The sequence below is a fragment of the Diuraphis noxia genome, unplaced genomic scaffold, assembly GCF_037042655.1.
Source record: "Diuraphis noxia isolate RWA-SAM2 unplaced genomic scaffold, SU_Dnox_SAM2 contig0001, whole genome shotgun sequence".
NCBI classification, from domain to species: Eukaryota; Metazoa; Arthropoda; class Insecta; order Hemiptera; family Aphididae; genus Diuraphis; species Diuraphis noxia.
Window position 1 is genome coordinate 105427501 of NW_028301711.1, and position 65000 is coordinate 105492500.

A 65000-nucleotide genomic window follows, 5' to 3' on the forward strand; every position below is an offset into this window, starting at 1 on the left:
CTAATTCGGTTAATTATGTCCACGTATTTTTTGTCGGGTGTGTTAGAAATGATGTCTTTGTAAATATTGACAATCATTATCTTTTGACGACTGGTCACATACTGTAAAAAACATATAAATAATAATATTAGGTAATACAATTTGAAATATCATATATTGAATACACAAGTTTTTGAATATGATAATAATTGTTATGATGATACACAAGGCAAAAACCATGATCATTATTACTTACTTTTCCTTTTTGATTTTTTGTTTTTGGAGAAATAGTAGTGACTGCTTCAGGCTGCAGAGGGATACAACCTTCGACTGCAGGGATATCACCTGTAATTCTTACGCTATTATCTTCCAATTTATAATAAGCAAAACACAAATAACAATATCACTTCAACACAAATCGGTTTAAACGGACAGGCGAGTAAGTAAGCGGTAATAAGCAAGCACGTAAGCGTCGTCGCGTTATGATGCAGACACGTACATGTTACACACACATACCGGCGGCATCAAACATTGGTCGCCTCCGCCGAACATCGGCCGCTATCGCCATCACCACCGTTAGACTAACAGGTGGTTGATTTAGTGGGGAATAAAATAGGTGGAGCCTGACCGCCGCACGACGAAAACTGGTCGCCGCCGAAGCCTGTTCTTATTTGGAATAGAGTATAGGTGCTAGTCAAGAGCCGTAGAGATTTACGACCGCCAACCGGCGGACCGCCCCACGCTTGCGCATGGCCAGAGGACCGCCGGAGACTGGCGACCGCACGTCGTCTAAGGACCACGAGCATCGGGCACACGTTTCTCCGGCATGCCCGTACCATCCGGCTAGGGCATACAGGTGCCTTTCGCCACCTTGGTGGGGTCGCAATCTATCCAATTTGCTTTCCGTTTTTGGTTACGGACAACCTTCGCTGCATATAGCCCCAACGATAGGCTGAGTCAACGCTAAGGAGGGGCCGTGCTTTCCCGGCCGGTTGTCACCGCACGACTCCGCCCGGCTCCATCACTCGGCAGTCTACCTCGGACCAAGCATACGGTCTATCACCACATAGTTTGCTCCAGCAAACTGCCACTCCGAAACCAATCCGCCGACGACCGCGGGCAGTGTCCGCCGCGATCGACGTGTGAGGGATCGGTGTCAATCTCTCGGCACCGAGGGGCCCCCTCACATCCCGAAGTACCATTCTCGCTTCCCGTTAGGTAAAGCACATCAATGGTAGGATGCTCGGACGAAGCTTCGTCGGCGACTTGCCTCAGCTTATAATCCTCCCGAGATTTGGGCCGTGTACCACGGCTCACGGTGAGCCCAGCCACGCCTCCCAGAGGCCTCACCAGGTGGTTAAGCCCAGTGACCGACCCGCTCTTCACGAGGTCGCGGTCAGAACCTCATCCACGCCTCCCAGAGGCGTCACCAGGCGGCTAAGCCCAGTGACCAACCCACTCTTCATGAGGTCGCGGTCAGAACCTCATCCACGCCTCCCCGAGGCGTCACCAGGCGGTTAAGCCCAGTGACCGACCCGCTCTTCATGAGGTCGCGGTCAGAGCCTCTCAACGCCCTAGTCCCCGAAGGTTTCGGTGCGTCCGCGCCCCCGGCGCCGGACCCGACTGGCCTAGTTCCCTTTTAGTCGCCTCGTACGACAAGCAGGGAATACTGATGCGGTATTCTGAACGGCCCCCGCACCAGGGCCGAGCTCCTCGTCCCTGACGTATGAGTGCGCCCCGGGTCAGGACGCACTCGAGCGTGTCTCACCGCTTCTGCCAATCACGCCCTGCGCACTCATTCGAGACACCCCGAGTGCTATGCCATCCGTCTCTGACGGTGGCTTGCGTCCTGACCCAATGAGGTCTTGTGACCTATGTTATCGATCCAATCTATTTGTCAGTGTTTCTTTTGCAAAGGCTGCCAACGCCTCGTATGTTTTCTTCGTTTTCAGAAAGGCACCGTCTCTCGGAGGCCAGGGTTCGCCTTCCTCTCTTAATTTCTTTTTTAGCTTGTTGCGTGCCCTTTTTGTCCTTGGGCAAAATCTGAGCACGTGGCTTACTGTTTCCGGCATCCTGCCGCATTCACACGTTGGGTCATTTACCAAGTTGAAGCTATGTAGCTTAGACTTGAAGTCACCGTGACCGGACAACATTTGTGTAGTATAATGGTCCAGCACCATAGGTATACTACACCTATGTATCACGGAAGGGATCATCTTCTGGGTCCAAGAGCCCTTCTCTGTATCCGTATACTTCCGTTGCCATTCCTCCATTAAGGCATTGGTTTCATTAGTAAATGTATCCGCGGTAATTTTCGCCCTGGCGAATTCCCTCCTCAGAGCCTGGTGCCTAACCTCCAGGTCCATGGGTAGCGTGCCTGCTATCACCGGGAGACAGTTTGTGGAAGCCGTCCTGTAAGCGCCAGTTATCGCCAGTAGCGGGGCTCTCTGCGCGCTTAAGAGCTTCGTGCGGCTTTTTCCAAGCAAGGATCCGTTTTTCCAAATTTCAGCGGCATAAGTTATTCTGGGAATAAAGACCCCTTTATAGATCGTGCGGGCAGCGTTCTGGCCCATACCCCAGTTGGCAGAATATAAGTTTCTCAGTCTTCTATACATATCGGTAGATTTTGCGCTCACTGCCTTTGCATGGTCCCAATAACTGCGCCTAGGGTCGAGTGTGACACCGAGGTAATTTGCTGTCGCAGTGGATTTTATTCTTGGCGCATCAGGCTCAGTTCCGAAACCAACGGAGAATCCTGGCTTCAGGCCGCCCTTCAGAGATAGCAGTTGGCTCTTGGTGGCAGAGAACTCGAGAGAAAATGTGTTTGCCCATTCAGAGAACGAGTCCAACTGCTTCTCAATGCGTTTGAACGCTGTGTGTGGCCTAGCCGCACCAGCCATCAGCAGGATGTCATCCGCATATGTAATAATTTTTGTCGTATCTTTAAAGAGGATTTTGTCGTACAGAGGGGATATGGCAATCTTCCAAAGGGTAGGCCCAAGCTGGGAACCCTGAGGACAGCCACGGCTGAGTTGCCTCTTATGCTGGATTCCTTCCATTTCCAGGCTGGCCCATCTGTTGGTTAGGTACGAACATATTATCCTTACCGTGCATAGTGAGGCTCCAAGCTTTGTTGTTTGTTCGAGCAGGGGGGACCATTTGACGTTGTCGAATGCGCCCGTTATATCCAAGAATGTTCCAAAGATATGTCTGGAACGGGACGCATCGACAAAGTCGTAAACGCCCTCCAAGGCACTGATTGTCGACTTACCCGAGGTGAACCCGTGTTGTTCCTCGTGGGCGGCTAAGTTAGTTTCGGATTCAATGCCTTGGATTATAATGGTCTCGAGAGCTTTGCCCAGAGTAGGGAGCAGGCTAATTGGTCGATATGATTTTGTGTTTGAGACATCATGCTTCCCGGGCTTAGGTATAAGGACCAATTTAGCCGTTTTCCAGCACTGTGGAAAGATGCCCTCCGATATACACATACCAAAGAGTTGAGTTATATATGATTGCAAGGCTGGCCAGGCTTTTCTCAATATGCCCGCAGTAATACCGTCTGTTCCCGGAGCACTACTGGTCTTTATTCTCCAGATTGCAGCTTTGATCGTGGAAGAGTCTGGCTTTTCCTTGTGCTCGAGAGGACCATAGTAGCACCAGTTTCCTTGTATGGGATCGGGGGGAACAAATGTGTCCAGAAACAGCTCAGCTGTTTCGTGGCAGTCCGACGTCTGAGTCCCATCCTCTTTAGTTAGCGAGCTGGGGATAGAATTTTCTTTGCTTCCACCCTTGGCCCAAGAAAAGGCTTTCGACCAAGGGTTGGAGTTTAAATCCCCGGCAAATGACCTCCAAGTTTCTAGCTTGTGTTTTCGAATTTCTTTGAGAAATTCGTTTTTCATCTTATTGTATAATGGCCGGTTGTTAGTTCTCATGCCGAGACGCCTTGCTCGAGTTAACTGTCGGCGCAGGGTCGTGAGGACCGGTGACCACCACGGATTTTTTCCCGTTGCGTCGGTTGCTCTCTTTGTGGGGATTGAACGGTCGGCGGCAAGCTTCAGGACTCCGCTGATTTTTACGGCCATTTCATCGGGGTCACTATCGGTGATACTACCGAGTTCTCCGAGTAGAGTAGAGTTGAACATGTCCCAGTCGGCCAGCTTTGTATTATATCTTGCCGGTTTTGGGGCTCTGGGTAGTGGCTGCGTAACAGCTAGATTGAAACTAATAACCCTATGGTCGCTGTCAGTCAGGTCGCTCACCTGCCAGTCTCTTACTATGTGTCCCATGTCTGCTGTTGTTAGAGTCGCATCAATATTCGATGTCCTGCCGTCGTTGCGGCAGAAGGTATTTATTTGACCGGGCAAGTTATGGACCTTCAGGCCATGTCTGTCAATAAATTCCTCCGTAATTCTGCCTCGGCGATTTCGAGTAAGCGAGTACCAAAGCTTTGAATGGCCATTTGTGTCGGCCCCAATCAGGGTTCTGTTTTCCTTAGCCAGTATCTGGCTAAGTCGCTCAGTATGCAATATGGTCGGGATATTGAATTTGAAGTAGGCCGACACCAGAACTACACTATCGCGGGGCCTGGGACCGTAGATCACACGTATTGCCACTGAGTGGCTGGACGAGTACTGGCTGAGGTTAAGTGATTGGAATTTATTGGTCATGACTACAATAGCCGCACCAGAGTCCCTGCTAATTATAGAGCGTCTGCAGCTCTCAAACCCATAAATAGTTTTATTTATTATCATTGGCTCTTGAATAAGGACATAGTCTATTTTTTGGTCTCGGCAGAGCTCATGAAGCTGGTGGCTCGCCGTTCGATCTCTGTTGAGGTTGTGCTGGATTATTTTCATTTTTACATTATTCGTTACATTATTCGCTACATTATTCGTCATTACGATTTATTACTGGGGCCAAAGTCCGTTCGGCGGGTCATGTTGAGAGCCGCTCGCTCTCTCGCTTTACAGGAGTTACTAGAGGCCGCGTGGGCCCCCTTGCAGTTCGCGCATTTAGCACTGTCATCTTTAGCCGTGCAGTTTTTAGATTCGTGTGGCTTAGCACAATGTCTGCACGTAGGCTTTTCTGCCCTGCAGGAACTGGCGATGTGATCAAATTTCTGGCACCTGTAGCACTGGGTGATCTGTGAGTACACCTTCATTTTACATTTCGTAAGGCCCAAGTAAGCGCTCTTGCCTTCGAGCTTACTTACAATCAATGGGCTAACCTCACAGACCCAGTGTACAAAGTGGCCATCGCGGGGACCCAGCTTAAACGCCGGTTTAATATTCTCTATGTCGGTCTCGACGAGCTTCAGGCCTGGGTTTTGGTTCACCAGGGACCAGGGTAGCTCCTCGGCTGCGAGTAACCTGTCCACGTTTTTCATGATTATTCTCGGCTTTCGGGGCATAACTTCCCGGAGGTTTGTAGTACGACGCAAAGCGCCTGCCGTTTCTTCGTCCTCCGGAAAGAGGATTAATCCCTTGTTCGTTTTTACGGTACGGACTTTCGGATGTTTGAGCTTCTGCTCAATGGACCTGCGTACCAGCTGCCAGTTGTCGCCCTCTAGGTCAACCTCAAACCTGGGCCCTACTCTGGCGGCTCTAGCCCTGGTATTTTCCCTGACTGACCGTTTTTTCTTACGTTTCCTACTTGGCTTACTTGAGCTGGGGACTGGCTCAGCGGTGGACTTTAGCCCAAGACTAGATTTCACCGGTTTGACCGGGATCGGTGTTTTGAGCTTTGGAAATTCCTCCCTTGACTTAACTCTGACCTTGCCAGCGTACGAAGTGCTAGGCTTCTGGGTGTCGTCTGCCTGGATAGTGTCCTCATCTACGGTCATGCGGTCAGGTGTTTTAGCCCCTGCTGGAACCTGGGAGAGCCTTTGCGCCTTATCTTTTGACGTCTCTTCTAGGGTGCGGATTTTCTCCCTAAGAGAACCTATATCAATGTATAGGTCGCCGTTGATCATAAGGGCTTCGCGTAGGTCATCCTTCCTCGCGGATATTTGACCTACCGCGTCAGCGCTTTCCATCGCCACCTTTCTTGATGCGATCAAGATCTCATCAAGAAAGTGAGAGATCTGGTCTCTCCAGGTTCGGCCTACCTTGGCTTTGATCGTCATCTCCTCGATGACGGCTCGACACTCAATGATATTGGTGTCAATGGTGGAAAAACACGCATTGAACCTATCACGAATAGTGCATGGGCTGGAATCGGCTTGGGTTTTCCTCTTTCGAGTAGGACCATTTGTATTTGGAGTGTCGAATGACTCAGGGCTCAGGGCGCCGCCCTTGAGCCTCAGTGTCGAGGCTCCATCGAGGTCATAGCCAGCGTTGTCCAAGAAGGCTACCCCGGACGTCTTAGTCGATTTTACTACACCCGCGGGTGAGTCAGTTTTTATATTAAGGTCAGAGTTTTTAAGGTCAATTGATGAGTCGGTGTCAAGTATTTCTCCCGGAGGAACGTCAACCAGGCCGCTCAGCTCTGGCCGTTGATGGAAAGTGATTGGGCCCCCCCAAAATCCGTGGGCCCGTGCTCCCGCAGGAGGTGAATTTACCGGATCTAACGGCTTATCACTTGGGGTATTCACAGTTTTAACCACTTCCATCGTTGGTTTGTGCCGGTTGTCCTTCCCCTTGCGTTTATTAACCTACCGCCAGGCCAGCCCGGCTCCCTCCGGCACTCGTCGGGCTAAGCGAGTGTTGCGTTTCATAGTCTGCCTGATCGGGGTCTGTACAAGTCGGTGCCTGGCGCCTACGACCGGAGTTGCCAACCTCCGGAAGTCCATCTCCACGCAAGGTCACACACGGCTAAGTGCACGACCAAGCTTGATCACCCGCCAACCGGTTAAGGTCATCGGGCGATCGCCCCAGTTAAGGGTTAGCGCCTGTACGCCCGTCCGCAACGGCCCTCAGACCCTGAGGCCGGGTTACGCCCGCGACGCCTGCCAGCCGAACGACACTGCAGGACGACTGGTTTCTTTCGCGGGTTGCTCCCAGCCCGAGGTATAGGCTCGCCGCTCGCGAGCGCACGACTTGGCGCAACGTAACAGCTCACGCTGCGCCTGGGGCCCGCCACAACTAGTTTAACGGACCCGGTTTGAAAGCCTCTTAGCGACCGCCCCGAGGGACGGCCGGGCGGGGTCACCACGGCAAGGTGGGCTTTCATCGACCCCGAGTAGATAGGGACACGAGGACTCCCGGGTTTGATGCCTTGCGGCTACAACCGCGGACCTCACATTAGCGCTGTGCGCTAGTCGAGAGCCGCGGAGGTTCACGGTCGACGTACGGCGGTGTTACCCACCGGCCGCCGGCCGCGCGTCGTCTACGGACCACGAGCACCGGGCGCACTCCCGTTCCCACCGAAGTCGGGAGAGAGTGCGCCCGTACCGTTGGCTAAGACGTACACGTGCCCTTCGCCACCCTGGTCGGGTCGCGAGCTATCCTCATCGCTTCCCGTATCTGGTCACGGGCAAACCTCCGGTGCATATAGCCCCACCGGTAGGCTGGGTGTGCGCTAAGGAGTAGTCTCACTCGGCAGCCTTCCCCTAGACCCAGCTTGGTCTTTTAACCACAAGGTTAGCTCCTGCTAACAGCCACTCCGAAACCAATCCGCCACCGACCGCCCACCGACCGAGGCCGATGCGCGACCGGCGTGTGAGGGCACGACGCCAATTCCCTCAGCGCCGCGGGGCTCCCCCACATCCCGAAGTACCATTCTCGCTCCCGTTGGGTCAGCACATCAATGGTTGGATGGTGGGGCCGAGCTTCGTCGGCGTGATGCCTCAGCTGTGGTCCTACCGAGATTTGGGCCGTGTACCGCGGGCTCACGGTGGGCCCTCACCGGGCAGCGCTCGCTGCCGGCGCGGTGGCCGCGACCCCCGAGTTAAAGGCTCGGTAGCCTTAGTGAGTTTCTACGCCTCCCTGAGGCCTCTCCTAAGAGAGCGACCCGCTCTTCTTGAGGTCGCGGTCAGAACCTCTCAACGCCCTAGTCCCCGAAGGTTTCGGTGCGTCCGCCTCCCTGAGGCCTCTCCGAAGAGAGCGACCCGCTCTTCTTGGGGTCACGGTCAGAACCCCCGTCAACGCCCTAGTCCCCGAAGGTTTCGGTGCGTCCGCCTCCTCGAGGCCTCTCCGAAGAGAGCAACCCGCTCTTCACGAGGTCACGGTCAGAACCTCCAACACCCTAGTCCCCGAGGGTTTCGGTGTGTTCGCCTCCTTGAGGCCTCTCCGAAGAGAGCGACCCGCTCTTCTCGAGGTCACGGTCAGAACCTCTGCAACGCCCTAATCCCCGAAGGTTTCGGTGCGTCCGCCTACCATAGGCCTCTCCGAAAGAGAGCGACCCGCTCTTCTCGAGGTCACGGTCAGAACCTCTCAACGCCCTAGTCCCCGAAGGTTTCGGTGCGTTCACGCCCCGGGCGTCGGCCCCGGCTGGCCGTTTTCCTTTTAGTCGCCTCTTACGACAAGCAGGAGATACTGATGCTGTATTCTGAACGGCCCCAGCAACAGGGCCGGTCTGCACGTCCCTGACGCGTGAGCACGTCCCAGGTCAGGACGCGCTCGAGTGTGGCCCGCCGCTTGTGCCGCTTTCACCATACATGCTCACCCGGGCCGCCCCGAGTCTATGCACTTACACCGCCTGGTGTGGCTGCGTCCTGACCTCAGTAGGTCCTACCTATCTTCCCTGTTTTTAAGACTTTTCTCACTGAATGTTCTTAGTGCTTCGTAGGCTCTTCTTGTTGACAAGAATGCCCCGCTTCTAGGTGGCCATGCCTCACCTTCTTCGATGATTGTCCTTCTCAACCTGTCTCGGTGAGCTTCATTTCTTCTGCATGTCAAAAGTACATGGCGCACCGTTTCAGCGCCATTGCCGCACTCGCAGTTGGGGCTTTGTACTAATTTGAAGCTAAATAGCTTGCTCTTAAAGTCCCCATGGCCGGTCAAGAACTGGGTCGTGTAGTGGTCCATCACTAGTGGGAGGGCGCATCGCTGGGTTAGGTTAGGGATCATGTATTTTGTCCACTCGCCCTTGTCAGTGGCATCGTACCGGGTTTGCCAAATTTCCATGAGTTCACTGACTCCGTCATCATGTTCCTCAATATTTATTTCTTTCGCTTTAAGTTTTCGCGCTAGTGACACTCTTCTGACCTCCAGGTCTAGCGGGAGAACGCCCGCTACTGCTGTAATACAGTTTGTTGATGCCGTCTTGTAACTGCTCGTTATGGCTAGTAGCGGGTCTCGTTGCGTACTTCCCAACGCCTGTATTGCCTTTTTCATGTGGCAAGCCTTCTCCCAAATTTCTGCCGCGTATGTGATGCGGGGGAGGAAGACTGCTCGGTATATTGTCATTGCTGAGATCCGACTCATTCCCCAGTTCGCTGAAGTCATGTGTCTTAGTCGCTTATACATATCCTTATTTTTGTTTTTGAGGGATTCGACGTGGCTCCAGAAGCTCTGTCGGGAATCGAGGGTAACGCCAAGGTATCTTACCGTTTCACTGGCTCTTATTATTGGTGCATTCTGCCCTGTGCCAAAAGTCACCGCGTAGTTAGGCTTCAATCCTCCCTTTATTGTTAACAACTGTGATTTTGTTGGCGAGAAACTCAGCCCGTATGTTTTCGCCCATTCTATTAGGCCATCAAAGTACGCCTCAAGCCTTCTGTGGGCTGTGGGTGGCCTGGCCACCCCTACCAAGACTACAATATCGTCCGCGTAAATAATGATATTTGCGGTTTCCTCTAGTGGTATTTGACCTACTGCCGTCATAGCGACCTTCCACAGGGTGGGTCCAAGCTGTGACCCCTGCGGGCATCCTCTCTCTAGAGTCTTTTCGTACAGTTTCCCTTCTAGGTTTAGCCTGACTTGTCTGTTGTCCAGATAACTGTGAATCATTTTGAGTGTGCGTAACGACGCTCCCAGCTGTTCCAGTCTTGACAGCACTGGGGACCAACCCACGTTGTCGAAAGCCCCAGTGATGTCAAGGAATGCACCAAAGACGTATCTGTGCCTATTTGCACCCGTCCAGTTATATAGTGCCTTTATGGCCGTTATAGTCGATCTGTTGGTTACAAAACCATGTTGCTGCTGGAAATCGTCGAGGTTGGTCTCGGCTATCAGATCCTGGATGATCAGCGTTTCCAGCGCCTTGGCCATTGTGGGTAGCAAGCTTATTGGTCTGTATGATTTCGGACTGGCCAGGTCCTTTTTTCCCGGTTTCGGGATTACTACTAGCTTAGCCACTTTCCAGTGGCTTGGAAATGTGGCCTCAGATAAACATCTGGTAAACAGCTTGGTTATGTCTTGTCCGATAACGGGCCACGCTTTTCTTAAGATCTTTGCCGTGATTCCATCTGGGCCAGGGGCTTTGGAGGGGCTCATTCTCCAAATAGCTGCTCTAACCCTGTCATTGTCGACTTCCTTGTCGTAGGGTAGGAGAGGTCCTATTCTAGCGATGGGTACCTTATTTTCTTCTGTCGGGAAAAACGTACTGAGTAGCAAATCTGCAGTGTCATCCCAGTTCTTTGTCATATCGCCATTTACGTCTTGCATGGTGCTTGGGATGGTTCGGTGACTTGGACCCTTTTTTGCCCATCTGAAAGCCTTGCCCCAGATGTTAACGTTTATGTCGTTACTAAACGATCTCCAGGCAGTCATCTTAGCGGATCTTATCTCTTTAAGGTAGGCATTGCGTTTCCTGTTGTAAGCCGGCTTGTCCGTGATATTCAATCTATTGCGCTTAGATCTGTCAAGGTCTTTCTTGTATATTGTCAGCGTGTCATTCCACCAGGGCTGCTTTTTTGTGCGTCGGGTTTTACGCGTTGTTGGCATAGAAGCCTCTGCTGCATGCTGCACTACAGTTATGATGGAGTCAGCCATGGTATCAATCGTTGTCTCATTTATCTGGGTTTTACGAATTGCCAGTTCGTTTTTAAATTTTTCCCAGTCTGCTCTGGCAGTGTTGAACTTTCGGTCCGTTTTGGCCGGGGGCAAACTATTAAGCTTGAGGTTGTATATCAGGGCGTTGTGGTCACTATCCGTATTGTCTACGACCGACCATCCACTAACGCGTCCTGTAATGGCAGGTGTAATCAGTGTTACGTCGATGTCTGAGGAACCCATGCCATCGCGATCATAAGTCCTTAGTGGTGATGGACTGTTGACGACACGGAGGTCGTGGTCCTCAATCATCTCTTCCACCTGTCTGCCTCGGTCATTTCGGCTTGGGCAATGCCATAGCTTTGAGTGTGCGTTGACATCCGCCCCGATCATAACATGCTTTTCGCTATCTAGGATTACGTGCAATTTCTGAACAAAACAGGATGTCGGCATATTGTATTTGAAATATGCCGATACCACCGTTATCGCATGTCTGTCATTTTGTCCGCTGACCTTGGCGGCTATTATGTACTCCGAATTGAATTGGGTCATTTCTATAATGCGTAAGTCCTCGTTGAGGATAACAATTGCTGCACCGGACAGGTCTCCTTTGTGTATCTGTCTGTTCCCTTCGAACGCAAATATCTTATTGTTGATTATAAGTGGCTCTTGCAGCAGGAGCACATCTATCTTTTTTAGGTTGCAGTAATCTTTAAGCTGTAGGGAGGCATACCTACTCCTACATGTGTTGAGCTGTACTAAGCTAATTGTTTCTGTCATTGATTTCCGAAGTCCGTCCTACGTAGTGAATTCATCACAACTCGGTCCTTCGTTTTGCAGGCTCTACTCGTGGCCTTGTGAGCTCCTTTGCAGTTTGCGCATTTTTGAAAGTCTGCCTTGCAGGTCCGGGAGTCATGCTCTCCTGCACAGTTTTTGCATTTAGGCTTGTCATTGCATTTGGCGGCAGTATGGCCAAATCGTTGGCAGTTGTAGCATTGTGTTTGAGCAGTGTGAAGCTTTACACTGCAGCGACTCATGCCAATAAATACTTTCTTGTTTTCTAATTTACAAAATACGTCTGGGGGTGTCTCCAGCACCCAGTGCACAAAGCTCTTGTCTTTGGGACCCGTTTTAAAGAGTACCCTGGTGTGACCAATATCGTCGTCAGTAAGTCCTAATTCAGGATTTTGTTCCTGAAGACCATTGGCTACATCAGCCTCCGTGAGGTCTTTTTCTACGTTGTAAATAATGAGTCTAGGTTGCCTGGGTCCTAGTTCCCTTATTTTGTTAGTAGATCTTAGCACCTCCAACGTAGGACCATCATCAGGGATGATAATGAGGTTTCGTTTTCCTCTGAGTACATTGACCCTTGGGACCTTCGTTTTGGATAGTACCTCTTTCCAAACGTCCTTTTTGACCTCGTCTATATTGCTTGGGTCCTCGCATATGAGCTCAAATCTTGGGCCAGTTGGTGCCTTTCGATTTTTGGTAATGGCTTCTTTTTTCTTTTGCTTGGCAGTCTTGGTGCCCTTGCGCCCCTCCGATTTAGATCGGGTTCGTATCTTGTCATCAACTTTGACATTTGACTGCCTAGACGGTCTAGTGATGGCAGCCATTGAGGCGTACGATTTTTGGGGTTCGTTTGTGCCTTGAGGGTTACTCGCTTGGAGACTAGCAATCTCCCGTTCGAGCTCCAGGACTCGGTCCTTTAGTGCTATATTTTCATTTTTCTTTTCGACGATCTTAGCGGTGCACTCCACTAAGACGTCGGCAAGATTTTGCTTATGCGTATTATTGGCGCCGTTGAGTCGGCTGTTCTCTAAGCAGACAGCCACGAAGAGGTCTCTTATACAGGCTACCTTGTCAATCATGGCTTCAGCTGAAGCAACCGTCAGCTTTTTCGACCTTTCGACCGTGATTGTCTGCTCTATCCAGCCAACATGTTGACTGAAGGCCTTCATGATCTCCCTGTGGTCGACTTCATTTTCGTGCTTGCCCTTCTTTGCCTTACGTAACTCATCTGTTGATGGCGAGTCCTGTACCCTTCTTTTGGTGGTCGGGTTTGAGGCAGCATCCGACTCCAATTCACTCTCAGAGCTACGGGCTCCCCCGCGTAGACGGAGTACTTTAATGGATCGCTTGGTCCTTGGGCGCCTTCTTGCACCGTTGACCATGGCACCACATTTTATGCTGCCTGTGTTTGGCGTGGCTACAGGGTTGTCATCCCCTAGTCGTTTTAGTGCATCCGTGTCAAGAATTCCAATTGTCCGATCTGTTTCCATTAGCGCATATCCTAGTGCATGATGATAACGACCGTCGGGACGAGCACCACTCCCGACAGCCGGTTCCTGGGGTCCGATCCCCCCAGTAGGGGGCACCCAAGACGGTTTATTTATGTAACTGGTGTGATTCATTATTAGTGTTGTTATAGGGGGGCTGCCCCTGGTAGCCCTACACCCTCTGGCCGACGGCGGGCTAGTTCGTCGGTTGCATGCGGATCGTGCCTACGGGTTAGTCCGGTCCGGGGTCGGCCTGCCCCGGACGAGGGTTAGTGTGAAAGCCTCTTAGCGACTGGACGAAGTCCAGCCGGGCGGGGTCACCACGGCAAGGTGGGCTTTCGTCGACCCCGAGTAGATAGGGACACGAAGCTCCCGGGTTTGTTGCCGTCGGACATACCTTGCGGCATGACCTCCGACTACAACTACGGACCTTATATTAGCACTAGGTGCTAGTCAAGAGCCGTAGAGGCCTACGACCGCCAGCCGGCGGGCCACCCCACACTTTCGTATGGCCAGAGGACCGCCGGGGGTTGACGACCGCACGTCGTCTAAGGACCACGAGCACCGGGCACGCACGGAGGGACTCTCCGGCGGGCCCGTACCATGCAGCTAGGGCATACAGGTGCCTTTCGCCACCTTGGTGAGGTCGCAATCTATCCACGTTGCTTTCCGTTTTTGGTCACGGACAACCTTCGCTGTATATAGCTCCAACGATAAGCTGGGTGAGCGCTAAGGAGGACCCTTGCGTTCCCGGCCGGCTGTCACCGTACGGGTCCGCCTGGCTCCGTCACTCGGCAACTTTCCCCTGACCAAGCGTATGGTCTTTTTCCACATAGTTCGCTCCTGCGAACTGCCACTCCAAAACCAAACCGCCGTCGACCGCGAGCAGTATCCGCACGCGATCGACGTGTGGGGGCTCGGTGTTAATCTCTCAACACCGAGGGGCCCCCCCACATCCCGAAGTACCATTCTCGCTTCCCGTTAGGTAAAGCACATCATTGGTGGGATGCTCGGATGAAGCTTCGTCGGCGTTTAGCCTCAGCTTATGGTCCTCCCGAGATTCGGGCCCTGTACCGCGGGTTCACGGTGGACCCTTGCACCGCCTCCCCGAGGCGTCACCAGGTGGCTAAGCCCAGTGACCGACCCGCTCTTCATGAGGTCACGGTCAGAACCTCCGCCACGCCCCTAAGGCGTCACCAGGTGTTTAAGCCCAGTGACCGACCCGCTCTTCACGAGGTCGCGGTCAGAACCTCGCAACGCCCTAGTCCCCGAAGGTTTCGGTGCATCCGCGCCCCGGGCGCCGGCCCCGACTGGCCAATTCCCTTTTAGTCGCCTCGTACGACAAGCAGGGAGTACTGGTGCGGAATTCTGTACGGCCCCCGCAGCAGGGCCGACCTCCTCGTCCCTGACGTATGAGCACGTCCCGGGCCAGAACGCGCTCGAGCGTGTTCCCCCGTTTCTGCCACTTACGCCATACGTGCTCATCGGGAACACCCCGAGTCTGGGCCTTCCGTCGACTGACGGGGCTGCGTTCTGACCCATAAGGTCTTAGTCCTTAAGTTAACGATCCGACCTATTCGTCAACGTTTCTTTCGCAAAGGTAACAAATGCTTCATAAGTTTTCTTTGAGGTAAGAAATGCTCCATCAGCTGGAGGCCATCCAATACCTTCCTGTCTGAGTGCCCTCTTTAGTTTCAGACGAGCCTGTTTGGTTCTTGGGCAGAATCGAAGTACATGGTTGACTGTCTCCGGCCTCCGGTCGCACTCGCATATGGGATCAGGGACGAGCTTAAATTCATATAGTTTAGACCTAAAATCACCGTGGCCGGTGAGAAACTGTGTGGTCCAATGGTCCAGTGTCATCGGCAGATTGCACCTATGTCTGACCGACGGTATCATTTTTTGGGTCCAGCTTCCCTTGTCTGAAGTCTCATATCTCGTCTGCCATTCGGCTATCAGAGCTTCAGATTTCGTGGTGAGTTCATCTTGGGTTATCTTCATACGACAGCTGGCACGCTTAAGGGCTTGGAACCTAATCTCCAGGTCCAACGGGAGAGTCCCGGCCACTACTGCAAGGCAGTTGGTAGATGCCGTTTCATACGCGCTCGTCATCGCAAGCAATGGCGCTCTTTGCGCAGAGAGTAATTTCTTTTTACTTTTTTCGAGTTTCGTCCCTTCTGACCATGTTTCTGCCGCGTAGGCTACACGAGGCAGAAACACGCCCCTATATATAGTACGGGCGGCAGAACGTCCCATTCCCCAGTTCGCCGAGTATAGAGCCCTCAGGCGGGTATACATTTGGGCCGACTTTTTGCTGACCGATACAACGTGGTCCCAATAGCTCCGTCTAGGATCCAGTATCACACCCAAGTATTTGGCCGTAGACGAAGATTGAATTCTCGGAGCATTCGCTGCCGTGCCAAAGCCAACATCGTAGTTAGGCTTAAGTCCTCCTTTGATGGACAGGAGTTGGGTTTTACTTGCTGAGAACTCCAGCCCAAATTCAGCGGCCCAAGTTTTAAGAATGTCGACTTCGTTTTCGATTCGGCGGAAAGCTGTTTGCGGCCTAGCTGCCCCGACCATTAGAAGAATATCATCAGCATAAGTGATTAATTTGGTTGTTTTTGATTCTATTATGGCTTTGTAAAGAGGTGTCATCGCTACCTTCCACAAGGTAGGACCGAGCTGGGACCCTTGTGGGCAGCCCCGCTCAAGCATCCTTCTGTGGCGAGTTCCCTCCAAATCGAACTCAGCGTATCTTTTATTTAGGTAGGAGTCAACTATCCTCAATGTTCCTATTGTAGCGCCGAGTCGACTTAACTGCGCCATCAACGGTGACCATTTTACATTATCAAATGCGCCCGAAATGTCCAGGAATACACCGAAAATATGCCTGGCATTGGATGCATCGACCCATTCATACAGGTTCTCAACTGCGCTTATTGTTGATCTGCCAGCAGTAAACCCGTGCTGCTGGGTGTATTCATCTAGTCTGGTTTCATTGTTCAATTTGCTTATTATAACTGATTCTAAGGCTTTTCCTAATACGGGAAGGAGGCTAATCGGTCGATAGGATTTTATCTCGCCATGGTCTTCCTTGCCAGGTTTGGGAATGATCACTAGATTGGCTGTCTTCCAGCATTCTGGGAAAATACCCTCTTGTAAACAACGTTGGAAGAGCTGAGTAATTGCATCTTTAACTACTGGCCATGCTTTTCTCAACATACCCGCGGTTATGCCATCTGCACCGGGGGCGCGGGTGGTTCTCATTTTCCATATTGCATTTTTAATTTGTTCCGGCATAAGTTCATCCTGGAACTCAATGGGACCTTGTATTGTGTCATTTTTCCGGAAATTATCCGGGGGCACGAAAGTGTCTAGAATAAGGTCAGCAGTTTCATGACAGTCACGAGTCAGAGACCCATCCGACTTTTTCAGCGTACTGGGCATAGTGCGGTTTACGTTTCCCCTCTTGGCCCAGGAGAACGCTTTACTCCATGGGTTGGTATTGAGAGTGTTAGCAAAGCATTTCCACGCAGCCGACTTATGCTTGCGAGTTTCACTAAGGAAATCATTTCTTAATTTGTTATATGCTGGTCTATTTGTCGTCCTCAGGCCATTTCTCCTTTGCCGGATTAAATTTTTTCGGAGAGTGGTCAGGAGCGGAGACCACCATGGACATTTTCCCGTAGGACCACTTGGTTTCTTTTTATTCATGGACATGTCAGCTGCAGTTATAATCGCGTGACTAATGTCTCTGGCCATGGAGTTAACGCAGACCTCCGTTATGCGGCCAGTCTCGCCTAACAAAGAGGTTTTAAACTTGTCCCAATCAGCCGACTGCACGTTGTAGCGAGGACTAGGTTGGTCCCTTTTCGGCGGATTTTTAACCCTTATATAGAAGCTGATAACTCTATGGTCACTATCGGTCTCATTAGTCACTGTCCATTCATTAATCAAATTTTTAATATCTGGTGTCGTCAGGGTGACATCGATATTTGAAGATCGCCCATCCTGGCGATAGAAGGTATTCAAATGCCCTGGTTTATTATGCACTACTAAGTCGTACTTGTCGATCAATCGTTCGGTGATTCGTCCTAGACGATTTTGCTTAGTGGAGTACCACCTTTTTGAGTGACCGTTGGTGTCAGCACAGATCACCGTTCTGCTGCTTTCTTTCGCGAGGATCTGTTCAAGACTTTCAATATGTGCCGTGGTAGGCGTGCTGAATTTGAAGTATGATAAGACAAGTACGATATAGTCGTTTTTGTTTTTGCCATATGAGACTTTTACAGCCAACGAGTGACTGGCTGTGAACGAGCTTAGCTTTATACATTGGTACCGGTTCGTAAGTGCAATAATGGCTGCTCCCGCATTTTTACTAATGTGTGACTTACAGCACTCGAAGGCGTAAACTTTCCCGCTTATTACCAGGGGCTCTTGCAGTAAGAGGAAGTCAACTTTCTGCATTTTGCAGGCTTCCCTAAGTTGGTGACTGGCAATTCGGTCCCTATTCACGTTATGCTGAAATATTTTTATTCTAGCATTAATCGTGCTTAGCTTAGTTGTATTAGTAGGGAGAGTCATGTCGGAGGGAGAAGCGCGCATCCGAAATCCGTTCTTTTCAACAATGTGTTTATTGCGCGGTCCTTAGCTTTGCATACGCCACTCGTGGATTGGTGATCACCTTTGCAGTTTGCGCATTTAACGGATTCTGATTTGCAAGTTCGGGAATCATGATCACCTGCACACTTTTTACACGTGGGCTTCTCTGCACGGCAGGTTTTAGAAGTGTGTCCGTACTTCTGGCATTTGAAGCATTGTGGGCTCTTATCCCACAGCTTCAACTTACATTTCATCATGCCTATGAACACGTGCTTATTCTCGAGTTTGGGTAATGTGGACGGACGGACTTCCAACACCCAGTTTACTACGTGGCCATCGCGTGGTCCCAGTTTATATAAAGGTTTTATGTTTTCTTTATCAGTGTCAGAGAGTCCCAACTCCTCATTTTGATTTTTAATCGCCCAAGAGATCTCTGCTGGGTCGAACGTGCTTTCGACGCCTCTTATCATGACCCTAGGTGCAAAAGGTGTGATTTCTCTTAAATTAGACGTCCTATCGAGAGCTTTTTTCGTCTCCTCATTTGCCGGAAAAAGAATGAGGCCAGTTCTGCTCTTCACCGTGTGAAGTTTTGGTGCTTTTATTTTTTGCTCTATGGACTTCCTAAGTTCCGGCCAGGACACATCGTTAGTCGTGACAAAACGGGTTGTAATTGCAGACATGCGTGCTTTTTCTTTATTTTCCTTTGTTCGAGTTATCCTTCCCACAGACTTTTCATTATTATTAGGAATATTGCGAACAGTGAGAATCTCGTTAATCCATTCATGCGCGTCACTAATTAGATGACGAGGCATTTGGCTAGTATCAGTCGTCCGCCCCGACGATGGACGGTTATCAGCCGCTCACCGACATAATGGGACAGAATCGGCTTACCCTGATAGCCGGAATGGAGAAAGAGGCAGATCTCGGGCAAGCCGAGTATCATCACTTACTAACCTACCGGGAAGCAAGTGGGATAGTTCAGAAGGAGAGGAATGGGCGTTAAGGGAAAGAGTTCAAGGAAGGTGGGTCAAGGAGGCCCACGGTTGTTGCGGTCTTCACCGGGCGTGCTACCCGACTCCGACCCGCACATAAGTGTCCGTTCTTTTGTTGAAAGTTTGCCAGTTGGCGTGTGTCCCCCAGAGGACCCGCGTGACGAGGCCAGCCAGGAGACCACTGCTCAACCCAAGCGATCTGAGCTCTCGAAAACTTTCGGGAACCCAGACGCCACGCCATGTTAGCGTGGCCGCGACCGTTTGTACGTCGGTCGATAGATGTCGGGCGCGGATCGCGGCCTTTAGATCCGCTCGGTCCGCATACTTGCGGACTTTATTAGTGTGCCATACTTCAGGTCCTACGCCAGAGACGACTTGTACATCGCATATAACGGAGACACGGCCTCTTACCTCGTCGCTAATCGTTGCGACGATATCCGGCTTCATGTTACCGCCATGCAGCTTATAGAGGTGTTCGCATTCAATTTCGTACCTTTTATCACGCAGACCACCTGTAATACGTTTTACGAGGCAGTCGTGTCGCAACACGCGTCCCTCGTGCGTGCGCGGGTATATCTGTGAGATATGGGCAAGCGTCTCCGACGGAGCTCCACAGGCCCGACAGTTAATCGGACCAGCTTTACCCCGGTTTACCCGCTTGCGAGTCGGCAGCGCATTTATTCTTATCCGGTTGTAAGCTTTGAAGTCCGATGACGGTATGCCATTCGGCCTTCGCAGCCACGACACGGATGCCGACTCCTCAGAACATAGCTTCAGTTCTGAGCCATCCACGCTCGCATACAAGTTCTGCATGTGACTCCGCTTGGAACAGTGAGCCTCGAGAGCCCGACGAGAACGAGCGAGAGCTTTTGGCCCGTGCAGCCGAAAAGCTTCGCGAACTGCCGGAACCCCCGAGTTTCCAAGACGAGTGAGTCTTTTAACGCGATTATTAGGAACGAAACGAACGAAATCCGGAACACCCAAGCCCCCCGCCGATGTTGGCGAGTGAATGTACGCGTCTGGGCACGAAGTGGGTAAGTCGAGCCAACGCCTAACGGCGCGACGTGTCTCGAAAGAGAGAGACCGTAGCTTTTGAACAGAGGTCACCGAAAACGTCAGTCCATGAATGAACTTCGGTATCAGATAGTCCCTCGCGATTGTTAATCGCATTTGCGATTTCATCGGCTCCGAAGAGATCCGATTCAACGCTGCCACATACGCTGCGCTATCGAAGACATCGATTTGACTGCCTGTAAACCCTACACCCAGGTACCGCCATAGAGAAGACACGGAAAGTGTCGGAAGAGCTGTCCCCGCAAGCGAGTAGACTTCCCCGACGGTCTTTACCTTGCCATCCCGTCCGGAGGGCACAAGAGTGAGCGTCGCACACTTCGTTGGATTTACCCTTAGACCGGTTACCTCCAACCTACGAGTGAACGCGTCGCACGCCTGACGCAAACCTGCCGGCGTTTCCGCCACAAGGATCACATCGTCCGCAAAAGCAATCGCATTCACCCTGGTTTGACCCAGAGAGTAACCTACGGCATCTGGTATTGCTCGTAGACCGGTGTCTACTACCAGATTGAACAAAAGGGGAGACAAAGGGTCTCCCTGTCTAACGCCACTTCGCGGACAAATGCCCCGCGAACACTGCCCGCTCACCTGTATTATTGTCTCGGATCGTTGGTACGTGCTGCGAATATATTCGACAAAGCGCGGGTCGAGACCCACTCCTTGCATCGCAGATGTAATGGACAAATGAGACACTGTATCGAACGCCTTCGACAAGTCGAGGGACGCGAGACACAGGCCTTTCCGGGACGAGCGAGAATCCTTCAACACCGAGTCGAGGAGGAAAAGATTTTCCGCCACGCCGTCGGCGCGTCTGAAAGCCCGCTGCCTGGAGTCCACCAGAGACAATCTTTCCAAGCGCTTGGCAAGTATTCGATGATAATGCCGGATGGCTATCGACGCGATCGAAATCGTTGCCCGGGCTATCGGGGTTGCCCTTCTTTGCCACGAAGATTGTACGGGACCTCACCAGCTTTTCTGGGAGTGAACCGCACGCGTTAAACATATTGAAGACACCGGCTATCAAGTTACAGGGGAGACGTCGCCATAACCGAGCCGGAAATCCGTCCGGCCCGGGAGCTGTTGTTGCGCTCGGGAGGGAATCGATCACCTCCTGTGGGGTTATGGGCTCTAGTACTGTTACCAATCGGGGGTTGCCTTCGGTAGCCAATGGCTCGGCGGTCGGGGTCTGGGGTTGAGATTCTGCTACGCCTTCAATTATAGGCACCCAGAATTTAAGCATCTCATCGGCTCTCGGTATGTTAACCTTAGAGTCGATCCCCGTTAGAACACGATCAGCAACAGTACCGGGTTTGAGCCTCCAGTCTGTGACGTTCCTCCTGTAACTATTTGCCTTCAATACTTTTGTTATGGTCGCGGGCCTGCGTCTATCGCTATGCCCAGCGACGGGGTTCTTCCCCGCCGATCGCCCTCCCGGTTTTGTTACTCGGGAGTTTTTGCCGTATTATATATACCACGCCGCTATTTCGTGGTTCGGACTTTCAGACTCCACGGCTAGACGCCGAGCCGCGCTAAGGAGCTTCTCTGCTCCATGACCAGACACAGTGGCTAGCAACTCCACTGCCTGTTGGCTGGCTTTAGAAGCCAGACTCAAGTGATCTAATCTATCAACTTGGTCATGCGCGGCCGCGCAATCATCATTGCCCATCGGCCCGTCTTCCACCTCCTCAGTAATCGGTAGCATTGAATCTCCTTCAGCGTTAGGAGTAGCTGTAAGGGTACCTCGAAGTCCAGCGAGAAACATCGCGACTAGGTCGCGGTGCTCTCCGGTCTTCCTACGCCCCTTGATTGAATCAAGGGTACGCCCCTTGTGCGATTTAAACAGCTCGCGGTTGATTCCGCTCGATGCTATGCCTCCGAAGACGAGTTTGGCTTCAGACAATGCGAGGAGTCTTCGTTCCTCTTGTGGCCAGCGGGCTTTCGCCCTATCGGTCACAATTTGGTCATTGGCCTGGGACCTGTGGGCACTACTAATATGAACACCGACACCTATCTTGGTTGCAAATCTTCTTTCGCAAAACGAACACTTAAACGCGAGCGCAGCCGGGGCACTACTCCCAGCTATTCCCGCTCCAACACGGTTACCACCGGCCACTGTTTGGGATCTGGCGGCTATCCGAGGCTCTATATTTTCAGTAGACATTGTGTTGGAATAAGAAGGTCCCATGGCGTATGGCAACGCCGTGGAACCCGGAGACATCTCGGCCTGTACCACCCGACGGTGGCCTCGCTGCTTGTAGCCGACCTAAGACTAAATGAGCGGGTACTCATTCATTACGCGAGTTTCCACGGGTGAAGGGCATGATTCGTGTACCCTTACCCGCGTTGGCGAGGGAGGCACCAGGTCATCTTCACGTAAGTTGCCACCTTACACGCGGTGCGCGCACTCTTTGGGACCAAGGCAGCAAGAAACCGCTTTTGTACGTTTGAGGGAGCCTTGTACATGCTCCCCTGAGGCCTTTCGGCGCCGTGGACAGGACTTCAGTACTTACCCCCCGCGGCACACCTCCAGACAGTATCATTCTGATTGGACCTGAGCCCTGTGCTTGATTAGAGCACCATAGACGGTGAGATGACACCCTATAGGGCTACCAAGGAACCGCAGGGCGCGGACAGCGCGCGAAACGCTCCATCCCGAGAGGCAACCATCGTGCGGCCGACGTACGCCCCGGAATAGACTGGTGGACACCCAGCCACGGCCTACGGCGACCCCGACACCATGCCAACTGCACCGAGCTCGCCGCGAAGCCGACGATTGCACCGTTAGCAAACTGCCGAAGCAGTCAGTATCCGACCGGCACTTGAGCAGATCTATGCCGCGTCTTATTGCTCGGAAGAGGTGATCGATTTTGCCATCACTACGGTTCCCCACTGAGAACCGCAGCGTGGAGCACTTATAACCAAAATGAAGGCCACCCGGATACCAGCTCACAAGGACGCGCAGCACAACTATTACGCTTCAACATTCGCTGACCAATCGGTTTGGGCTGACGGCGGCTAACACCCGAGAACCGGGCTATATGTTAACCACCGCCCGCTTACATCGCAAAAGCTGCGCTAACTTAATATAGGAAGTTGAGTGTTATACATAACATATTATATGAAATAAATAGAATAATACTTTAATTTTTTATATTATTTAATACAATAGCAATTTGCAGTAAAAAAACAATCTGTATACAAACATTACAAACTTATCATGTTCATATGATCTATATAAATATAAATAATGTCTGCCTCCGACGGCAGACCCAATGACCGTGGTCATAGAGGCACTGAGCACGGCCCGACCCCGGGAACCCGCAGCACGTGGCCGCACGCCGAGACGCACGACCCGTTACCACGGGCACCGAGAGAGGGACCGCACCTGCGCCCACGCTTACGAGCACCGAAGCAACCAACGAGGCTCTGTAGCGATATTGGGCGAAATAAGCCCTGCCCCCGAGGGGACCGCAGACGGTATTAGCACGTTCCCTGCGGCACCGCTGACAGAGGCCTCCTTAAAAGAGTCATAGTTACTCCTGCCGTTTACCCGCACTTCCTTGAATTTCTTCACGTTGACATTCAGAGCACTGGGCAGAAATCACATCGCGTCAACACCCGTCCCGGGCCATCACGATGCTTTGTTTTAATTAGACAGTCGGATTCCCCTGGTCCGTGCCAGTTCTGAGTTGACCGTTACATGGCGGTCGATCCGGCTACGCGGCCGACGGCGCGGCGGCTGTACCGCCCGGTGACGGCGGACCGACACCGGGGCGGACGGCCGGCCGCGACGCGGCCAGCGACCGAAGCTCGGTGGTTCCACGGTCGGCGGACGGCCGGCCGCGACGCGGCCAGCGACCGAAGCTCGGTGGTTCCACGGTCGGCGGACGGCGACGAGCCCGCGACCACCTCGAGGCTCCCGGTCCGGAGACCGGGCGCTCGGGCGACGGCCGGGGTGTCGCCAGCACCGCCTACGCTTCTACGACGACCCGAACCCGATACGCCACGCTCCTCAGAGCCAATCCTTATCCCGAAGTTACGGATCGGTTTTGCCGACTTCCCTTACCTACATTATTCTATGCGGCTAGAGGCTGCTCACCTCGGAGACCTGCTGCGGATATCGGTACGAACCGACGCGAAGACTCCGCGTGGCCCTCTCTCGAATTTTCAAGGTCCGCGTGGGGGTCACGGACACCGCCGCAACGAGCGGTGCTCTTCGCGCTCGCGTCCCTATCGCCCGGCTAGAGGATTCCAGGGACGTACAACGCTCACAGAGAAAAGAGAACTCTTCCCGGACACCCGGCGGCTTCTTCGAGTTCATTCCGGTCGCCCGGACGAGACAAAAGAGCCCCGAACACTAGGGAGCGGTTCCGCGTCGGGTTCCGGAATACGGACCGGATTCCCTCTCGCCCCATGGGCGATTCGAAAACGCCTTCGCCCGTGGTACGAGGATCTCTCCCCGGGCTTAGGATCGACTGACTCTTGGACAACGGCTGTTCACAAGAAACCCTTCTCCACGGCAGCCCCCGAGGGCCCCTCTCGAGTATTTGCTACTACCACCAAGATCTGCACCGACGGCGGCTCCAGGCGGTCTCGCGACCTGCCCTTCGACGCACACCGCCGCGCCATCCTACTCGTCGGGGCTTGCCGGGACCGGCCGCCGCGAGCGACGACCGGCCCCACTGTGCCGCCGACGGCCGAGTATAGGCACGACGCTCCAGCGCCATCCATTTTCAGAGCTAGTTGCTTCGGCAGGTGAGTTGTTACACACTCCTTAGCGGATTCCGACTTCCATGGCCACCGTCCTGCTGTCATCAGCAACCAACGCCTTTCATGGTCTCTGAATACGCGTCGATTTCGGCGCCTTAACTCGGCGTTCGGTTCATCCCTCAGCGCCAGTTCTGCTTACCAAAAATGGCCCACTAAGCGCCTAGGGTTCCGTCGCCGGCTTCGCACGCGGTTCACGCGGTGTACCAGGTAAAGCCGGCGATCTCACCCATTTATAGTTTGAGAATAGGTTGAGGTCGTTTCGGCCCCAATGTCCTCTAATCATTCGCTTTACCGTACGAGACATCCTCCGTGTTACGAGCGGGTTGTTACCGCGCCGTACAGCGCGGAGTCCCACCGGCGTCCGTACGCCCGCGAACGGGCGGGACACATCGGCGCCAGCTATCCTGAGGGAAACTTCGGATGGAACCAGCTACTAGATGGTTCGATTAGTCTTTCGCCCCTATACCCAGCTCAGACGATCGATTTGCACGTCAGAATCGCTGCGGACCTCCATCAGGGTTTCCCCTGACTTCATCCTGGCCAGGCATAGTTCACCATCTTTCGGGTACCAACGTGTGCGCTAAGGGTGCGCCCCCGGACGGCCGGAGCCGACCTGGCGGAGACGCCCCCGGACTGCGGACCAGCGCGACTTTGAACGCCGGTGGGTTCGGTCGCTAGGCCATCGTCCGCACCGTAAACGGTTCACTTTCATTGCGCCAAACGTGGTTTTTCGTGAGATCACCGTTGACTCGCGCACACGTTAGACTCCTTGGTCCGTGTTTCAAGACGGGTCGGAAAGTAGCCCGAAACTCGTCGCCGACCGACGGGACCCCGCCTGCGACGGGGCCGCGTCGACGGTTCATGCCATCGGGCGAGCCGACCAGGAGCACCGGGGTTCGGCGCGAACGGTCACGCCGAGGCGCGACCGCCGCGACGAACCGCCACCCGGGCCCTTCGGCCGGCGCCCAACGAGTCGCGACGTCCGCTGATCGAGCGAAAGATCCGGCCGGCGGTGAGACCACCGACCGTGAATTCGCCCGGCGGGGACTCGCGGGCTCTGTCCGTTTACACCCGAACGGTTTCACGTTCTTATGAACTCTCTCTTCAAAGTTCTTTTCAACTTTCCCTCACGGTACTTGTCCACTATCGGTCTCGTGGCCGTATTTAGCCTTAGATGGAGTTTACCACCCGCTTCGGGCTGCACTATCAAGCAACCCGACTCGAAGGCGCGGTCCGATCCCGGAACGCTGTGACGGCCTCTACTGGCCTGGCACCATCTGCGGGCCATGGCCCCGTTCAAGGGAGACTTGGACCGTCACGTGCGCCCCGGCAACGAGGCCGGCCCGTACGCCACAACTCCCATACGTGCCGCGACACAAAAGTGCGCGGCGGGATTCGGCGATGGGCTTTTCCCTGTTCGCTTGCCGCTACTGGGGGAATCACGGTTGTTTTCTTTTCCTCCGCTTATTAATATGCTTAAATCCGGCGGGTAGTCCCGCCTGATCTGAGGTCGGAACAAGTGTGTGGTACGTGTGGTGGTGGTAACTGGTGCGCGGGTCCGCGCTCCGTCCGCGCGGCGACGGTCCGCGTCCGCTTCTCGGTTGCCGGAGAGGTGGCGTCTCGAGGACGACTCTCAGCCGACCCGGCCGCGCTCTCACGCGGCGGGCGGACGGGGACGTGCCGTTCGACGGCGCGAGAACCCGTGACTGTTTGCCGTCACAACTTGGGCGGACGACCGGGGGCAGCCGCGAGTGGTAGCCCGCGTTTTCCCCGGTCGAGCCGCCAAACTCGCGCAGGCGCGGCGTGCGGCCGACGGGCGCGCGGGCGCTGGTCCCCGTGAGGACCGGACGCGGCGCGCGCGCTCCGCCGGACGCCTGTCGTGCCGGCGCATCGGTCTGGCCGAGTATCCGGTATACGACCCTCAGACAGGCGTGGCCCGGGACCCGCGGGTCACCGAGGCCGCAATGTGCGTTCGACTGGTCGATGTTCGTATAACCTGCGGATTACACGACGACGCGCAGATAGCTGCGGTCTTCATCGATCCACGAGCCAAGTGATCCGCCGTTCGGGGTCGGGTGTTTGTTTTTTTTTTTTTTTTCGTTTACACAATCGTCTTCCGACGACGGTAACCATCTTTCGGTCGACTCTCGGTCGGGGGTCGCGGCGCGCGGGCGGTCGGCGGACGACAACCGTGCGCGGTTGTCGCGCGCGAGCGCACGCGGCCACGGGGTCGGATTAGGCGCGCGCGAGACCGGCAAGCGAGTCGCCGGCGCCGCGGGCCCGTCTCTAATGATCCTTCCGCAGGTTCACCTACGGAAACCTTGTTACGACTTTTACTTCCTCTAAACGGCCGAGTTCGGTCATCTTCCCGGTCGCGCGACGACCCAGCCCCCGAGGGGGCCGAATAACGCGCGTCCAGTCCGAAGACCTCACTGCGGTCGTTCAATCGGTAGTAGCGACGGGCGGTGTGTACAAAGGGCAGGGACGTAATCAACGCGAGCTGATGACTCGCGCTAACTGGGAATTCCTCGTTCACGTGGAAAAATTGCAAGCCACGATCCCTAAGCACGAAGGAGGTTCAGCGGGTTACCCGGAAGCCTGTCGGCCCAGGAATGTTAACACACGCTGATTCCTTCAGTGTAGCGCGCGTGCGGCCCAGAACATCTAAGGGCATCACAGACCTGTTATCGCTCAGTCTCGTGCGGCTATTTTCGTCCGCCGCCTGTCCCTCTAAGAAGAGTTTAAGCTCCTGGGAGCCGGCGGTAGCCCTAGTAACGTATCGTGATCCGCCGGCGACGGCCGCGAACGCGGCGCGCTTCACCGCGGAGCCCAGCGCACGACTGACGCACGGCGACCGGAGGTTGCCCCCCGACCACCGACCCCCGCACGCCCGCCGCACGCCGGGACGCGGATGGCGCGGCCGCGCCAGACGACCGCCGTGGACGACGGGCGAACGCGTTCGGGGATACCGGGCCGAGCCGACGGGAACGCGAACGCAGACGGCCGAAACCGCCGGCGCCGCGCCCACGCCGACCCGGGATTACCCGCCTAGTTAGCAGGACAGAGTCTCGTTCGTTATCGGAATTAACCAGACAGATCGCTCCACCAACTAAGAACGGCCATGCACCACCACCCACCGAATCAAGAAAGAGCTCTCAATCTGTCAATCTTTCCGGTGTCCGGGCCTGGTGAGGTTTCCCGTGTTGAGTCAAATTAAGCCGCAGGCTCCACTCCTGGTGGTGCCCTTCCGTCAATTCCTTTAAGTTTCAACTTTGCAATCATACTTCCCCCGGAACCGAAAAGCTTCGGTTTCCCGGAAGCTGCGCGCCGGGTCGTTAATGAAACGCCGGCGGATCGCTAGCTGGCATCGTTTACAGTTAGAACTAGGGCGGTATCTGATCGCCTTCGAACCTCTAACTTTCGTTCTTGATCATACGAGAACGCACTTGGCAAATGCTTTCGCGTCAGTTCGTCTCTAGACAATCCAAGAATTTCACCTCTAACGTCTCGGTACGAATGCCCCCGCCCGTCTCTGTTGATCATTACCTCCGGTCCCGAAAACCGGCCCGGCGGGACGCACGGGTGACTGGCGCCCGCGGCCCGGCGGCCCGCGCACGGAAACGCCCCGGAGGGCGGTTTCGCGCGCCCGCGAAGGGTGGAGATGCGCGGGACCGAGGTCTTGTTCCATTATTCCATGCGACCAGTATTCAGGGCCTTTTGACGAGACGGCCGTGAAGCCGCCCCGCCAGATTTGAGCCTGCTTTGAGCACTCTAATTTGTTCAAAGTAAACGTGTCGGCCCGCCGACGGCACTCGGTGAAAAGCACCACGCAGCAAGATTGGAGTAGGCGGCCGCCGTCGTCGAACCCCGACGGCCGCGCGACGCGTGGCCGCGCGGCGCGCCGGGAGCACGAGACACGTGTCCGCCTGCCGACAATACGTCCGGCCGACGTGCCGGTAACTAACACCCCGAGACGGCTGACGAGCACCGCCCAGACACAGATCCGACTACGAGCTTTTTAACCGCAACAACTTTAATATACGCTATTGGAGCTGGAATTACCGCGGCTGCTGGCACCAGACTTGCCCTCCAATTGATCCTCGTTTAAAGGTTTTAAAGTGTTCTCATTCCGATTACGGGGCCTCGGATGAGTCCCGTATCGTTATTTTTCGTCACTACCTCCCCGTTCCGGGAGTGGGTAATTTGCGCGCCTGCTGCCTTCCTTGGATGTGGTAGCCGTTTCTCAGGCTCCCTCTCCGGAATCGAACCCTGATTCCCCGTTACCCGTTACCACCACGGTAGGCATGGAACTTACCCTCGACAGTTGATAAGGCAGACATTTGAAAGATGCGTCGCCGGTACGGAGACCGTGCGATCAGCTCGAAGTTATTCAGAGTCACCAGGTCTTTGCGCGGGCCGCGATCGGGACGCGCACGAAGCGCGCCGCGTCGGGCCAGTTTTGATCTAATAAAAGCGTTCCTCCCGCGCGCGACGCCCGAGAGCGCCGCGACGGTCGGAACTCTGTCGGCATGTATTAGCTCTAGAATTACCACAGTTATCCAAGTAACTTGGGTACGATCTAAGGAACCACAACTGATTTAATGAGCCTTTCGCGGTTTCACCTTAATGCGGCTTGCACTGAGACATGCATGGCTTAATCTTTGAGACAAGCATATGACTACTGGCAGGATCAACCTGGGATCTCGGGTTTACTGCTACCGCGCCCCGCGACCGCAACGCGCGTGGCGGCCTGGGACGCGTGCGTCCGAGCGCCGGTCCGTCGCCCCGCGGAAGGGGGCGGCGAGCCGACGCCTAGGGCGATCGCGTGGCCGGGACCGCTGTGGGTCACGGCCGCGCGACCGACCGCGGTTCAACAACAACAAAATGTGTGTGTGTGTGGTGTGGTCGGCACACGGAGTGCGACACGTTGACGAGACGGACCGGACTGTCGTTATAGACGTTTCGCGTCAATGTAGTTGACCGTTGCGTAAATTGTCATCCAAGTATTTCTTACTATGTACTAGCGCACGGTACGTGGCTCCTAGTTCACGAGTCACGAGACGCGACCTATTTATTAATTAAAGCCCCTGCTTACTTAAGAATATTAATCAATAAATAAAGCATACAAATAATAATACTCCAAAACTTGATTTGTATTTCTAACCCAATTACTTTTTAAAATACATGTAATAACATTATATAGTAACAATAATTTCATTACGATTAAATAGGTTTTTTTAGTAACTGTGTCACGTTTTTTACGATATTACTTGTTAGTGACATGAAGTACTTATCGTACGATATTTTCATCTCCAATTAGTATAACGTTTTAAATATTTTTGTTAGTATAAAATACATACCTGTTTACTTATTTTATTTTTAAACTTAATATAGGAAGTTGAGTGTTATACATAACATATTATATGAAATAAATAGAATAATACTTTAATTTTTTATATTATTTAATACAATAGCAATTTGCAGTAAAAAAACAATCTGTATACAAACATTACAAACTTATCATGTTCATATGATCTATATAAATATAAATAATGTAGGTACTTACAAATGTAAAGAACACATTTAATTTATGTATAATAATTAATTGAAACATAACATTAATATATATTTAATAATTTATTAAACGGACGAACCCAATTACAATAATTATAATATGAAAACATAAAATAACGATATACAGTATATAATATAGCTCAATAGCTGTGGTGAGAGGTGTTCAATATTATTTAAGTGATTAAATTATTAATGTATAAATTAAAAGATACAATAGAGATACATATACAAATTTGGATTAGAGACAAATTTTTACTATTGAGAATTTAGATTCATATACAATGGATAACTAACGTAAAAATAAGCTTATAAATATGTGATATGTACATATTGTACATATTGTACAATGTACATATTATCTATACACAAAGTGCATAATTACCTAAACGTACATAATAATAAAATAATATATATAATATAACATAATGTACTTAAATATTTTACGCATATATTTTCCGCAATAATAAAAAAACATCGGTGACTAATTAATTTTATTTGTGACCATAAATCGTTACAGATGATTTTTAATTAGCGCGGCAAATAAACATGTAAAATATATTTACAAAAAGTTATATTTTATTGTTATGCACGTAGGTAATTATGCCCTTTTTACATACAAAATATTATAATAATATGTACAGAAAAAAAATAACATAAAAAATATTTTTAATTTTTAGATTCTGAACGAAGTGATGAATGTATTGATTTTACAATGATGTGTGTTTTTTTTTTTTGTGTGTGTGTACAGCATAACTAGTCGAAATAATGCATCGATTTCAAACTTTAGGGGTGGTTTCCGATGTAAAATTGAAGATCCTTGGTGCATTATAGTGGTCAAAAGTGAACATTTTCCAACAGTTTTCAAAAAAATCGAGAAAAACAAAAAAAAAATGACAGAAAAACGGGAATTTTTACGCAAAACCCGTTTTCGAGCAAATCGATTTTTTTATATGATTGTCATTCAAAAACTAATCACTGTAAATACATGAAATTTTCACCAAATGTTTATGTTAGTGTTATCTATATACAGTTTAATTTTCAAAAATTTTCTTTTTTTTTTGAGTTATTTATAGACCTCTGAAATTTTCGATTATTTTGAGAATTTTTATTTAAAATGTTGGACGACCAAAAGAACTTGAAAATTTAATACAAGGTTCCTTATAAGTTTTTCTTATTGTAGCTAAAAAAAAATTAAAAATCGTTAGTAACAATTTTTTTTAATAAGCGTTTATAGTTCAAATTTTTACGAAATATGTCGAAAACGCGAAAATTTGCAAGTAATTTTGAAGTTGAAAAATCATAAAAGGTTTTGTTTATAAGTAAGGATTAAAAATATAACACTAAGTTTTCCATAAGTTTTCCTTCAAATAGCTATAGAGAAAACTCGAAGCGTCGTTATAGGAAAAATTTTAAGTGCGTTGAATTTTAAATGTTTTCGAAATAGTGTAACGATAACAATATATCCTCAAACGATTTTAAACATTTGTTATTATTCAAAAAGTATAAGTCGTAGATACATGAACATTTTACCAGTTATTTAGATTAGCATTTTCTTTACATGATTTAATTTTCAAAATATTTTGACTTTTTTTAGGTATTTATAGACAACTGAAATTTTCAATTTTTCTGAAAAAATTTTTTTGAAGTGTTGATAAAATTTTTTTGGCCCTATCAAAATACTTGGAAATTTAATACAAAGTTCCTCATAAGTTATTGATACAGTGATTAAAAAATTACAAAAATACATGGGCATGGTTTTTTTTATTAGCATTCGAAGTTCAAATTTTGACTAAATACATAAAAATTACGGCAATGTTCAAATTATCTTAGATCGAAATTCATAAAAGTTTTTCTTTTTATACCTAAGATTTGAAAATTTTATACAAGGCTCCTAATATATTTATACAATATTATTTGAAAAATAAAAGAAATATAATATAGTCACACATTTTTTTAATAAGCATTTACAGTTCAAATTTTGACTAAATACATAAAAATCACGAAAATTCGTAAATTGTTTTATCCTAGAAATTCATAAAAAATTTCCTTTTAAATCTAAGATTTGAAAATTTAATACAAGATTCCTTACAAATTTGTCAATCTTTATCTCAAAAAAAATGTCAACCGGAAATTCAAATTAAATTTTTATTAGCATTTGAATTTCAAATATTGACAGAAATTCGTCAAAACCATGAATATTTGCAAATTATTTTGTAGTTCAAAATTCATAATATTGTTTGTATTTATATCTAAGGTTATAAAATTTAACACCAAGTTTTCCATAAGTTTTGCTTCAAATAGCTATAGAGAAAATTTGAAGCGTCATTATAGGAAAAATGTTTTGAGCGTTTGAGTTTTAAATTTTTATGAAATCGCGTAATGATAACGATTTATCCTCAAACGAGTCAAACGAATTTAAATATTATTTGTCATATTTCAAAAATTATAAGTCGTAGATACTTGAAAATTCATATCGACACTTCAAAAAAAAAATGTTCAGACAAATTGAAAATTTCAGTCATCTATAAATATCTCAAAAAAAGTCAAAATATTTAAATCATGTAAAGAAAACGCCAATCTAAATAACCGATAAAATTTTCAAGTATCTACGACTTATACTTTTTGAATAATTACAAATATTTAAAATCGTTTGAGGATAAATCGTTATCGTTACGCTATTTCGTAAAAATTTAAAATTCAAACGCACTTAAAATTTTTCCTATAATGATGCTTCGAGTTTTCTCTATAGCTACTTGAAGTAAAACTTATAGAAAACTTAGTGTTGTATTTTAAATCTTTAGTTGTAAACGCAAAAAATTTTATGATTTTTCAACTTCAAAATTACTTGCAAATTTTCGCGTTTTCGACAGATTTCGTAAAATTTTGAATTGTAAACGCTTATTAAAAAAATTGTGCTACAATAAGAACAACTCATAAGGAACCGTGTATTAAATTTTCAAGTTTTTTTGGTCGTCCAATATTTTTTTACTGACACTTCAAAAAAAATTCTCAAAAAAATCGAAAATTTCAGTGGTCTATAAATAACTCAAAAAAAGTCGAAAATTTTTGAAAATTAAACTTTATATAGATATCACTAACATTAACATTTGGTGAAAATTTCAAGTATTTACAGTGATTAGTTTTTGAATAACAACCATATAAAAAAATCGATTTGCTCGAAAACGGGTGTTGCGTAAAAATTCCCGTTTTTCTGTCATTTTTTTTTTGTTTTTCTCGATTTTTTTGAATACTGTTGGAAAATGTTTACTTTTGACCTGTATAATGCACCAAGGATCTTCAATTTTACATCGGAAACCACCCCCAAAGTTTGAAATCGAAGCATTATTTCGACTAAATATGCTGTACACACACACAAAAAAAAACACACATCATTGTAAAATCAATACATTCATCACTTCGTTCAGAATCTAAAAAAATGTATATGATGTATGTTTTATATATAAAAATAAAAATTTATAGTAGATTTCATACAATAAAATGGCTATAAATTATTAAACTTTACCTAATTGTTTCCCTCGATGAGCATGGTGTTTGATTAACAGCTCCCAAGAAAAAAGGTGCCATAACAGATTCTATGGCCTCTGGATTGTGACTTAAAAATAATTACAATAAAATTGTATTATATAATTAAAAATCATACTAGTACATAGATTAAGTTTAATTATAATTTATTTTTAATTAATATTATAGTTATGGTATTATACATTTGAATAACAACCTAAAAATTATTACACCTAAAACTTTACCTAATTATTTCCTTTGATGAACATGGTGGTTGATTGTCAGCACCTAAGTAACATGATTCTACAATAGGTTTTGCGATTTCTGGATTTTGACTTTGTTAACATAATTTTAGTGAATTGTATTAAATTAATAATAATAATATATAGGTACCTACCTCTTAGTCTTATCACGAATTCCTAGAATATTCTTCACTCGAGAACTCAGCGATTTTTTAACTGATAATTTTTTTGATGCACAGCGACGAGTTTTTTTGTTGAGTTGATCCATTTTCACGTGAATAAATAATTAAAAAATATATAAACCGTAATAAAAATCTAGCGAAAATGTATTAGTTACTAGTTTACTACTACCAATAATTACTGGCGTGAACAGTTAGACATGCAGGATGTCAATATTTGAATCAATTTATTTCAATATTTAATGTTTTATCATTAATAATTAAATAGTTAAATAATTGTTAGAATATAATTACTACAGTACTTGCACCTTACAAATACAATATAAATTAATAAACAATGTAATACGTAATCTTGAAAAATATATTCGTAAATTAGTAATATTATATAAATCGTTTAATGTTTCAGCAAATTTTGTTTGACAGACAATAATATAAAATTGGCATATATTATGCTGATTAAGTGTTAATTAATATACAAAAACAATAATTTGTGTACTTAGTATTATGAAATATTACATATTTATTTATCCATCGTTGATAATTTTTTTCACAGCGTATGATTACATAATATACAGTTATACTGATTTAAATGTAAAAAAATTCATCTGAAATAAAAATTTCCAATTTTATCGAATAGTTTACTACAGTTTGAAAAAAAAAATTGTTTGAATCGGACGTTTTCTTGCTGATTAGTTACAGTTTTAAGATTTGGTTCCATTTTGCGTAAAATACGATAGTAATAGGAATACGAAAATATTGGAAATGTAAAATAATATTATTCAATGACAAAATTATTATTTTCATATTGACAATTTGGCTATTTATAACTAGCGCGCGGCTGAGATAGATAACCAGTTTTGACCTATGGAGCGGTACTGCTGCTTATGAACGCGGGGTGGTGGCAGAAGTACTGTTCAAAATGCTGCCACTGTAGTCACTAGAGCAGCACATGACGACGGCGAATTCATGATTTTTTTGCCAAAAACATACTTTTTTATTTCCAATAGTCAGTCCTCGTTGATCGTAGAAACATGATTTTAGTATCAAAATAATCACGAGAAGTTGTACTTAAAAATCTTGGAACAGATTTTCGATACCTCAATTTGCTGATTTTATATAATTTTTAAAAAAAATTAAAATTTGTTACAAACTTCAAATGCAAATAAAATTGGTTAGAAAACATAAATCAAAAATCTGTTCCAAGATTTTTAAGTACAACTTCTCGTGATTATTTTGATACTAAAATCATGTTTCTAAGATCAATGAGGCCTGAGTATTATTGGAAATAAAAAAGTATGTTTTTACGGTCGATTTTTTCCTACTATGACGGCCTCTTAATAATATAAAAAATGTTGTATTATCATAGTATAATATTCAAATATTTACATAAAAATATTTTCCATTTAAGTTAAGTTTTTATAATTTAAATATTTGGTTTAATATTCTAATCCTAATAAGTGTTCAATAAGACTTGCTGCTATTAGATATTAAAATATATCTATCTATAACGAATTTTATGTATTCATTTAACATTGGACAGGAGAAAAATTAAATTTAGTATACAACAAATACACACTTATAAGTAATATATGATATGTGCACCTATATTTTAAACTAGGGTAACAAAGCCAAGGGACTAATATTCTCGGACGACTAGTGATAAAAATCATTGTATACACGGTTGCGTTTTATTATATTCAAGGCGCCCGCAATATAACATACCATTAGCCCAGAGATGGCGCCATGCAATCCCATTATGTAAATTATAGTAAATCTAATATGTATTTTTATAAGTCCGCGGTACGTCGACCGGTGAGCGGTTTTTAATTTTTCCGACCATGTTCCAGAAGGTGGCGCCGAATGAAACTAATATGTTCGGAAAGCCAGAAAAATTCTTATAACATATATTAATTTTGGAGTGTACAAAACTTTCGGTCATATAGCAAATCGCAGCCGACCGTCTCAGGGGACTGTTATTCGTACGGCCACGATGCGAGTACCCGTGCGCGGTTTTTAATTTTTCTGAACATGTTCCGGAAGGTGGCGCCGAATGAAACTAATATGTTCGGAAAGCCAGGAAAATTTCCTATAACTGCTATTTTAACATGAATATTGAACAATAACCAGTCAAAAACCCAGTGTGTCTAAAGCATATAATGTTTAAACTAGTAAGTGTTGATATTATAATAATTAATAGTGTATTAATTGTATTTGTCATTATCAATTATTTATCTTATATTGTATTTTTATGACCAACGTACTTGTGTTTTGAACTTCTAAACAATCAAGGAAGGGCTAAGTAATACTTTTGAGAAAAAAATTACTTTTGTAATTTCATTTTCATCTTGATATGCAATATGTAGTGTTGTAGCGTCCCAGCATACAGGAGGACAAACGACTGGTGTTGAGGTAGATGGATTGGGTGTAATAAGTATAACAACTTAATTTGTGGTTAATTTATTAGATATTTATTTGATTACTATGTAAATAAAACACTTTTACTGCACAACTGATTTAATTGTAAAATATTCTAAGTCCGAATAATTAAATTGGACTGGTGTCTGGCGTGAAGGTGCTTGTTCTGACTCTGGTGGCTCACGTCTGAATTGGGTCTAATCGGGGCTCTCCTATATAGTCCAGATAGTCCTACTCCCTGCGTTTCCTCTCCTATCGATAAGATACGTATGTGTCCATGGCCGAGTCGTGCAAAAGCGTACGCGTGTATTATTTTAATATCGCAGCTTCCTACGTCCATGCGACCGGTCGGTCCACATCCTGGTTATTCGCGATACGTAATCTCAATAACCAGATGACATTACTCCTCTCTTTAGATGTGCCCGTCTATACTACGATTTCATATTTAGCATTTCGGAGAATTAAAGTTAACGAATCCGATACTACGATTTCATCTCGGGTTTCATATTTAATATTTCGTATAATTTTACGATACCGAATTTCCGAGAAGTCTAGGAGTTCGGTTAGGTATTTGTGCCGCCACAGATATAACATCCTGCGTTATTTGGCGATATCCTGTTTTGATTATTATTAAGCTGATTAAAATTGCTCTGGTTTTGTCTTCCGTTATTATATCCGTTCCGATTAAAATTTTTATCGAATGCATTATTATATACGTTATTATTAGTTCGCCTATTAGAATCGTTAAACCCGTTGTTATAATTATTGTATCTATTATTTCCGCGATTAAAATTTTGTTTGTTACTATTATTATCATTTCCTTGTTTCCTAAACTTATTTTCAAGTACATTTCCCCCGTTTAAATCTTGTCTTTCCAAGTTTTTCGTAATTTTTCTACATCTAAATTAGCGTTATATTCGGTTTCTTCGTCTTTCGCTACCTGCATAGCATACTCTAAAGTTTTTGGATCCCTAGCTTTTAGTGCAAGATTTAAATGATTCGGTAACCTATTAACAAAAATTATTAATGCCTAATTTTTAAGTTGACTTTTATAGATTTTGGCTTCGGCTTCATTTAATTTCTCTGTTGCAATTGTACATAATTTATAATAGATTTCCTCGATTCGACTCGCGTACTCCGCGACGCACTCGTTTTCTTTCATTCGCGCAAAGTGTAACCCTAAAGTCAGTGTCCTCTCAGATTACTTATGTTCAAAAGCTCCCTTTAAAATTGACTTTATACTATTCCATGTACTAGTCTCGCGGTATTTACATGCTTCTAAAGCATTTCCAGCTAACTTCGAATTTATTACTTTGACTAACAAGTCTAATTTATCCTTATCTACTGCTTTTACAACAATATCACATGTATTAATAAATTCCGCGACATTATTAGCGCCCGTACATATCGGTATAAGGGACGTAGCTTTATCGAATTCCATTTCTAGTGTAGCGTTACTAACTTTTCTGGTTCGTTTTTCTGCGACTAATTTCGTGTGTACTACCCCCGGATCAGATCGTGTTCCTCCTCTTTTAGGTAAACTACTCGGTGTTTCAATTAAATCTACCCAAGCTATTCCCTTAGCTGTTCTTAAAGACCTATCTTGGTCAGAATATTGTGGACTCGGGTATTCAATTGTTTTATTCAAATCGATTAACTCCTCGATTTTTGCTATATTTGTTTCGGCAGCTACTACGCTAGCACCGCTTGCCTCTCCTACCTGTACGCCTATGTCCGCAGTACTATCGTTATTTATTTCCGTTAAATTCCCTGTCGGATTCTCTGACGTATCTCCCAAATTTTTATTCATCAATGTATATTTTATTCATTTAGTAAAATTATTTAAATAAAACTATTTATTTATTTTATGTGCCTAAAATTTTAAATACCTAAATTGTACTCTAATTTCGCTAACTATTCTATCACTATTTATTTAATAACCACTATTGATTATTAATTTTATAACTGCTCAAAATATTTATTTCGAAATTCTCAAATTAATTACCCACTAACAGTAACTATAATATTTATTACCCAATACTCTAATATTCACTACGATTTACTTCTTACTAATTTATTTAATATAATACTTATTCAAGGGGCCCCTAAGTTACTCTATTATATATCTTTTCTCAATTACACTTTATTCAATTTTACTCTTTAGTATTTCTCTTTTAATTCAACTTATATATGTATGTGCGCACATTTATTTCAAATATTTATTCACGTATTTGTTTCCTCTTTTTAAAACTCAATTATCCATTTATATCAATATTTCTCAAAATCATAAAAATTATGGTTTAACTACCATTTAATAAACTCAATTATTTTTTAACTCAATATCTCTTTATTTCAATTCAATTTATTATATGTCATTACATTATATGACATTACATTACATTACGCGCGTAATTCCAATTATATATATACTCTTTATTATTTTCTCAATTATATTATATTCACTTTTATATCTCAAAATTATTCTCATTTATTTTCACTTATATTCATTTTATATTAATTTATACCACAAAATTATCCTCATATAACAATTTACAATTTAAATTCACTTTATACTCATTTATTCTCTTTATAACACTTTTATTGGTACATATACCCTTTATATACTCAAAATTTTCCTACACTTTTATACATTACCTACCATATTATTTCTTTAAGTAGATAACATATATATATTTCTCAAAATTTTCCTACACTTTTATACATTACCTACCATATTATTTCTTTAAGTAGATAATATATATATATACACTTTCACAACAAATTTTATACGATGGTCCTAACAAATCCGAAGGAGACGTGACAGAGCCTTACAATTAAAATTCCTACATAAATCCTACCCCAAAACTTAAATTACAACTCACAATACTGTCACTGCTTGAGTTGCTTCCATTGTTGCTCTGGTTGTTGTCCTGACTGCTCTAGCTGCTTGCTACGTAGATTCTCTTTTTTTTTTAGGTGATCAGTCCTCCAAACGTGACTCTTGGGTGAGTTGCCTCCGTGAAGTTGAAAACGAAAAATTTTCAGCTTCCCGTTGATGGAAAATCCTACCGACTGCGCCAAATTTGTAGCGTCCCAGCATACAGGAGGACAAACGACTGGTGTTGAGGTAGATGGATTGGGTGTAATAAGTATAACAACTTAATATGTGGTTAATTTATTAGATATTTATTTGGTTACTATGTAAATAAAACACTTTTACTGCACAACTGATTTAATTGTAAAATATTCTAAGTCCAAATAATTAAATTGGACTGGTGTCTGGCGTGAAGGTGCTTGTTCTGACTCTGGTGGCTCACGTCTGAATTGGGTCTAATCGGGGCTCTCCTATATAGTCCAGATAGTCCTACTCCCTGCGTTTCCTCTCCTATCGATAAGATACGTATGTGTCCATGGCCGAGTCGTGCAAAAGCGTACGCGTGTATTATTTTAATATCGCAGCTTCCTACGTCCATGCGACCGGTCGGTCCACATCCTGGTTATTCGCGATACGTAATCTCAATAACCCGACGACATTAATCATATCTCTAGTTACGCCTGTCAATACTACGATTTCATATTTAATATTTCGTATATCTAATTACTATAGTAATATTTTGGAAAGGTTAGGTGTTTGGCCTTCGATACAGCTATTTATGTCCTACACAATATAATTGGTTGGCGAAATCATACGCCCCAGGGTCACTTATACATATCTACGTGTATATGCGTGTTTAGATGTCTCAGCGGGACGTCAGTACATAGCAGTGTATTTAATTAAATTAGAATCCCATTTAATTACATAATTGATTACTTCATTATGGAGTAACCAATAACTTATAACTGCGTGAGAAACAACTTTATCTATGAAATTCATATCTTTTTAATACTGATTTGGATTATCTATGTAACAATTTTCCACAAATTATCATTCTAGTCGCATTTTAATTTCAGAAATTTAACTAGACCAACATTTTGTTTTGGAGAGGCCAACAACCATGAAGACCATATTGATTGTACCTTTTATATTGGACTTATTGTTATTGAAACGTCTAATGAGTATATTCTTAAACATTAAATATAAATAAATCAAAACACTAAATGCCGTCCCATTTTTTAAATATCAGACTGCGGACTGTCAGTTATGCATGAATTAAAATAAAAGCATAACTGGTGTGATTACAAGAAGTGTTTTTAAATGTCCGGTATTTTACAATTCTATGTAAATGTGTGTTTGGATTAACTAATTTTACATGTTACTGTAACAAGACTAGCTTGAATCAGCTTATGGAATTAATTAAATCCTGTACCGTTTAATGAAAAGTAATTAAAATATTGTTAAAGTTACTTTTTTGTGCTTATTACTTAGCATACTCTGTACCTATGTATTTTTTTCACCCACTATTAAAAATAATCTTTTATAGCATTTTAAAAAAACAGAGCTATTTTTTTCTAACAGGTAGGTACCTAGTGTTGTGTAGGATATTTTCTTAGCGTCCAATAAATAATTAATAAAGTTATCTAAAATCAGTGATGTTATTATTATTAGATAGGTAGAATATTGTTTCAAATAACATATTTTTTTAGTTACTGATTGAATAATTCATAAGTTCTTAAGTGTTTTTATTTTACATTCAAACATACCAGACATTATCAATTATTTATCTAGTATGACTTTAGTAAGGGTTTAAACTGGTTTAAAACCAAAAAGTTATTTTCTAAACATAGCTGCTATTGTTGTTAAAATAAATCAATCATAATAGAACAATAAACTTGTTCACCTACCTAAACTGTATAGTTAATATTTGTATATATTGTTTTAGTTTCATCACTTCTGACACAATAAACAGAAGAAATCATTGATTTCATAATTAACAAATCTGTCTTTTTTAGGAATGCAATTTATCGCTATCCAGCGGCAACACACTGAACACGATACCCATTCAACACAGTCATCTTCGGGGAAACTACGGTGCTTATCTGAGTGCCGGCTAGAGGGGCATGGCCGGTTTCCGCCAAAAGTGTACCTTTCCCTTTTCCCCCAATTCACTTTTCCGCCAAATCATAAATTGTTCGATTCCCTTTTCCGCCAAAAGTGTACCTTGCCCTTTTCCCCCAATTCACTTTTCCGCCAAATCTAAAAAGTAATTCTAGAATTTGAATAATGTTTGAATATTATATTATATAAAATATACATGTCTGTCATTATCTATTAAAGATTGAAAAATTATAATATATTATATACATTACATAAATAATTGAAAAACCATTAGGTTGGTATCTAAATAAACATTATTAGGTATTGTGTTATAGCATTATCATATACAAACAAACAACATTCAAATTATAAATATTATTATATATTATCTATATTACTAATTATACTTTACTATAGTTGTATGATATTACTTTAACTTTAAAGTTAGTCTAGTATTGGAATAATGTTTGAATATTATAATATATACAATATACATGTCAATCATATTATAATTTTACTATACTATTACTACTATATTACTACTTATACTTTACTGGGCGCTCACTTTACTATAGTTGTATGAGATTTCTTTTACAAAGTCATATCTGGAAATTTAAAAAATATATAAATATTGCGACATTAAATTCAAATAGTTAGTCTGCACACTACCTGTCAAGATCTCCATTTGTATACTGACTTAAAAATTGTTTATTTCTCTTTTGTCTGTCACGAACTCGACGATCTTGTGCCACGTTTGGTAGATGGGTACTTCTTAGTTTAACATAGACTTCAGTTTGTACTTCATTAATTAAAACGGTTACTAAAGTATTGATAGACGGTGATTCCTTATAAAAATGTCGATTAAAATTCGAATGGAATGATTCGCAATTGTTGGTGGTTCGTCTTAAACTCGAACTTGCTGATGCCCAAAGTATTGGAGGATAATCGCAATTATCGGTCAGATAATTGTCTACTAAGTAGTCTGAATATTTACTAACTTGGTCATTTGTGGGTCGATCAGCCATAAAGTTGTCTATGAAACATTCAAAAACTTCAGTTGGATCTAAGAAAAGTAAGCCAAAAGTATGACGCAACCATTTTCCTACTTCTGAAGATTGGTCCTGGTAAGCAGTGGATAGTCCTAATTTTTGAATTTGACGATACCATGCTTGGGTGAGGTGAAACCTACATCCGATAATTTGGGTTAGTGGCCAAATTTCATGTATGGCATTTATTATGGATTTTTCGAAATCTGTAGTTATATACTGCGGTAATAATTGCACGCCTAATGTAGAACATTTGTCAACAATCAACTGAAATGTATATGCATATATTTCTGTAGTTTTAGAAGGCAGTAAACAAAATATTAAAGGAATATAGTGTCCATTTTTGAGCCCATGAATCGTGAACAGTTGGGTAAAAAACCGTGCAGAATACTTAAATGTTCCGTCCATGTATAATGTGTCAACTTCTTTTAGTAATAAAATTTTCGTATAACATGAAAAAATAACAATATTTTTTTGTTTATCATTTATTAACAAAAAATCTTCACCTTGCTTTGTTTTTAAATCTAATGTTTCTAAAAATTCGTGGACTTCTTGTAAATTTGTTGGTTTGGCAGGTAACACTTTTCGTCGAGCTTCATATATATTTTTCCTCAACCTTTTGATGTCTGTCGTAGTAAATTGAGGAGCTTTTACATTTTCTCCAATCTCTTTTAGTATGATTTTGTTTGGTTTATTACTGGTATCATCCACTGCTTTTCTCTTACAGATATTGTTTACAATTTGCCTAGATATTATTGGCCGAATATAAGGCTCATGTGTGTGAATTAAATATTCACAATCATCGTGTACTAGAGCATTATTTTCCGTGTATACTTTTGCTTTGCAATATTTTGTAATACATCGCCAACGAGTTGAACCAGTGGATTCGTTAATTGATCCAATATAGAATTTATAATTATTTAAAACTAATAATGGTTTTCCACGTTTACTTACAATGAATTCAATGAGGTCAGCCATTATGTTACGGTATGTGTGTTTTATAGATTGTCCAAAATCAAAAGTGTAGTTTTTATTGACAAGTTAAAAAATTTAACTAATGAAATACACTAAAATGTTATTTTATGAATATTATATTTTACTGTTAATAACGCGATTAGGTTCAAAAGAAGTAATAAACTCAATAGTAAGTTATAGTTTATCGAGAACGGTTAGAAAGCGACTAGGCTGCGTACTATTATAGGTACAATAACGGTTGGTTTCGTACGTATCATACAACTGTCAACTGTAACAATATAACTGATACAACAAGCAAGATTAGCAATATAAATCGATAGCGTTTGGGAAATAATCCCGATAATCAGTGATAAATTTATCATTTGGTTGAAATTACGGTACGTTATATATATATATCATTATAGTACAAACTTTTTAATGTATATAAAATAAAAATAAAATTATAATTTATAATATATTAAAATATGACTAACATGCATATTGTATATAATATAATATTTAAATTATACTAGACTTACTTTTTAGATTTGGCGGAAAAGTGAATTGGGGGAAAAGGGAAAGGTACACTTTTGGCGGAAACGGGTAACTCCCGGCTAGAGTATAGGCATATGTTTGTCATGTTGTCAGAATTTTCTAAGAGATAATTTTTTTAATATTCTCTGTAATTTGTAGGATTAAACTCTATACTGAACTCAGAACCATCCATAATGTTAAATGCGTAGTGAATTAAATAAACACCACAATTATATCCATCATTTTGTTGTGGAACGTTTTTATAAGGGCATTCAATACGTGATAATGTTGGACATTTTTGTCCGTCGTTTCCGTAAATTACTTTTAATTTCAGCATTTCGGATACATTGATTTTAAATTTTGATAATCTAATATCATTGTTATATGGTTCTAATGGATTCATGATGTAATACTTTTCGGTTTTGAAATTTAAAACAACCACTATCCAATGACTATGCACTAACCATGATAGAATAACCGTACTATTCTGAGTAAAAGTAGTTTTGTTATGCAGTTCAACAATTTCTCTTTTTTCAAACAGTTGTCTTGCATGGTTGAATGATAAAACCTGTATGTTTTTTAAGCCCAGCTTAAAAGCATATGACATCAAACAAAGATCTATGACGAAGTTACTCAACCAATTTTTTGCAGACAATGAATCAAAATCTTGGAAGTACAGGTCATCTAAGATGTCAATATTTCGGTGACTAGGTAATATGTGCCCATAACTTCCAACTATATAATCTGTGGCGTATATAGTATCTGCTGGCATTGGTTTGTAGTACGTCAAATCTTTAGGGAGCATATTTTTGTGTAAATCTATAGATTTGATATAGTGCAGCACTGACCGTCGAAACGGAGATTTATAACTGCCAGGTGTCGAAACCGATTTCATTAAACAATTATTGTCTAATGACTTTGTCAAATCATATACATCCACATTGTTGTTAATAGACTCGTCAACAGTTAATTTAGCCTCATTATCACATTCTGTAACCAGAAAACTTTTAATACCATCGACCACTTTGGGCAAAATTTTATATTCATCTGCTGTAGTGGTCAAAGAATTTGGGATTTTTAACGACAGGGCTTTGAATGACGATACATGGTGGGTTGGAGATGTTTTGGTTGTTTCTTTTTTTTCCCCCAACTTTCTTTTGCCTCTAAATGGTTATGGCTAGTAATTTCTGAGATTTTTCTTTTCCCATTTCCTTTGGTAGTTCTCTGCGTAGACTTATTGTCAAAATCAAGTGCACGCGTACAAGCTTTTTTTCTAATATTGTACTTTATTTGTTTATGGATATTAAGCACACGCTCTCTCATAAGTCTTAAAAACTGACCGCATTTCCACCTTCGGTCGCCATCAAGTATGTCAACTTTTACAGTTTTAAACCAAGATTCAACTGTGGCATTACTCTGGCGAATTTCAATGCCATTGTTGACTTTATTATTCATAATAGGCATCCACAATGCTAAGAAAGGTACGCACTTGACTATAAACTCGTGTAAATATGATTCATCATAATATTCATTAATAATTGTTATTTCATTATTGGCTTTACAATTTAAGACTTCAGATTTAACACGTTCTTTGATAGACTGAAATCTACAGTACATCATTGAATTACTCGTGTCGGATTCACATAGAAATTTATTGATTTCTTCTGAAAAATCTTTGTCTTCATTGTTCGATTCATTCGACAATTGGTGGTTAACATTACACTTGTCTCTCATCGTACTAATTGCATTTTTGGTTTTAACTGTACTATGTGGAGACAACAGTATTACTGAAAATATTTTAAACCAATTTTCGACATCGTCCAAACTCTTTGCGTTAAACAGTAAACATATCCAATCAATAAGATTATTTCTTTTAATTTTTTCCATAGTCTTATTGTCGTTTGTCTCAGATTGAAAATATGTATAGACATGGTTTATAATTATTTTTGATTCACACAGATGTTTATGATCGTGACATTAGACCGGTCATTGTTTTCAACCAATACCATATAACACCAGTTAAGGTATTCAAATATGGAATTAAAACCACACCATCCTATACACAAGCCATTCATTTGTGCAAAACTGAAATCCGTCACTATGTTTGTGAATACGGGCCAAGTCAGTTTGTGTTTCAAAACGAATGCTTTAAAAGCGTTCAACCATTGTGAAATCGCAACTATGTCGTGGGATGAACTAATCATTTCAACATCAGGACACATGACACTCGAGTTTCTAGGTAATAGGACATTAACAACTAGAACATAGTACAGAACCCTTTTGCTGTTCTTGTCAATTTTCCTGACTACTGTACCAGTTGCATCCAAATACCCTGTTACTGGTTTCTGTTTTTTTTAACCAGATTTTTTAGTATGTCCAACTGCTCATTACTATAATAGTGTACAGACGGTATACCAACATGCTTTACAAAGTTGTTTTCTTTATCATTACACATCAATAAAATATCATGAAAATCGTATTTATCATAATCGTCAGCAGTTAGGGCCTCTGATATGATTTTTCTGAAGACATCATCTGATTTAATTCCTTGCAAATTACCACATTTCAACTGAGTGGGTGATGCCATGTCAACAGCATCAGACCTGAATGAAAACGCTTTAGTCTTTTTTAGCGCTTCTTTGTTCAAGTCTCGCTGAAATCCCTTTACGTGATTTGTGAGACCATTGTCTTCTGGATTGTGATGGTAATTTAAAGAACTATACACTTTCGCCACAAATATTCCGTTTTCAGGCTGGAATTTAATTCTAAAAGTCTTACACCCCTCATGGCTACAATACATGTACCTCGACATGTACACATTGCAATGGTTTTTATAATATTTCACCCTTTTCGCATTAACAACGCATGTATTGTTCACAGTTCTTATGCGCTTTCTGAACATAATAGGATATTTAGTTTTTTCCAAATATTTCTTACTGTCAACATGTGTATACAACATATGGGACCACTCTACATATGAAAATTTGAAAATTCCTTCAAAAAACAGACATTCTTCACTGTCGTATTGTTTTGGAAAACAATTTTTTGTTCCCAAAGGCAGCACAATACCAGACTTAACAGGAGTTTTCTTAAAAAACGCATTTCTAAGGAGATTGGCCACAAGTGCAACATTTTTTATGCATTCTGATTTACTTGGTGTAACAAAATCAGATTCAACGCTAATGCTTTCTGGTATAATTGGTGTACTGCAAGGTATTAGTGGATTTCTTATCATCCAACTATTATCACTTTGAGGCGAGAAATTTGTGTATTCAATTGAAACATGGTCTTTTTGTACAAGTTCTGGCTCTGTGTGTTCAGAATATGAAGTGCAATTTTTAATAAAAGAATTTTCATTAATATAAATAGTATTTGAATTCATATTGTCTGTGTAATCTGATGGAGCACACACTGACACATTAAAGTGTTTCCTACATTCTCTATACACTTTCATGCGGTTAACATGATTTGCAGTGACTTTAATGTGTTTACATATGTAATTTAGTATTTTGCTATTGTAATTAAAGAAATCACTAGAAGCATAATAACAATTTTCAATACATTTTATTATTGTGCTATTCATTTCTGACACATAACATAAATCAGTGTTGTTCATACTTGTAATACGTTTACGAAGAGATGAAGTGTTTCTATTGATAGCATTTGCAATTGATTTTTTTAAACCTTTATCATTTTCTGTATTAAATATGACACTGCAAATATTGGTTACACAACTGTCAGAAACTGAGACATTCCCAAAATTTAAATTTGGATATTGAGTCTTAATATAATGAGCTACATCATCCAATTTTTTATTTAAACTCATTTTAAAGCTTAAAAATTATTTTCTGAGTAAGACCTCTTTGACTATTTTGTGTCAGAATTAACAATTCGTCGGCACTTTTTGATGTCTGAGTAAAACCTCTTCGACTAGTGTTTGAGTAAAACCTCTTCGACTATTGTCTGAGTAAAACCTCTTCGACTATTTCGTGTCTGAATTAACAATTCGTCAACACTTTTTGCTGTCTGAGTAAGAACCTCTTCGACAACTAAGATTAAAACTAAAACTACTTACAACTACTTTTTTTTTTTTAACTACAACTATTTTTTATTTATTTTTTGAGGGGACCTCGTTAAAACTAAAACTACTTACAACTACCACTACAACTACTTTTTTTTTTAACTACAACTATTTTTTTTTTTTTTTTTGAGGGGACCTCGTTAAAACTAAAACTACTTACAATTACAACTACCACAAAACTACATTTTTTTTTTTAACTACAACTCTCTTTATTTTTATTTTTTTTTTTGGGGGGGGGGGCGTGTTAAAACTACAGTGAACACTAAAACTACTTTTTTTTATTATTATTTAAAACTATAGCTAAAACTACAACTACCACTAATACTAACTACAATGAGAGTCGGTGTGATGCTGCTGTAAATAAGGCAATGCTTATTGTTGGGAAATAGTTAACGGAAAAAGCAGAATCACAACACCTGAATAGTTTAAAAAATATAGGTTTTAATTTTTAAAATTACAAAAATATATTATATTCAACAATTATACGCTTTTATTTCTATTCGCCTATGATTATTAATTATTACAAACAGACGCAAATGTCAAATATATTAAGTGTAAATCAATTATGATACTATTATAATTAGTTCATATCTTAAAACAAACATAATCTAAGTTAATTACAAAATTTATTTAAAAAAACAACCATGTCTGTACTGATGAGTAACACTTTTTAAAACATATAAATGTATTTATATATTTATCATGTAAAATTAAATTAGTGTGAAACCCCTCCCTCCATACTAAATTCCAGTCTACAACAGTTGTCTGGTCTCACTAGCATACTACATAATACATTTGGATTCAAAAGTTATTGTAGTTGAATTAGTAGGTAATTACTAATTACTAGGCTCGAATTTTAAATCTAAATAGATATTTTCTATGCGACATGTTAAACTAAATTTGGCAAGTGATAAATTCGTTTCACAAGATTTTTGATAAAATGAACATTTGATTTTACATGTTTTGTCATAAAGAAATGTTTTTTAAATATTTCACAGTTGTTCAATTTTTTCTCACACATTTGGACAATAATTTTATACTGTTTTAATGTCTTTTCTTCAGGGTTTAGAGTGATTGAAAGGTTATCATGACTATGTATTATATCGACGATCTTTTGAATTCAAAAATGTGTATATTATAATATACACATACTATGTATATTATATTCAATAATATGCATGTTATTATTAGTTGTAATCAAGTTAATTAGATAACTAGATAAATAAACATTTTTTTTATTACGTTTCATTATAATATTAATTATTATTATAATTTTTTTTTTTTTTAGATAATACATATTTTGAATTCTTTAGCATATATTTATGTACCTAAATATTTTTGTTGTATAAATATGTACTTTGGTTATATAAATACATATAAATCCGAGCCCTAGTAATTACCATTATATGTACCTAATTTGCTTTAATAATAACATCTTATTAACCTTGGGTAACAACACATACAAATGGGTTTCCTTGAACAATACAAATTTGATTCATAATTTTATAATCTTATATATTAAATCTAAAATGTGAAAAAGATATAACAGTATTGTGTTTAATAACAGATTCAACGATGATTTCTTGTCATAGATAATAACGCTTTAACACTAAATGTAGATGGCAGGGCTGGAATGGGTAAATGATTTATTTTTGTTATAAGATTCATTTTGTAACATCATATGCATTGAAATCCGCTAATCTCGCTGGAACTCAATTACAAAATATACATTTCTATAAGCTATAAAAGAATGTTTTTATCGTTACTTATCATATTTTACAGTACAATTACAGCATCAAATAATCATTTAAAAAGTTAACCTTATTAGAAATTATTCAATGAAATATCACTGTACAATTGACAATGATGATAATATTGTATGCAAAAAACTTCTTGGTATATTATACTTACCCCCTCAAGATCCCTGGCAGTCCTCCTAGACGCTTAAAACATAGAATGGTGCAGACTGCAGAGACCTTTTACAAATTTTAATCTAAAAGAAGAGAGAGAAAAAAAGCCTGCATAACTAAATAGGTACTTTCATAACTAAAAAATCAAATTAAAAGTGTCATCATTGGTGGCTTCTTTACTCACTCTTATTTTTTTTTTTTGTGTATACTGCTCTATTTGTCTTTTATCATATATACGTATTATGATTTGCGATGTAGATTGTATATTTCAACTTAAAATAAAAAATAAATAAAGATTATCCTTACTGATACACGCATAATTATATAAAGATAATAGTTTATAAAAAAAAAATGACATTCAAACATTTTACAACACCACAACAAATTACATTTTTATATTTATTACATATATATATAAACACGTTTGCGGTCACTTCACTATTTTATTATATTATAATTATAATAATATAATATAATTATATTAATTATATTATTATTTTATTATTTTATTATTTTATTACTTTTTTGTTATTATTATTATTTTTTTTTATTAATGTTCATTATAACTTGCACAATACTTTAGATAATATTCTATAAACTGTGATGTAAACACACCATGGAAACATCATAATTTAATATAGTATTAGTGCCTACACCTACTCACTACTATGTGGGTGGACAAACAGAATATGACATATTATTATTTACATAACAAAACACTTACATTTCCAAACAATGGCTAAACTATACAGTATAGTTGTGGTGACCAGATATTTCAAAAAAAAAAAAGTACACAGCCTGTAGGTTTTACAGTATAACATATTATTATGTTATATATAAATATAAAATACAATACAAATTAAACAACCATTATTCATTTTGAAACATAACTGACATAACATATCATAAATTTGTAATCTTACTATTAGTTAAAAAAAATGTAGATACATATTTATTATTCGACTTTAATTTTATGACTTCACTTTTGTGACAAAACAATTTAAAAATTAATTAACATTTAATAAAGAAAACATTCAAAAATTTTTTTACATAATGTAATCTATTTACCCAAACATTTGACTTACCTACTAAATAAAAAATAAAATTTAATATAATTAACACCTAACTTATAAAAGGAACAAATATCAATATCAATATTTTTAAGAACCATGTGTTTCTATTCCTAATTTCCATTTGCAAGTTTTACATCATTTAAAATAAAAACTTTTTGGTGTACGTCACCACGTATGTCTTCAAAAAGAAGTACTGTTCTTATAAAATAAGTACATCGAGTCACCATAAGTATAGTAGACAGATAGTATTATACATATCTGTTTCTTTGTTTCCGTAAAATGTGATATTTTAAATACTTCAAGCCAAATGACATCTTTAAACTCTTATTAATTATTATTAGCTAATGTAAATTATAAACTGAAAACTGAACAACGTATATTGGATTTTGAATTTATAACCTAACTTTTCGTTATTATTTATTTGTCATTATATTATTATGATGACAATATATTATCGTGGTATTTTGAATTTATAACCTAACTTTCCATTATTATTTAACGTCAACAGAGTTTATTTATATACTTTTGAATCAATTTTGAAAAATTATTGTGTAACATGGGGCGACATCTACTTTACGGTTTTGCTGCAATAGTACGTCATCCCTGAAATTAAATGGAATGCAATACAACGCACAAGGTTTCTTATCACTAGAAATAGTCCCCTGGCTTTGTTACCCCAAAATCACACACGGTATATTATATTTTTATAAATTTCATTTAATTCAGATAAAAAATTAAATTATATACAATACAGTTGGTTAATATATTAGATTATTATATTTTTCTATCTATCTATATTAAATTGCATGTACTCATTAAACATTAGTTAGGAGAAAAAATAAATTTAGTATACAGCAAATACACACTTATAAGTAATATACGATATGTGTACCTATATTTTAAACTTCATGATTATTTTTTTATAAAGTTCATTTAATTCAGATAAAAATTAAATTATATACAATACAGTTGGTTAACATATTTGATTATTAGATTTTTTCCGTCTATGTTTCTATGATATGATTTAAGTATTTAACATACTGTGTATTAGTACTAATGTATTTTGAAATAAAATTACAGACAATGGATTCAAAAAATAAAGATGAACTCATGAATAAATACCAATATAATTTACAAATCATGGAATCATTAAAATTAGAAAATATTGAAGATAATAAAAATAATATATTAGAAACAAAAGAAATTAATAAAAAAATTAAAGAAATAAAACATAACATTTATTTAATAAAAATAAGTTCATCATCAAATGAATTTGAAATCAATCAATTAAGAGATAAATTATTTTCTTTAAATGGAGAGAAAAGAGAAATATTTAATAAATATGGTAATAAATATATTGATTATGCTAGAAAAATGGAAGTCTGTTATGGAGAAAGACTAAATATGGATATGATGATACGCTGTCAAACGTTTCATGACATTTATTTTTCTAAGAAATAATGATTACAATTTAATATTTTTATAACTATGTTCTTTTCCCCAGGGGAAACACTACATGTGTTACGGATATGGCGAACCCGGGGCCCCGAGCTCCTCTCCTCCCTAGGTAAGGGAGGTTGATCGTAGGGCTAACAACCCTACATCGGAAAACACTACAAATGTTAAGAAACCACAAAACAAGCCTCGGATATGGAAGAGAACTGGACAATGACTGGAATCGGAAAACTGCATCAAAATTGGGACTTGGAATATTAGAACTTTAAATAAACCGGGTGCGTTACAATGCATGCTGGACACTACCCAAAATTACAATATTGCTATACTAGCTTTACAAGAGGTTAGATGGTCTGGTGAAGGAAACATAAAAAAGGATGATAAAACAATTTTCTATAGTGGTAACAGAAACGGAAAGTACGAAAATGGAGTAGGATTTGCAGTAAGTGAGCCTATCTTAACACATGTCAAAACATTTCAAGCAATAAATGAACGCATATGCTACATACGATTAACAGGACACATATTTGACATAGTAATAATTAACTGTTACGCACCAACGGAAGAAAAAGGAGAGGATATCAAAGAAAGTTTTTACGAAGAACTAGATAGAGTATGGGATTTAATACCCAATTACTGTGTTAAAATTGTACTTGGAGACTTAAATGCTAAAGTGGGAAGAGAGGAGATGTGCCAACCAACCATAGGTCGAGAAAGTCTCCATGACAAAAGTAATGACAATGGCACACGCTTAATTAACTTCTGTATGACTAATGGATTGACCCTAAGTAGCACATACTTCCCCAGAAAAGACATTTATAAACAAACATGGATAGCACCAAATCGAGTGGTAAAGAACCAAATAGACCATATAATGATACAAAATAAACAGAAAGGATACATACAAAATTTCAGAAGCTATAGGGGTGCCGATGCAGACTCTGATCACTATTTAGTCAATAACAAGATTCGCATTAAGACTTTCAGAAAAAAGAAGAACAACCAATATAAAATCATCAATAAAATACTATATTGAAAAACTTAGAGAAGAACAGATACACGAGTTTTATAGACAAACCACACATGATGAAATATTAAAATTAATAACTGAAAGTAATGAAGAAAATATAGAACATACATGGAAAAATATACAAACGACAGTTACAGAAGGAGCAAAAAAGTGCTTAGGAATATGCAAAAATACTAAAAAGAAACCCTGGTTTAATGCGAATTGCAAAGAAATTATAGATAAAAGAAATAAATTACGAGAAATCGCACTAAAGCATCCTACAAATGAAAATATAGAACAATACACAGCAAGTAGAAAAGAAGCTAATAAAATACTAAGAAAAGAAAAAAGACTAGAAGAGAAAAGAAAGATCGAAGAAATGGAAAATAACAGATATAACCCTAAATAATTTTTCAATACTAGTAATACTATTAAGCAAGGTTTTAAACAACAAACATTAATGATAAAAAATCAAGTAGGAGAGCTGGTCACAAATAAAAGGGAGGTTGCAGAAGAGTTCAAAAGCTATTTTGATAAACTACTTAATAATACAACTATTAGAACAAATGAACACACAAATATGCAATATAGTTCAGTGGAGCCATACATTAGCTCGCCCTCGAGATCGGAAATCAACGCAGCGATTAATAGACTGAAAAATAATAAGGCACCTGGAGAAAACCACATAGTAGCAGAACTAGTGAAAAATAGCGGAGAAGCAGTGAAAAATGAAATGTGGAAACTGATCAACATAATTTGGGAGAAACAACAGATACCTGAAGAATGGAATACAGCCATAATCTGTCCAATATTTAAGAAAGGAAATATACTAGAAACAAAAAATTACCGAGGAATCTCCCTTTTAGATACCTGTTACAAAATACTATCTTCAATCCTATTAGAGAGGTTAACTCCCTTTGCTGAAGAAATCGTTGGAAGATACCAATGTGGTTTCAGAAAAGGTAGATCAACAACAGATCAAATTTTCATTCTCAAACAAGTAATGGAAAAACATTACGAATTTAATAAAGACTTATACATGGTATTCATCGACTACAGGCAGGCATACGATAATATACATAGAGAAGAATTATGGAAAGCCATGATTAGCTTTGGTATCCCAAAGAAATACGTTGATATGGTAAAACTCTGCAATGCCAAGACCATGTGTAAAGTAAAATTTTTAGGAGAGCTGTCATCGGAATTCGAAATTAACTCAGGTCTACGGCAAGGCGATGCCTTGTCCCCGACACTATTCAATATAGGTTTAGAGAAGGTCATAAGAGAATTAACACATAGACAAAGGGTGGAGATATTAGGGAATGAATCGATATTAGCGTATGCAGATGATTTAGTCATATTAGGCAACACCAGACAAGAAATCACACAAACTACATCTGAATTGTTGGAAGCTAGTAAAAAGATGGGGCTATGCGTAAATCAAGAGAAGACTAAATTTATGGTACTCTCTAGAAACAACGAAAATCAACATAACTTACAAGTAGGTAATCTAACTTTTGAAAAAGTGGAAAACTTCAAATACCTAGGAGTGAACATAAATAGTAAAAACGACATGCATCGAGAAATAAGTGAAAGAATAGCTAGTGGGAACCGGTGCTATCACAGTATAAGTAAGCTACTGAAATCCAAATTACTGTCAAGAAAATCAAAAACTTTACTCTATACAAGCTATCTGAGACCAGTAATCACGTATGCATGTGAGACATGGTCCTCAACGAAAGGCGATGACAACAGATTGGCAATATTCGAACGAAAGGTACTTAGAAACATTTTTGGCCCAATATATAATACAGAGTTAAGAATTTTTGAGAGAAGGAAGAATGAAGATCTATTTAGACTATTTTCAAAGCCCAATATTACGACGTACATAAAAATTAAGAGAATGGAATGGTTTGGACATGTATGGAGAGCCGATGGCGACATAATCAAAAAAGTACTAACAGAGACCATACAAAAAAAAAGACCAATAGGCAGACCACGAACGAGGTGGAAAGATGCGGTAGAGAAAGATATCAAGATGCTGGGAAGAAATATGACAGTTGACCTGTCATTGGACAGGGAAAGATGGAGAGAATTGCTTGTGGCAGCTCAGGTCCTACAGGGACCGTTAAGCTAAAGGAAAAAAAAAAAAAAAAAAATAACTATGTTCTTTTGCTTGTAAAAACAAAAAAACAATTATTATTGAATAATGATGTGAGTTACTATTTTAATATTTATTACTAGCAGATAGTTTACAAAAATCTATATAATTTACAGAAACATGACATCACTCATTCAAAAAGAAATTAATGAAGTTTATAAGCAAATGGCTGAAAATGAAAAGCATGCGGAGTTAGATGAAAAAAATTAATCTACAATATTAATATTATAATCAGAAAAGCAAACCTAAAGTCAAAGAGAGAAAATTTGTTAAAAAAAAAAGTTAAATTAAAGCTGATTATGATGAATTGAATGATGTTGGCTATCGATGCCAACAAAGTATTAATTCACATTTATTGTATTTATATAATATGTTAAACAATAATTAAGTTCTTTAATTTATTTTTTATTTTCAAAAATTAGTTGCTTAGGTTTGTTACATATTGTAAAATTCTGATTTATATTAATAAAGTGATTAAAATATTATTATTGTTTATTATATTTTTCTTTTTCATTTAATTTATTTTCAGTTTAATTATGAAAAGAAAAATGGTGACAAAACGTCAGCGAATGACATATGCTGATGAAGGAATATTTGAAATTGAAAGATTTAAAAAATGTTCAAAAACTTTTTTAGTTAAGAATAATTTAAAATTTTTAGACTATACACTTTTTTTAAACTATACTTTAGACAAAATAATTCCAAAGTTAAAGGAATCATGTCTACAAACATCTATAAAATTTAATTTATATGTAGATAGTGTATATGAACGAATTATCACACAAGAAGTACAGGATATAGCATTTAAAACCTCTAATACACTTGCATGTAATTCATCTGATTTTAATAAATTACTGGGTAAAATGTTCAATAAATTATTAAGTGAAGAAGATGATTTTTAGCAAAAGCTTCTGGCTGGTCACTTAAAACAATAGATGCATTACAATTGAGAATTAATATAGTAAATCCTCTCAGTCTAATCTAAGTTTGATAATCATTCAAATAAAACTTATTTTAATATGAAATATTTTGAAATGTTAGAAAAAAAAAGTGGTTTAGATTTTAAATGTATTGATTTTCCTACACCAATCAGTCAGATGAAAAAATTTGAACGTATAAAACAATGTATCAATTAATATTTATAGTGTAAATGATAAAAAACATATTTCCCCTCTATATATTTGTAATACTGAAAGAAAAAAAACATTTTGATCTATTTTTGTTTAATAATAATAACCAATCACATAATTGTTATATAAAACATTTTTCAAGATTGATTAGAAGTCAGAAAACTAAAAATTGTTCCAGGTTAATTATCTGTAAAAGAGGTTTTACTACTTTCGGAGAAAAGCCATGTGATTTCCCATTTTTACCTAGTAACGAGTGTAACTCTAACTGTCCTAAACAAGTATCTCTCAACACTTCTTTACATCTAAAAATACGTTTAATTTCTTTTCTTACTACCACAACCTCTCGGTCCAATATAGGTCTGACCTCCGTGTTGGTTGGTAGTACTAACGGTCTTCCCTCCAATTTCCTTACTTTGTATCTGTCCAAACTATTGGATATGGCCCGGATATCAGAACCATATCAGTCTTATTTACCATCGAAAATTCAAAATCCATGATGACAAACTTGTGTGTTTCCTTTCTGTTGATTAATTTAATAGGTCATTATTTTTAATATGTATAGTTTTAATTCTATTTTTACCCCCTATTTTATACTATACTTTATTATATTATACTTATATCTTATTTACGAATTATACTTAATTATTATTTTTATATTTTTATTACTTTCTAATATTAATTATTTTACATTTCCCTTACAGTAATTTAATCTTTTATTCTTGGTGGAGATAAGGACAATCTGTCCGGTGTATCCCCCAGTAGTGGACTTTTAGGTTTTTCTTCCGCAATTATCGGTGTATCAACATAAAATGTACTTCGACTTGTTGGTATAGGGTGTGGAGTTATATTATATCGTGGTTTAATCGGTTCCCAATTGTTTAATCTACACTTATACGTTATATATATAAATAACAATAGTATTGTCGCAAAGGTCATCAATCCTATTATTATATATATCAAGTAATTATTATTTTCATTATCGGTCACATGTCCTGATTGCCTAAATATTTCGTCATCGATCATACTTTGTACGTCGTCTAAAGAATGTGTTAAATCGTTTACGTTATCTAATTTATGTGAATCATGTCTGGTCTTTATATTAGGTAGATTCAAGTTTTTAATTTGCCTAGGAAGCGTTGCTACTAACTTCCCTTCCCCTACTCGTGGTATAAAGTTAACGTAGTATTTAGATTTAATATCTCTAGTTGGATTCAATATGATATCTTCGGCATATGCCCTACAATCTTGATTTAGTTTGATTAACCCCTGATGTTTTAGTTTTACTATATATGGTTCTCTATTTCCTTGGCATGTTATTGTTAAGGTTTCCCCACTAGTTGTATAGATCCATGCATTTGCATATTTTAATTTATGAAATATATTTTTAGATAATATGATAATACCTGCCTCGCATGAGCTTGGTAGAGTGTCCGGATTTTTAAATAACGTTATTTCACATGGTTGGTTTTCCGACTCATGTTGAATAGGTTGAAATTCTGGACAAATTGTAAAAACTTCGGTTTCCTTACATTGAAGTAATTGCGTTTCCGTAAACGTGGTGTATTGCCTACGATTTCTAGTAATACCGATGTATTGGAATTCTGGTTTTAGAATAATACTGTGTTTATAATCTATATTTCCGTTTAATTGTGTTTCTATCGGGTGTGGTATAGGTAAAATCCTGTATAATGTTAATTCTATTTCCGTGATCAAAGGTATTCTAATTAGAAAAGCTATTTGATTACCGCTATAAAAAACTGCCATTTTAGTAATTTTGCTTAGTTCATATATCTCGCTCGGTTTTGTACCCATTGGTAAATTAAAATTGAGTGGTAAAACTAACTTAATTTCAGTTAGATGTTTTGCAAGTTCCCGTGGTGTTATAAGCGACGGATGAAGTACCCCCGTTCTAGCTGCGTTTATAATCGCACTGATTGTGGTGGTTTCGTAAGCGTATTGTGTTAGTAATGCCGTGAAAATACTGTGTATTCTATTCGTGAGAATCAGAGTTTCTAGTGTGTGTGTATTGTTTGCTAATTCGCTAATCTTTTTATATAACATCCCTTGTTTTTCTTCCAATTCCCCATATAATTTATTTATTTCGACGGCAGCCGTACTTACACCTATTATGGCTGATTTTACTACTGTCGTTTGATTTTTAAGTATATGGATCATATTCTCATTACTATGTTCTATCTGACCTATGTGTTCGGTTGTTTCCTTCGTACAGTCGTCATCGCACACTCCGAATAACGTTTTCATAGCCGATCCTATAAAGTTTACTAAACCTCGCTTAGTCCTATGACCTTTCGTAGTCGACTCCCCCTTGCTATCGGACACATATCTGCCTGTTTAAAAGATTTATATTCCCGTTAGTTTTTGCCTTTTTATCGCTCTTTTCTTTCTCTGTATACACAGTTTCGAATATACTATTCGTGTTATTGATACCGTTGTCGTCCGTATTCAATTTATTAATTATTTCATCATCAGATGCGTCGTAAAATTTAGTATGCTTGTGACTGTTCTGTCCAGCGTCCGTGGTTCTTTGTGGTACCTTGATCATAAAACTTGGCGTATATTGCGTGGTCCCCCTCTTTACTCTAGTTGTGGGTGGATTATCGGTCGTAAGTTTAGTGGCATTATCCGTTCGTGTCGTCATAGTAGTGGTCGTCGCGTTGTCTTGCTTAACCAAACTCGTTCCATTAACTGGTCTCGTTGCTTCAGCTATTGATAATGTCGAATTGATGATTGATTCTGTCCTTGCTGTTTCATTCATATTATTCGTAGCGGTGGTAGAGTTCAAACTATCAGGTAGTGATCTCTTCTCCACTTCAGTTCCCCCTTGTGTCACTTCTGTTGCTTCTGTAGTCTGTATTTCCATTACCGGTTCCAAATCCAATATGTGGTGCATTAAGTAAAGGTTATTAGCAATAACGGTCGTATCCTCTTTACCATCTAAACTCATTATAACCAACACACACTTCCTTTCTAGCACCATCATTCTTGGGTGATCTCTTACTCCTACTTCCATGTCATCGCCACTTGACGTAGTACACTTAATTCGCAACTTGTTTAAGTTACACCTCCGTCCATACATATAAGGTATTAATATATCATTATGTTGAGTTTCCGTCACATTTTTGATAACTACGTTACCCGCCGTGTATTTATAATATATTTTAGTTTGCACACTTGACTCGTCCGGAATGTCTGAGTCCCCGTGGGCTGCCATTACGATCATTAATCTATAATAGTACATTTTCTTATTACTATTTTGGGTTATACCTATTTATTTATGCAAATATCTTCTTCTTATGATTATTCCATTTCTTCACTTATTTACTACTTATATCTATATCTAATTTCGCTAATTGCGTACTACTCTATTATTACTTACGTCTATTACTTTTTCTTTATACAATATTTAATTATCTATTATTTTTTTTTTTTATTTACTTTATACCATGGTCTCATAATATTTCTTTACATCGTTCTTATGCACGGTGACCCGCTGTCTACCTCGCGCTATTACCACGTTTTCACTATCTAGGACTTCTAGAATTTCATATGGTCCTTTCCATAACGCGCTTAGTTTATTCTTTTGGGTTTTATCTTTAAGTAATATTAAATTTTTTATCCTTAAGTCCTCACTGTGAACCTTTTTATCATAATGATTTTTAGATTTTATTTTCTTTTGTATTAACCTTTCTCTCACGATTTTATGCGACTCTTGCATTTTCTGTTTTAGATCGAATACATAATCGTCATAATTATACCTAGGTTCTGGATTACATTTTAATTTTACTGGTATATCTAAATCTCTTCCATATAACAACGCATACGGTTGGTAATTAGTTGCGGTGTGTTCTGTCGAGTTATATACGAATAGTGCGTAAGGTAGTAACTGATCCCAATTATTTAAATCTTTATCTACGTAATGTCTTAGATATTCGGCTAAAGTTCTATGTGACCTTTCTAAACTACCGTTGGTTTGTGGATGATAAGGACTTGTATTTATTTTGTTAATCTTTAGTAATTTACATACTTCGGAAAAGATTTTGCTAAGAAAATCAGTGCCCTGATCTGTTAAAATCGTTTGAGGTATTCCATGCACGCATACGAACTTAGTAACAAATTCTTTCGCTACCGTATTCGCCGTGTGGTCATGTAACGGGACTCCCAACGAATATTTTGTCAAATCGTCTTGAAAAGTAAGTATGTACTTGAAACCTGACTCAGTTTCTATTAATGGTCCTACAATGTCCATAAATAATTTTTCGAATGGTTTAGAACTTGTCGTAGTGATTACCATGGGACTTCTATGATGTTTGTTAGTAGTTTTATTCGCCTGACATGAAGCACAACCTTTTATGTAATCTTTTACCTCCTGTTTTAAATTTGGCCAGTTAAATTGCCGTTTAATTTTTTTATATGTTCTATGTATTCCTGCGTGACCTCCTAGTAAAGAATCGTGAAATTGTTTAAAAATAACTAATTTTTCTTCCTTACTGTATTCTAATTTAGTACAGATTATTATCTCGATGTTTGTGTTACGAAATACATATCGTATCATAGATCGAACTTTTGCCCAATCTAAACCGTCTTTCCGCCCTAACTGGTTCATAGCTAACTTAGTTAATGAATGTTTTTCGCAGAAATATTTTAAATTCAATAATGCCAGATACATATTTTCATACGTCGCTAATTGCTTTTGTTTACTTTTCGTTATCAAAAATATTATATATCTATCGTCCGTTTTAAATTTTACAACGCCCCCGATATCCTTATTCGATTTTAGTGTTTTATCCTTTCCGAATCTTTGTTTTAGTTCATAATTTATTCCTGACCTAAAATTATAATACCTTTCTATTTCTGACACTATATTGTATTCATTTGGTGACTCTATTAGTTCACCGTGTACCTCTTTCACGTTTCTATTGGTTATTATCATAGTTTCCGATTTTTCAAGAAAGTTTGCGTAACTTTCATCTTTTATTTCTTTAATATTATACATCCGACTTAACGCGTCTACATTCGCGTTTTGTACACCTGGTTTATACCTAATTTCATATGTATATTGTTCCAATTCGATTCTCCATCTTGCTAATTTAGATAAAGGATCTTTTAAGTTAAACAACCAAGATAATGGTCGATGATCTGTAAGAATCGTGAACTTTCTACCGTAGAGATATGGTCTGAAATGTTTAACCCCAAATATAATTGCTAAACATTCTAATTCTGTTGTTGAATAATTCGCTTCCGACTGACTCAACGTCCTAGACGCGTATGAGATAGGTAGATCGCTCCCTATCTTTCCTTGTGATAATATTGCTCCTAGCGCTTTCCCACTCGCGTCGGTCGTAAGTATAAATTCTTTCGTAAAATCTGGGTATTGCAAAATTGGTCCTGAACAAAGTAATGTTTTTAATTTATCAAACGCTTGTTGACAATCATCGTCCCAATCGAACTTTACATCTTTCTTTAACAACCTAGTCATCGGTCTAGCTATCGAACTATAATTTTCTATAAACTTCCGGTAATATCCACTAAGTCCTAGAAAACTTTTTATTTGTTTTACATTCTTTGGTATTGGAAAATCTAGAACTGCAGTAACTTTCTTTGGGTCTGGTTTAATTCCATGTTCCGAAATTATATGTCCTAGGAACAGGCATTCTCGTTTTAGAAATTCACATTTGTCTGGTTCTATTTTTAGATTATGTATACGTAATCTTTCGAATACGCTAATTAATTTATTGTTATGGTCACTTAAGTTTTTCGCGTATATTATTATGTCATCTAAATAAACTAAACACTTTACTCCAATTAGTCCCGATAAAACGTTTGCCATCATACGTGCGAACGTACTGGGTGCTGACGCCAATCCCATCACTAATCGCTTAAAATGGTAATGACCTTGACCTGTTGAAAAGGCCGTAAGCTCTCTAGAATCTTTTGCTAAAGGTACCTGATGGTATCCCGCTCGAAGGTCGAGTAGAGTGAAAAGCTGACATTGACCTAGTTGGTCTAGAATCTCTGTGATATTCGGTAAAGGGTGGAATTCGTTTAAGGTAACATTATTTAATGCCCTGAAATCTATAACTACTCGAAACTTTTCCTCCCCTGACGCGTCTGCCTTCTTTTTCACTAATAAGAGTGGTGCGTTAAACGGACTCATACTCCGTTCTATGATATCGTTTTCTTCCATTTTCGCAAGTTCTGCCTCAATTATAGGTAACTGCGCATGCGGTAGCCTATATGGTTTTCGATGAACTGGGGCTTGGTCAACAGGTAATTTAATTACGTGTTCTGCCGCTGTTGTCATAGTTAAATAATCGTTCTCTAAATAAAATATGTCGGCATATTGCTCACAAATTTTTATTATCGTTTCGCGTTCTTCTGTATTTAAATGGTCACTCCTAATAAGACTTTTTATTTTATCTACGCGTGCATTATCATGAACTATATTTTTTATTTCGTGATTATCTGTATCCACGTCATATTCATATGATATTTTATTAATCTGCGCTAATTTCACTTCCTGTGCTACTTCTGATATGTTTAATACACTAACTGTAATCTTGCCATTTTTAACCGTATTATATATATTTGCGCAATACACATCCTCTGATAATTGTTGTTTATTTATTAAAATATTTTTATTTTCCATATCGGGATCTGCAATCGGTATGCAAACCACCGTTTCCGTTCGCGGTTTTAATGTGAAACATATTTTATTTAAACGGTCGGCCACATCCTGGTTATTCGCGATACGTAATCTCCATAACCCGACGACATTAATCATATCTCTAGATACGCCTGTCAAGACTACGATTTCACATTTAATATTTCGTATATCTAATTACTATAGTAATATTTTGGAAAGGCTAGAAGTTTGGCCTTCGATATAACTATTGAGGTCCTATACAATAGAATTGGTTGGCGAATTCATACGCCCCAGGGTCGCTTATACATATCTATGTGTATATGCGTATTTAGATGTCTCAGCGGGACGTCAGTACATAGCAATAGTGTTCAACCTAAAAATTGACAAATGTCAAAATACAAGTAGACATAAAAACGCTTTCAATACTAAGAGAGCCAACTGGTCTAAATTCGTCACCGCATTGATAAAGTATAAGATCCAGATGGACGAAAGCTCGATCACGGCTCATGCAAGATCAATTATAGCGACAATCCAGAAAGCGGCTGGAGAGTCAATGCCTTTCTCGAAAACCAAGCGGGGCATGGGCAAACACCCTTGGTGGAATGGAAGCCTCGCGAACATGAAAAGAGACCTCGCAAAGAGCCGCAGAGAAGGGAAGCACTTAACGAACAAACCAGAGTACAACGTAAAGAGAAATAAGTACCTCAAAGAGATAAAGTTGGCTAAGATGGCCTTGTGGAGGTGTTTCTCAGAGGACATAAATACAAATGTATGGGGTAAAGCTTTTAGATGGGCTAAGAAAGGTACGAAGCGGAGTACTATTCCCAGCACAATGCTTACCCCGGAAGGTGAAATGACAAACACTTGGAGCGATACAGCCGAACTCCTGTTAAGTGCGTTCTTCCCTGACGATGCAGATACAAGCCCTGTTACCAAAGAAGGCCCGCTAAATATGTATGACAGACCACTTAACGAGGAAAGGGTTAAAGCAGCGATATGGAGGATGAGTCCTAATAAAGCCCCAGGATCGGACGGAATTACCGCCAAGATGTTGAGGATGGCATGGCCAGCCATCGGTCACGATATAACGAAACTCTTCCGAAGATGCGTAACAGAGGGGACCTTCCCTGAGCCCTGGAAGAAGGCAAAATTGGTCGTCATTCCCAAACCAGGTAAGGATGACCTAAAGAACCCAAAATCGTTTAGGCCTATTAGTCTGTTGCCAACTCTGGCTAAGGCCTTAGAATCGATCATTATACAAGACCTGGTCGAGGAGACCAGGCTGGACGATTTTGACCTGCAACATGGCTTCGTCAAAGGACGATCGACGATCTCGGCCATAACCGACCTATACGACTGGTCAGGGAACAATAGATGTAGGTACGTCCTAGGAACTTTCCTCGATATCACTGGGGCATTTGATAACATGAGATGGTCACCAGTGATATCAAGACTAGAGGAACTTGGGTCGTCATTACGGACAGTAAAAATCATTCAAAGCTA

At 41.1% G+C, this 65000-nt stretch overlaps 2 non-coding genes and 2 pseudogenes across 2 annotated transcripts; 1 reads left to right on the forward strand and 3 right to left on the reverse strand.

The window, feature by feature from the left end:
- Window positions 1-23885: 23885 nt before the first annotated feature.
- Window positions 23886-26063, reverse strand: LOC149063095 (large subunit ribosomal RNA; annotated as a pseudogene).
- Window positions 26064-26488: 425 nt separating this feature from the next.
- Window positions 26489-26646, reverse strand: LOC149063096 (5.8S ribosomal RNA). Its single transcript, XR_016189985.1, has one exon. It is a non-coding gene; the product is annotated as a 5.8S ribosomal RNA (ribosomal RNA).
- A 214-nt stretch (window positions 26647-26860) lies between these two features.
- Window positions 26861-29274, reverse strand: LOC149063097 (small subunit ribosomal RNA). Its single transcript, XR_016190004.1, has one exon. It is a non-coding gene; the product is annotated as a small subunit ribosomal RNA (ribosomal RNA).
- A 15394-nt stretch (window positions 29275-44668) lies between these two features.
- LOC149063098 (uncharacterized) lies at window positions 44669-45490 on the forward strand (annotated as a pseudogene).
- Window positions 45491-65000: the final 19510 nt, after the last annotated feature.